The following is a 58801-nucleotide window of genomic DNA, read 5'->3' as shown; positions in this document are numbered from 1 at the left end:
AGTTATAGAAATAAGTGAGGGTATCAAATCAGATGAACATACACAGTAACACTTCATGTTCATCATAAATAAATTGTAAGAGAGTTATTAAAACGTTTGCGTGACACTACTGTACTTATCACTAAAACTTACACTAGGTTTTTGTTTTAAGCACTTTGCTTTTTTTCCACATCATTGCCATACAAAACAAAACTCTTGAAATATTGATTGTGTTTGGAAATTTAAGGGGACACGTCCCCAAATTACAATTATGCTACTCCATAGAGTTTTTCCCCAAATTTTAGGCACAAGTATTTGTAGAAGTTACTGTGAGTTACACAGGATTTGACATCATCTAGATGTTTAAGTGGATCATAGGCCCTGTGTGATCACACACCAGCTCACTAACCAATCAAAAGATGTGGGCAAATGGAAGCTGGCACCCAGTCCTGCAACAGTGAGTATAATAGTATCAATACTATAGTACCTACAATCGTATCGGCTGTTCTCCTATGCATAGAGACGTTGGTGAGTTGTTTCCAGGCAAGTGCAGGAGGCCCCTGGCAAATAGACCCCCCCCCCTGCAAAGCCTGGCCATTGCCGACAGGGCCTTCCGATGAGCAATAAAAAGGGGCCGTTGTTGCTGCTGCAGCAGAGGGAAGATGAGACGGACGCTTCTGTTTTCTCTCCCTGCATCTATCTCCTGATGCCCACAGAAGGAAAAAGAAGAAAGAAAGAGGAAGGGAAGCAAAGCATGGCGTTCTGGGGCGTTCCACCCCCCACCTCCTTCTACCCCGGAGGAGTTATGTTGAGGAGAAGAGGGGGCCTGGGCCATGTGATAGGGAGAGCATGCGGGCACGGTTCGGCCCCCAGGCAGGGGGAACAGGGTCTGCTGCATGATTAATCTGGCTGAGGGCAGGAGGACCGCCACAGGCCTGCCGCATTAACTCCCTGCTCTCCCACAACACACACACGTACAAACAAAAAACACACACCCACGGAAAATCTGGGTTGATGACCAGTACGTGAGCCAGTGTGTCCACCTGCGGCAGAGGCAGGGTTAGTTTGTTTGGAAAGTGGAGCGAGCCTTTGTTTTTGCCACAGGCTCAGTCTCGCCTCTGTCACATGAGAGGCTGCACACGGGAAGTCACAGGGATGTTTGTCTATTGACATGCTGCTTGGACATGGTCACTGGATGTTAAACTTGTGCCTCGGAGCAAGTAAGAACATCCCAAAAGAAGAATAAGACAAGAAGAGGTCTATTAAGCATATCATAGTATTCAGTAAGGTGGTCATTTTTTTTATTTGTTTTATTTGTCATTTATTTTATTTCTCAGTTTTTCTCTCAATGGCTTGTCTCATTCTACTTTTCATGCAACTATGTTCTGTGTTGAACAAGTTTCATCACATATAAACTAATATTTATGATACTCCACAGGTTGTTCTGCTAGTTAATTGTGGTCAGACTAGTTCTCAGTGTACATATGCAGCAGTGGAGCTCTTCGGTCATTTACTGAGACTCTGGCCAGCTCCAGGCAGACAGAGGGTTAAACTCCTGCAGTCCGCGCCGCATTAACTGGAAAGGAATGAAGTGTCAAGCGTGTTCTCACCGCAGCGATACGGTCGAAACCCTGCCCCCCCCCCACACACACACACAGTCATCCACCCCCCACCCCAGCAACCTCCCACAGCCGTGACCAAATTATTTCCTAGCCTCCCGAGATTCGCCTCGCCAGACAAAAATCTGCAGCGCAGCCCTGATTCAGTGCACAAACACGCAGCCTCCCTCGTCTCTCAACGCCTCTGTGCCGCCACTTTGAAGAAAATGGGCCTCCTTTTTTTAACAGGCCTCCGTTAGGACAGCTCCGTCCTCAATGCATGAGGGCCAGTTCAAGAGCTCGCTTTTTGTTCACCCTCCCTGTCTGTCTCTCCCTCTTTCAATTTCACTTTTCCTCAGGTTTGGACTTGACACATAAGCAAGAAAAAACAAAAACTCCAACTGATAGTAGTTTTGAATTTTAACAGTAGAGTTAGGAAACAGGGTAGGGTGTGTGTTTGGGGGGGGGGTTGTACAGTGAACCCCACCAGTCCACACAGCCCTGCCAAACTGCTTTAAAAAACCCTGTTTTATTTATAGTGCACTGTATCCATGGCAACCAAAGAGGTCAGGCAAGCCGGGCCTGTGTTTCACCCTGCTCTAGGGATTGGGATTTCACAGAGGTTCTCTGATGTGCAGAAGGTGGGCTGGAGCTGCTCACTAACTGAATGCCACTGACTAGTGGGAAAGCAGAACTCTCCGGAGTCCTGAGGAGAGGCTGGAGAACTGCACTGGGAATTCTGAGGAGAGAGAGTGGGTGGGGAAGATGGGGGGCTTCAGCAGATTCACAGAAATGGAGAGAAGTGTGATGCCAACCTTAATGAGCTGGTCTAGGCTCTGGAGAGCAAGCCGGTAATGCTCGATTGGGGTTGTTTTTGCTAGTTCTCACTGATTCCACGAACCAAATGATACCAATCCAACTTTAAGGCTGTTGGCAAAAGCAAAGCCATAAATATTTACAACAAAAATTGGTTCCAAGTAGTGTTGTCAAAAGTACCGACTTCGCTACCAGTCAGTACTAAAATTTAAAAAATGTAATGATTTTCTGCGAGCATTTTAAGCACTGTTGAGCGGATTCTTAAACACCTCTGATTGGCCATTATGTTCACATGCTCAACAGATCTGAGTCTGATTGGCTACAATGATCATTGCTCACGCTCTTCATCAAGCACTTATCAACATATCTGTTGAGTGTGTGAACACAATAGACAATCAGAAGTGTTTAAGAATCCGCTCAACAGTGCTCAAAATGCTAGTGGGAAATTCTGGTATCGTCACATTTTTTCAATTTCAGTACCGACTGGTACCGAAGTCGGTACTTTTCACAACACTAATTCCAAGTAAGCAAAACACCTAACCTTCTTAGAGTAGAGACACCTGACAGCAATTGCAGTGATTTCAAATGGACAGGTGAAAAGGGTTCAGAAGTGTGAAGAGAGGTTGCAAGAACTTGGAGCAATTTGGGGTCAATCAAACAGTCCTCAATTCCAAGATAAAATGAGACTATTACAAGTAGATATTTTTAATTTTGTCTAAAGTCCTGAGCTATCTGAGGTCATTGGCCCATTAAACATAACAGAGAAATAATAGGTGGCATAAAGAGAGAAACTCTGTAAAGCAGAAGATTTTTGTGGCCTTGTTATTTTCATCCCAGGCTCTGCGTGCAGGAGCCGTTCCAAATCTGTGCGTGGGAGCCAGTTGGATTAGACCAAAGAGAGGGAAAGAGGGAGAGAAAAAAGAAAAATATTTGGAGGGGGTGCTTTGACATGCTCTCCAAGAACGGCACCGCTTGAGCATGTGGACTTCCGGATCCCTCCCGGAGTGCACGCAGTCATCGTTGCTAGGAGACAGACTTCCGTGGGGTTGGTGGAGGATGACGCCTGGCAGGGTAGGAGGTGGAGTACGATTGTACGCTTGGCCTCAACTCTTTTGGTTGGAACGAACTCAGTCCGCAACTTTTCCACCAGTGTGGTCATTTCTCTAACCTCAACACCTGTGATGCCACCCCAATCTCAAGGGGTCGCCATCAGCACCTGTGGCCGCACAGCTTGTAGCACAAACACAGGCTTGTGACCACCACTATGAACACGGTTGCCAGGAGACCGGAGGTGTTAGATGTAGAAGGCTTGCGCTGTTGCCAGGAGATGGTTGTTCTGACTTTGAGGGAGACTTGGAGCTCTCGGGGGGCTGGCGTCGCCAGTGGGATGAGGGCTGGTGTTGCTAAGAGATGCCACTGGCCAGCAAGAGTTGTGTGCTGGAGAGGAGTTACGGGCACAAAAGACTTTATGCATCAATGGGCATCACACTGAGGAAAAGTGTGTGTCACATTGGTGACTGGTTAAAACTGAACAGGCTAAAAGGGTGACAATATGCCACGACTCATTATAATACACTGCAGTAAACGTCAGTACACAGTGAGACATCTGTATGCATGAACAAATTGCTCATTATCACAGCTTACCACTGAAGAGTTCCTCACAGTGAAGCACAACAGCTTTTACCAAGATTATCAAGACTGCATCTGATGCGCAAACTTGAAGATGTCAGAAGTTTGTTTTAAAGGTCGGGACACACCAAGCTGACTTCAAAGAACTAGCGGCGACGAAAGCCGACCGCGTTGTCGCGATGCGTCAGCTACGTCTGGACCAAAAAGCTCTGCTTGAACACACCTCACCAACTTGCAAACTAACACATGCCTTCTGTGCCTGCGTGAGAGAAATTAACTGTCCATATCAGCAGCTATTGTATATCAATAGAATATTCATCATTCAAAAGGAGAAACCAAAACAAGGATACATGCTAACGACATGCTAGTCACTTGCTAATCATGCTAGAAACATGCTAGTCACTTGCTTATTATGCTAGCGACATGCTAGTCACTTGTTAATCATGCTATCAACATGCTAGTCACTTTCTAATCATGCTGGCAACATGCTAGTAACAGATTAATCATGCTAAAAACATATTAATCATGGTATAAACGTTATCAACACCTATCGAATCTATCTAAATGTTCAACCATTTACGATAAAAAAAAAAGTTAAACAAAAGACATTAATTTTCAGGAATGCAAACTACTACTGGCCTTTTCAAATGTTTCATATTTCAATGCCATTTACGTTATTCGTCACAATGTAGCCTACATAATATAGCAGTTTTCAGCAGACATGAGATAAGAGTTAATGTAATATCTCTATATAGGCTTTCTTCCGTGATTTCACGTGTCTATGAAAATGTTTAAAAATCTATAAAAATAATTCTTAGTCTTACTGTAGAACATTGTAAATTTGAAGACTTTTGCTTTCGAGTGCTGTGCATTTGAAAGTGATTTATATTATAAGCCTAATAAAAATATAATTTGCTAATTAATTCACATGCATTATTTTATACGGTTAAAAGTTTGAAATAACCAAGGCTTTTTATTTATTTATTTGAAAGAATATTGCATTTTCTTAAAATATTAAATATAAAGCATTTAAATATAAAGCATTTTCTTCATATTGCATATTTTAAAATCTAATTTATTCCTGTGATCAAAGCTGAATTTTCAGCATCATTACTCCAGTCTTCAGTGTCCCTTCAGAAATCATTTTAATGCTGCTTAATTATTATCAGTTATTATTTGTGATCAATTCTTAATAATGGTTTGTATTATTGGTATAATAAAATACCAATAATTTTATTAATGGTTCTCAGTTAAAGAAATATAAGTACTTAATAAGTGTAAATGCCTTTACTGTCACTTAAATCAATTTAATGCAACCTTGTTGAAGAAAAATATATATTTATATTTTTTTAATCTTACAAGACCTAATGGTATCACATTTCCCACAAAAAATATGAAGCAGCACAATAGTTTTCAATATTCATAATAATCAGAAATGTTTCTTGAGCAGCAAATCAGCATATCAGAATGAATTCTGAAGGATCGTGTAACACTGAAGACTGGAGTAATGATGCTGAAAATTCAGCTTTGATCACAATCAATTATATTTTACTATACAGTCCCCTCCATAAGTATTGGAACAGTAAAGACAAAATTGCTCTGTTGGCTGTGGAGTCAAGACATTTGCAAATATGATTAAAAGATGAATATGAGACAAAACTACAGAATGTCACATTTTATTATTAGCCGTTTCAACACATACATGTTTTACCAAATAAAAAGAACAGCACTTTTAGAGTTCATCCCACTCATTGATGTGAGCATAAGTATTGGGACAGTTGCACATAAGGCAGATATAAAAGATTAAAAGCTATTATTTAGTTGCAGATCCCTTGCACACAATCACAGCAGTGAGTCTGTGACCCATAGACATCACCAGACTCTTGGTCTCATCCTTTCAAATACTTTTCCCAGCCTTTAATGCAGCCAATTCCAATTGTTGCTTATTTTGGGGAGTTTCCACCTTTACTCTCCTCTTCAGCTGGTGAAATTCATGTTCAATCAGATTTCAATCTGGAGATTGACTTGGGCAATCTAAGACTTTCCATTTCTTATAAATTCCCTTATAAATTCCTTGACTGAACTGGCAGGGTGTTTTGGGTCATTGTCCTGATGCAATATGAAGCACTTCCCAATGATTCTGGTGGCATTTTCTTGAATATTGGATGGAAAGATGGGTTTTGTACCCTTCCAAATTCATTCCGCTACTATCATCATACATTAAGTCATCAGTAAAGTTGAGAGGGCCTGTTCCAGAGACAGCCATACATGCCCATGCCATGACAACACCTCCACCATGCTTTACAGATGAGGCTGTATGCTTGGGATCATTTGCGGTTCCCTTTTTTCTCCACATTTTTGTCTCATCAGTCCATAAACACAGTTCCAAAACACTTCTGGCTCACCTTTGTGCTTTTTTGCAAACTCTAATCTTGCCTTTCTGTTTTTGGAGCTGGTCAGAGGTTTGCATCTTGCTGTGTAGCATCTGTAATTCTGTGTCAAAGTCTCCTGAGGACAGTAGATTGTCAGAGCATCACCCCAGCTTTCTGGAAGTTGTTGCTGATTTTACAGACACGTCTTTTAGGGTTCATTTTCACAGCTTTTATGATTTGTCTGTCATCAACTACTGTTGTTTTCTCAGCCGATCAGGTAGTTGTTGGTTGCTGGTGGTTTCCAAACTCTTGATTTCTCTATGCCCTTTGTTTTTGCTAGCGCTCTAATTGACTTAATTGACCTAATTGACTCTAATTGACCTCTTTTCTTTTAGCATCCAAATTGCTTGCTTTTCTCTCAGAGTCAGCTCACTCATCTTCATTTTGGTTTGTATGTGTCATCATCGATTGCAGGACTCAGAATGCAGAAGCAAAGGATATAACTGATACGACACATTCTCTGCTTTTAATATCTGAAGAATTAATGCAACAAGACACGGCCGATCACTTAGAAAGACCTGTGAGGCAACTGTTCCAATACTTATGCTCACATCAGATAGGAGGATGAAACTCTAAAAGTGCTTCTTACTTCTTAGCTGGAAAAACATCTGTGTTGAATCACCCAATGATAAAATGTGACATTCTGTAGTTTTGTTATTCATCTTTTAATCATATTTGTAAATGTCTTGACTCCACAGCCAACAGAGCAATTTTGTCTTTACTGTTCCAATACTTTTGGAGGGCACTGCATATTCTCATAAAGGACAGCTATTTTAAACTGTAACATTATATCTTTCACAGTACTGTTTACTGTATTTGTCATTATCAAAATAATTTGTATACTCTTTTCCACAACTCTTTTCCACAACTCACAATTTGTATACTCTATTCCTTAAAATGATAGATGTCAAGCTCCTGCAAAAGGACAAATACTGTATATGACCAACAGAAAGGCACCATAAAAACAGTCCGCATTCTGCACTAGTCTTAGACGATACCAGAGCATCGTGTCATATGGACTGATAATATAGGTATTTAACTTTAGTGATATTAAACTGCCCCCTTAAAATTATTTACTAGTTGCCATATACACCAGGAAAGACAAATTATAATATAAAGAAGTATGCCAGTCATTTATGCTGTGATGCGGTGTTGCGGACCGGGTTTGGTGGGCCGCTCTGTGCCAAAAAGTCCAGGGCCACTTTTTGCCCCCAGTCCGCCCCTGCTGACCAGGTACCTTTTGCTAGTTGAGGTTACTTTTGATGTTATCAAGGTCTCAAGTCCTTCATGCTCATTGTACAACCTGTGATGCTACTGCTCAAGAATGCATCCCACTGCAACAACACCAAGAGCAAACATGCATGCAAACATGAGTGCACACATATGGGTAATGTGAACTGGGCTTATACGGCAACGCCAATCCTTCTGCAGAAGCTGCAATGCATGCTGGTATATTGCTGTTGAGCATGAGCCCGGCTGAGCCTCAGAGCTTCATTTATCAGTAGGGACACACACACAAAGGATTCAGTGTTGGGGGGCAGTAATTGGATCTACGCCTCCCTGGTGCCCCTAAGACCTACTCCAGCCCCCATCCCCCAAATCCTCCCTCTCTTCCTCACCCTCCTCTCCTTCATCTCACCATTATCTGCACCCCGCTCATGGCTTCAGGAAACGCACGGCACAAACGCGTGCAGATGCAGACAGATATGAGCGTGCCACAGACACATGCTGTGACATGTCACACCCTCTCTGGGTTGCAAGACCTAGATGGCTGAAAACTTTCAACTTGAAAGATATCTCTCCAGCTGTGGGCTGAGAGGAAACGAATTGCCCCACATCTGTCTGCAACATCCATGTGAACTAATTTCTGCTCGTGTCTTAATAGAGATGTTAAGATTTTGTCAGTTTGAGATAATTCTCATGTTACCACACCTAATACAAGGAATTACACCTACACCAGTACGCAGATTAGGTTTACAGATCTGCAGCTAAACAACTCAATCTGTCAGTGTCTCATCTTCTATCCATACCCTTGACTGACATTGTTCGTCCCTTGTTTTTGTGGTGGTGGTTGTTGTTGTTGTTTCGAGCTGTAGTGGAGTTGGAGCTGTGAGGAAGAGAGCGATGTCTGATCTGGGCTGGATTTGTGCTCGGCTGTAGCTGTGGCTGAGGCAGTGTTGTTGGCTCCTGGGCAGGCAGGCAGGCCCCTGCAGCCCGGGCCCTCTTCCAGCATGGGCGGCAGCAAATCGGACAAAGAAGCTCAGTCTCTCTGGGTGTGTGCCTGTGTGTGTGTGCGAGTGGTTCTGTAGAAAGACCCTGGTGAGCCCAGCGCAAGGGTCTTATCCTCACGGCTCAAACACACACCACCAGCTGCTGCCCTTTTCTTGTGCTTTCATTAAGGCAGTCTCTGTCCTGTTCCATAGGGTAATACGCACATGTTACAGTCCTCAGAAAAGGGAGCGAATATCTGTCTTCCTCTGTTTCGTTTATCTCTCCCTTGACTCTGTTGAAAGTGACGCAACAAAACTAGATCGCTCCCATTATAATCAACAAAGCTACCCTGCTAGCACGCAGCGGCTTTGTTGATTATAATGGGAGCGATCTAGTTTTCGATGTGCTGTTTGCTTGCAGTATAGACGCAATGGTACTCTCTCTGTTTTTCTCTATCTGCCTAGGCACACTGGCCAGCAAGAAGAGAGGTGCCAGCCGGAACTCATACCCACTGCAGCATTCACAGCACAATGAAATATCTCTGTCTTTGGCTGGCTCTGGTCAGCACTGGCCGGCTTTTTCTTTGTAGTGTGCGTGTGAATGAGCGCATCTGAAGGTTAGCATATTTCTTCATGTGTATTTCTAAGCGGGCATGTGTGTGTGTGCACGTGTGTAAAGTCTGTCGGAGCCGCAGTGTGCGGCGCTCTGAGCCTAGAGCCAAGCCAGGCATTGCCAGAGGGAGCGCCTGCTATGTAGGGCGACGGGCAAGCTGGACGCCAGTGGAATATCAACGCAGAGCTGCCGCCACTCCTCCCAGCAGCCCACCTGCCCACTCTCTTCACTCCAGAGAGAGAGAGAGAGAGAGAGAGAGAGAGAGACGGACAGTGGGAGAGAGGGAGAAGGGGGGGTTGCAGGAAATTGCCAGGTAGTTTCCAGACCCACTTCCCTGTGTCGCGCCCAATTAATCAGGGCCGCATCCATGCTGGCTGCCCCCTCCCTATTAACAGGAGGTGTGTGTGTGTGTTCAGAAAAGTGACCAAGAAACTTCATTAAATGACTTTAAGACACTGAGGTGTGTTTGAAGTAGCTAACTTTTTGAAGTGCCGTAAAGCTGTTTATGTGTACTTATTGTGCTATCTTTTGTTCTCATTTACATGTGTGTGCGTTTATAGGGCTTGACGGAGTGTTCGATAACACCTGCAAACCTCACATTCTCTCATTTTTACCTCCTGCGGTGCATGCACACCTGGATACACACACACACACGGGAAGAAACACGCACATAAACACACCCACACTTACACCAGCTCCTTTTCGCTGAAATTTTTCAGGTTTCCACTGATTGTTTAGCTGTTTTTTGGTTTAAGCTTCCTATCATGATGTGATTCTTAGCTGTCTTTGTGTGTTTGTGTGTGTGCTATAAGATTGCAATCAGCCACCACTGTGTGTGTTTTCACCTGTGTCATTATTTCCAGCCAAATCAGTGGCTAAAGCTGTCATGTTCATGTTGGGCTTTCCTGACACATGGTCCTGCAGCACTGTCACATATTGTACTATTTATGTAAATTAATTTGTATGTCAGTTTTGCAGATGTTACTCCCATGATTCTGAGCATGGCTGGGTTTATTTGAGAAAAAAAAAATATGTAAGTCTGCCTAAAGTAAACTGTGTGTTATCGTGTGCCTGTGCGCGGTATAATCACTGCTCTGAGTAAACCTGTGTGTGTGTGTGTGTGTGTCTGTAGCGTGCAGTGCTGCGTGGAGGACGGGCGCGGTATGAGCAGAGAGGCAGCTGCCCTGACAGATGCCAGGAGGCAGGACCCCACTGGGGAGCAGGGGGGGACAGAGCTGGCACTCTCTCACCCCAACGGAAACACCATGGGCTGCAGAGGAAGTGGGCAGGGGGAGAGACCCTGTTTGTGTGGGTGTGTGTGTGCGAGGTATAGATGATTCTCCCTTCATCTCAGCTTGTGTACGGCAGGGACAGTTTAAAAAACACTTGAAAGTGCAATGAGGCAGATAACATTAGCTGTTTCCCTCATACCTGCTGGAATAATTACATGCTATCAGGATATAGCAAACACTGCCACTGTTTGTTCTTTTATAATTTACCATTATCTACTTTTTCGTAGAACTCAGTCATTAAAGTTGACCTTCACTGGTCAGTATTACACTTACAATCATATACCATTAAAGTCAGTTTAATGGTGATAAAAGATGGAAGAGCCATGGAATTTTAAAACTGTTTAGTTACGACATGCTATCTAAAATGTAGTGTACTAAAAGAATACCATGGTATTCCAACATTTTTCTAATACAACAATATGAGTTTTCCGTGATTTCCACTGCACAACACCGAAGTACTTTTTTTGAAGATAAGGTTCTTAAAAAACAAACAAGAGCAACATATAGGAAATACCATATTACACTTTCAAAGTCAACATGAATTGCACCCTTTTTATCTTAATACATATTCTGGTCAGATTTACCATTCTGCATATTTTTGTGGGCAAAATCCAGTTATTTCAACAGGAATCCATATGATTGAGAATTTCTCAGTTTAATGAAGTTGCATACAAAAAAGTACCTTTGTTAATGATTCCTCTGTGTTAAAAATTTTGTGATGCTAATTATTGTTAATCGAGTCACCAAATGTTTGCAATTCAATTAGGGACTAAGAGTATCAAGGACGAGGGGACATAAACAGGAAGACGGAGGAGAAACATCTGGAGGTGAGAAGAGGAGAGGAAGGCTGGACTCATGTGAGAAACTTGCTCTGTTACAGATGACCCACTTCCACACTCCAGCCTCTCACTCTCTCTCTCTCTCTCTCTCTCTCTCTAATATACATGAATCTCTCACTCACTGCTCCCTGGTGTCTGCACATGCAGAATCAATTTCTAAAATAAATATCCAGGTGTGTGGAAATGTGACGTAATAAGCAAAATGCCACACTGACTCAGGATTATACTAGGTATATGCAAATGAATTAATACAATTACAAGTGCTTTGGCCAACGCATTGCATCTTGCTGTTTTTTCAGCACCTCACGCAATGCGCACCAGTGGAGTGTGACGTAATAAGTAGTTCAACTTTGATAATGCGTCCCGAGACCTCTGTTTCATTCTTTTCTAGCTATTTTTGAACGCAAGAGTTTTTGTGACTCGCAAAAACATGAAGGTGCTACTTCAAACTTGAATTGCTGTGGCGGTAGGAATAAGAATTTCACAAGATGCTAAACAAGCTCTCAAGAACCTGCTGTCCCTCAGAGGGCTACACAATTGCTGAGATCATGACATTAGTTTTATGCCACATAGGTTCTGAAAATAGGCCATTTAAGTGGCTTTAAACCACGTTAGTTTGTGTGTATGTGTGTGTAGATCTAGTCCAGCTGCAACATCTGCGCAGGAGGAAGTGTTGCCATGGTGAGGTAGACCAAAGGGCCAGAGACTCTGTCCTCTGTCCCATGCTCACTGCAGCTGTCCTCCCGATGTGTGTCAACAGCGCGCGTGTGCATGTTTCTGAGTGGGTGTGTGTCGGAGAGCAAAAATAGTTTTGCGCAAATGAAAAACAAATGGTTTGTGCTTGTTTTCCATTACTGCTGTCCAGGTGATGGCACGAAGACCGCCAAAGCTTGCTTTTTTCCCCTCACATACACAGTTTATATCTGAAGGGTGTGCATGTGTCCTTCAACTCTGTGGTCGAAGATTAGTCTCAAACTCTCGTCGCAGACCAGGAGTGAAGTGATGACCTCACCACTGCAGCCTCTGGACTTCCTGTTCCAGCAGCAGCGGGTTTTTCCATCTGTGTCCTGTAAGTCTGCTCGTGTGAAAGCGGCCCACTCAAGGGCGCGCTGATGAAAGCTACAGTGTTGGTCTGGAGATACCACTCTGCATATACACACATACCTGGGAACTCACAATCGTACATACACAAAGCAGTGTGTTAAGGTTTTTGTCTGTAGAGACCATGCCCATGGAGACAGTGTCCATGGAGACTACATTCATCACAGGGTCCAAGTAAAGCGAAATAGGGAGAGGTTACAGTGTGGCAGAAGTTAATCGAGGACACGTGAAGGGGTGTGGGAGTCAGTTTTTGTTTCAAAAGTCTGAATGTTTTTCTTTAAACATGAATCTTATTTCACAGTCTGTACAGAGTGAAATGTGGTCAAATTACAGTAAAATATCAATGATGAGCATCTCGAACATATCTATAAACTGCAGGTATATCAGAATGAAATTTGATGAATAATGAGATATGAGCAGTCACATGCTTCTTTCTGCTTCACGGTTTCCTTTCTTTTATTGCAAATTGTTTTTAATAAATCTAATTGTATTTAGTGATATATATAGTTTTGCCATACATCTAACAAAATTTGCTTATATCTATGTTTAAAAAAATGCAAAATAAACTCAATTAGGATATATTCTCTGATAACAAGTCTACATTTGGTTCTCAATTAAATATATGAATTAAGTTTTAGATTTTATGCAACCTATTGGCAAATAGTTTTTTAACATAGCTAAATTGTTTTTGATTCATGGTTTAAGGATGTTTTAATTTATTTTTTTTATATTTGATGTTTTGATATTTTTTGCAGGCAAGAATGACAAAATTACAGATATTACTGAATTTAATGTTACTTTTTCATTGACATCACCAATTCCTTTTTTTTTTTTTTTTTTTAGCAGTCCACTCCAACCACCCGAATTCATTCAGGTTCATAACTTCTCAAAATCCAATCAGTTAGCAATGGCTAAAATTCTATCCAGCCCTCTCACTAAATATCCTGTTGCACTCAGAAGTACGTCACGATATGGAAGTGAAATGTGTTGCGAAGGCCATTTCACATTGAGTTTTCCACTGAACCTCAGCTTCCTGTTCTAAGCTCCACACCTGAAACTAGTCACAAAGCCCATCTCATGCCATCAGTTTCTCTCTCTTTCTCTGAGTTTTTGTCTTTCTCTCGGGGCCTTGTGCCTGACACCGCTGTCACCCACCCTCCCGCTTCCTCCCCCCCAATCGACATGCTCCACTTCATTTTACGATCAGCACACTGCACTTCACTAAAAGAAGAAAAAAGAACGAGAGAAAACTCACAGAAAAAAACAGAGAGGTTTAGAGAGGGTGACTGTATGCAGAAGAGAAAGAAAAAGAGGGAGAGGTGTTTGTTGGAAACAGAGCACTGAAGGAATAAATGGATGACTGAAGACAAGACGGTGAGCAGTGGAGGAGAGAGGGATGAGAGGACAGGAGAGGGAGAGTTTACGCATTTACTCTGAGTTTGTTAATAATTAATGTGTCAGGCTTGAACGGGAATATATCTATCTCTCCTCTCACCAACCCCCCCCAAACCCACTCACTCGCTCTTTCTCAGCGGATACGCATGGCCCTCACTCCCAGGTGCACAGCAGAGGGAGTGAAAACATCTGAGCTGATCCATGAGGGAGCGCAGGACATGCTCTTCTCCTCAGCTCACATCACAAAATGGCCGCCCACTAATGCCCATCTACCCCGAGGCTGGAAACCAGAACCAGACCAGATCGAGTAATATATTGGACAGAATAATACACAAATAATCCCTCATCTAGAAAGCGAAGAGCTGTGTTACAAAACAAAGTAGCTGGTCTATAACAACAATACATTCGCATTGTTGCTTCAGCCAGATTGAACTATCTTACATTGCACGACAGACCTAAATTAATTTTAAATGGGCAATCGATCTTTGCCCATTTGAAGAGAAAACTGTGAGGGATAAATGTACAGCCCGGTTTTAGATTTTTGTGTTATCTTGACGAACTGTAAAAAATGAAATATGAAAAGTGTCCACTGGAAATGTTTTGGTAACACATATTTTCAGTGTTCTTTCAGTTTGATACCAAAGTAAACAATGGTACAACCAAGCGGACAGACTGTACTTCTATCCCTCAAAGCATTTATTTTTTTATTACATCAAAATAAATCAAGCAGGGTTGTGCACCATTCAGAATTGAATAGAGAATGTGGTGGCCCTTAAAGTTTAAAGAACTTAAAGTCTTGAAGTTTAAGGGTTTTATAAGCTTTACAACAAACAGACAGATCTGTCTATAAGAACTGTCACTTACAGAAATGTATGCTTAATTCATAAATACTTTTATTGACCAAGGTGTGAGACCACTAAATTGCTCAGGATGTGTTGATTTTCACTAAATTGTAAATCAGTAAACGCCACTTTCTGTAATTCCAATTCAACTCCCTTAAATTGGTCTGCGGCCAATTGACTCTTTGCAAAAATTCGCCCTTCTTAGTTACTGTTGCTACGTCTGACAAGAAGTGGTGCTCTCACACCACACATCATGTTGTCACGCAGTGAAAATACATTGCGGAACAAAGAGAAAACTGACAGCACGACGACAGACAAGATAGAGCAGGTTACTTTTGGTATGAAAGTCTCAACTTTCAAATTTTGTCACTTATCAAACAACAAATACCATTTTGTGGCTCTTTAACGTGTCATGACAGATCGCCGCATTGCCTCAGTTCAAGCAGTGCGTGAAATGATCATCTTTTCATATTTATTAAAGCAAGAAATAAACATGAATGAACATCAGAAGGTATTTTGTTTCAACCACAAAAAGACATCACCATTTTTTAAGTTCAAGTCTATCGACATTAATCTCTTGTCTGGTTTGTTTGTTGGACAAAAATGGCAGATTCAGCGTTATGACTGGTTAGATTGCAAGTCAATCAAACTCCCTGTCAAGGGTCAATTAAATTCAAATACATACTCATCAACTTTTACGCTAGTTGTTGTTGCAAGTTTTACATACTTGCATTAACTAATTCTACCATAATTAACATGTATTCAGTTGAATCTATTAATTGCACACAGCCGCTGAGTTAGAGTCAGTTTTTCTTTCTCACTATTGTTAACAGTAGATTTAAGATGAGGAAAATGATCATAGACTATCACTTACAGGCAGCATTATCTCATGGCAGCAAACATTATTACCATTTAATACAATATATATATTTATATATCCACATATCATACATAAGCATTCCTCTGTCCTGCGCTCACACAACCTGTGAAGATGACCAGCAAAAACAACAGAGAAAGCCCAAAACGAGACAGTAATTTAAGGTCACCATTTGAATCAGCTTAGCTTGTTTATCCAGCAGCAATGATCTAATTGATGCATAATGGAATCTTATTATTAATGATCTTGTGAAATGTACAAATAGAAATGTATAATTAATTTGTTTTACTGTGAATATCTTCAGCATATTAAATGCAATCAGAGTAAGCTAGCCTTAATAATCTCCACTTTCTTTCTTTCTCTCTCTCTCTCATCACAAAGCCCATCATAGTGCCAGCCGGCTGGCGCTTCAGGGTGCTGGACTACACAGGCAGCAGGTGACACGGATTTCAATAAAAGGGATTATGGATGTGAGGACTGCAGAGACAGAGAACACACACAGGTAACATACATGTGCACAAATTTTTACCACATATGCACAGAGCTATTTAACAACACCAGCACCCATTATCCCAGTGAATCATGTGTTTGAATTATACATAGAATTGTGCTAGGAGAAAAAAATATGCCTTGAACTGTGCTAACTTTAAGCTACTTAATAATAGTAGTTTACATTAGGTATATGTGCTTTTTGCAAATCCGACAACTTTTGGAAGTTCAGTACTGGCCCAATTATTGGTGCTGCCCCAACTGTCCTGACAGGTAATGTTGAGCGTATCTCGCTATAATTGGAAAGAAGGGGGAAATATCATTTGGCGAAACATGCAAATGTACAAAGTGCATTCTCAACTACTTATATCATGGACGTAGACGAAGATGTAAAGTTAGCAGTTTGCAGTTTCACAAAAAACCCTAACAAGTTAGTGTGGTACTAGTATTTGCGAGATGAAGATTATAAACGTTTTAATGAAGGCTCAATGGTATTGGCCACTTCAGTGGTCTGTCTGAGATGTCCAATTCCAAATAATTGTTTGCATTGTCCTTCACCCCATTGCTGCAATACTTCATTGTGTGTGTGTGTGCATGAGTGCGTGTGTGTGTAGGTGGACAGAAGGCCTTGGCGTGACCTGCCACAGCCTCTGAGGAAGCGAGCTGACATAATGAGGCCGGTAAACAAGCGGCCGTCACCCTGGTCATGTGGCACATACACACACACACTGACACTGCTCCACTATCTCACCACTCTTATCCATTGGGGGTTCAGTTGTGTATCTCAGCAGGCAGAGGAGAAGAGAGAGACGCACGCTTGGAAATCTTTGCAGCCGTGAAATGTAGGCCTCCGTGCTAGGAGAGCTATATAGAGAGAGAAATACAGAATATTGTCACTCACATTCATTCCAAGATCACCTGCAGTTCATGTAAATACGTCCCTTTTAACCTGGTCTTCATCTGCTGCTTTTGGAAGTAGGCTCAGTGCGAGAGTTTATGGGAATATAGAGACAATGTGGGGAAATTGTGTCTGAGTGTTTGCCTGGTATCTGAGTCTCCTAAGGACTCGTGTGTTCCACAGGGAGAAGGCGTTGAAGAACAACAACAGCTTTGCCTGGGGTCACTTTCATAAGGCTACCCTGTCAGAGACCCACCACCACCCCAAAAACACATGCCTATGCATGCATAGACATGCATAGTCGCAGTGAAATCTGCAAACAGCATTTCTAGGAAATAACTAGCTAGCTAAAGGTAGTGACGCTGCTAAACTACATTTTTCAGCAATAATGAAATGTATACACTTTCTTAACCACGTATTCTGATTTGTTTTAGGGAATGTTGACGCTGTTCAAAGGAATCAGTTCCTTTGAATTTCTGTGCATATTTTGTATGGTTTTTTTTTTTTATTAAATATTTAAAAAATGCTGTTTGTATTCAGTGTACATTTTAAAATCTGTTATAGTTAAGATTATAGATTCGTATTGCTTTATGCCAAATCATTTCTCTGATTACAAAAATATCATCTGATAGTTCCATCTTATATAGCTTCAGTCTAGTTAGTTGCTTTTTGTTAGCAACCTGTAGTGTAGCTGACTAATTTTACAAAAGAGTAACTTGCTTTGGAAGCTACAATTTCAAACATTCTTATTCATTCATGGGTCTTCATTTTATTGGCAATTCCAAGGGTAAAAATGCAAGACCCCAGGAATGTCGTGGACACAGGAAGTATTGTCATTTAAGCCACAAATATTGTTACAGAAATAGCATTGATATAATTGGTCACTTATGTAACCCTTTGTGTTTACATAAGAGACAGATATGTTGATTTAAATTTGATACAGTTAATCTCTCAACAGACATGTCTTGAAATATATAGCTCATGATTTTTATTTATTTATTTATTTTTTCTTTTTTGAAGAATAAATCTAACTAAATTTAAATGTATGCTTAAAGGGTCAGAAAACCTTAAAATTTAAAAACTGAATTTTAGATATATTCTCTGAAAACAATTTATGTAATTTTGTGTCTTGTGCAAATTATTTTTTGAAATTTTTATTTAAATTATAATTTAAATTGAGTATTTACACATCATGGTATATTAGAGTTATTCTGCTATGTAATGACCATGGAATAAACAGCAATGAGAATGGGATTTTTGAGGCAGGTTTAAAATGTACGTATAAATTTGAGAGCAATTTGTAGATTTTACTTTGTGATTTAAAACATGCAGTAGCATGCTGACATAGTGATGAAATCCAATCACAGTGGTCACAGGACAAATATTTAAGATTCATGTTAATGCAGGTGTAAACAGCTATTACTCTCTTCTGATCACTTGTGATCGGATCACCATAGCAGGTGTAAATAGCATGAGTCATTGAGATGAATGGCAATACTAACAAATAGCTTTCTCCAGATATATTACAATTCCTTGGGTGGAGCCATAAACTTTCCTCTCGCCTGGACATATAAACGGTGAGCTGGGTTTGAGGAGGAATGCTAGAGGACCTTTGAGTTAGGACAGGGGGATTATATGAATATACTATCCCAAAACGTTTGTTTTAAGCTTTAGGAATCAGTCATGGGAATTGGCTCAGACACCCTGGCAAGTCTTAAAGTCATCTAAAATCCAGCTCAGATGAAACTCTTTCCTGATGCACCATTCCACATGTTTTCACCTCGACTTCACCAGTAACAGAGTATAATGGGACTGGTGGAGATGGAATCAGGTTTTCCACATTGGGCTTTTACCCAGAAAAGCAACAGCGGAAGGGAAAATAGAGAGATGGAGAGAGAGGGAGAGAGGCAGAATGGCGGCTCGGCCGGGCATAATTGGCAGTCTTTGTAGAGTGGGGCCCTTGATTTAATAGGCACGGCTGGTGACTGAGGCAGTGGAGTGCGAACAGTGCGGAAATGTGCTGGAGCCTGGAGCCCTCCGGCCCAACAATACCAACCCACCCCCTCTCGTTCTCTGTCTCTAAGGACGACTAACTCAGAGCTTGCCTACCCTGAACACATACGCACGTTTACCTCAGAGCGTAAGAATCTACAAACTACATCAAACACATGATTATTCAGTATATTCTACGGCAAACAAATCCATTACTCTGACTCACACATTGCAGTAATTGCATATTACATCAATATGTTGCACACAGGTGACGCTACACATGACGCTATATATAGATACACAGCAAAAACATAGCTCTCTGACATCACACATACCAGACACACGTATCCATGAAGATTAGATAGATAGACAGACAGACAGACAGACAGACAGACAGACAGACAGACAGACAGATAGATAGATAGATAGATAGATAGATAGATAGATAGATAGATAGATAGATAGATAGATAGATAGATAGATAGATAGATAGATAGATAGAAGGAAATAAAGATGTCTGTCTTAGATAGATAGATAGATAGATAGATAGATAGATAGATAGATAGATAGATAGATAGATAGATAGATAGATAGATAGATAGTTTTTTGCAATCTGAGCAATATTCACAATTTAGCTCCGGTGCATTGCAGACATGTTGTGTGACCAATCTCAGCTATCGCGCTCAGTTTCAGGGATGTATCACAGTGTCAAATTTCAAGCGACGCCCAGCCTTGAAAATCAGAACCGACGCTCAGATTCTTTGACCAGATCTATATACGCAGGTTTAGCTGTGAACATCAATGTGTGTGTGTGTGTGTGTGTGTGTATCACATCATCAACGTTCCTGGGCTCTCTTTGAGAGGGTGGGTCTGGGCGGCAGGTCTGTGATTAGTTCAGGCCAGGGGAGCGCTGGTATTGATTGGCAGGCTGGAGACACTGGGCTGCCTTCCACGCCGCTCTAATGAGAAGCCCTGACCTCCTCCAGTCAGCAAGGTCGCCAAACCCTACTGTAATTGCACTCTCTCTAATGGCGTCAGTCACGCATCCGCTCCAGCCTCGGTAATGACAATTACCATAATGCTGCTCCACTCACTAGGAGCCTCTCCATCACGGCGCTAGCTTCGGAGGGGAAGCGAGATCTGGAACACTGACGCGCGGGACGAGGACACTTAGGTCTCTTTATGTGTTTCAAATAGCCTGTGCATGTGTGTATTTGTGTGTCAGAAAGATAAAGAAGAGGGTGTTGTAACCTCAGACACAAAATTGCCGTAGACCAATATGTCAATGAAGTGTGATATTTACAGATCAATCAGCATTTGGATCAATTGCTAGCATACTAATGCAAACACCCCCCATCACCTCAAAGTGACTCATCGCACATTAAGAATAAATGTAAAAATGTCCCTTTTTGCAAAGATTCATGGGATGCTTTTGTCTCTGCCAGGCTACTTACTGAAACTAGCTCCATTAACAAGGTATACCAGCTTTACCAACCAAGTAAAAGCCAACTAGACCAGAACCAATCTCTCAAGAAACTCATAACGGTCCGACCTTTCAGTGGCAAATTGAAAAACTTGCAAAAATATCCTACATATATTTATAGGTTCCCCATGCATGCATTTTATTTACCTTCATTGCAATCAATGATTCACTGTCTGACTCCCATGTAACATGAACACACGCCCTTACCATTGATCCATACGGCCCACAACAACATAGCTATGAAATATAAGCCAACGGTGAAAGCAGACTCTCAGGTCTGTTGTGGAGCATAACTTTGGCCTGGACACAGATGTGTGGAAAGGTGAGGAAAGGAGAGTAGAAACAGATGAGAGATAAGCTCTTGCGAATATATCAGTTTAACTTACCCTTAACTCCAAACAGTACTTACACAATCCCTACCTCTCTCTCACACACACACAATCACAAGGGAGGTAAGTTAGAGTTTGTGTTGTGATGCAAAGAGATTCAGGCAGCAGTCAATGCTTTCAGAGCTTTTATGGTGTGTTTGGTGAGAGAGAGAGAGAGAGAGAGAGAGAGAGAGAGAGAGAGATGGCAGAAAGGAGCGAACGGTGCTCCGGACGTCACAGATTTACTGCCGCGTCTCTAATTTCAGGCTGCCGACGTATTTAAGTGAGACGCTCATAAAGAAAAAACTAGTTTGTAAGAAAGAGGCCTGGACGCTAGCTAAATCAGCACAAGCACAAAGAGGCAGGCGTCTGAGAGCTATTGACCCCACATCGATCCGCAGCCTGTGCGATGCTATTGACCAAACAGGGGAGAGACCAGGGGAGCCAGAACATACCGCACCCAACCCGAATGAAATAGAAAACAACCTCGTACACACACACACACACTGGAGCACAGAGTCATGCTAACCTTGTATATGTGTGCTATTGAGGCTTTGCCTTTGTATGCGATGGCTTGCGTCCTTAGTCTTATTGGTTGGCGCTCGGTACCCGCTTTCTCTTTTGGCTGAATGAGAGCACTTCCTTCCTGCTATCCTCCACTGATGCAGGTGACAGGAGCCCAGAGACCTGGCAGGACACGTACATACACACACGCTTGCACACACGCAAGCCAGATGGTCCCAGACCCCGGTGACTGTCAAGGTGGGCCACGACCCAAAGCGTACAACCTCCCCCTTCCCATCTCCCCCTGCTTCTAGGTCTCTTTCTCTTCTTGTCTCCTATTTTCTTCTCGTCTTCCATGCTATACCTTTTAGTCACAGGTGAGTCACGCAGTTGCCAAACTCTGTGTAAATGTCAATGGGTGTTCACGGGGCGTCCTGATATAGAAACCCCCTGATGTCCTCTCTGTCCTCGACACTGCTTGATTCAAATCATTCTGGAAAGAAATCAAGTTCATTTTGTGCTTCCACCTTGCTCTAACACGTTGGCGCCCTGGTCACGTGGCTCTCGGAAATCAGCGAAAGGGTTCGTTTGTCACCTGTGACAACAGGTGTAGAGATGCAATCCCTGGGGCAATGGAAAAGATGTCGGATTGGTAATTGGCGAGCGGGGCGTTACGTGGAACTGCGGCAGCCGTCAGTATTGGGGGGCGAGAGTCCCCTGTAGACACCTGAGAGTGAGAGAGAGAACGGATGGGGGAACGAGGCAACTAGGGAGGTGAAGGCTGCGAGCGGAAAGACGGAAAGAAACAGGGAGAGGGGTTCAGATAGTAAGAGCAAGAGGGGTGGGGGTCATTAAACTGGAAACCAGGAACCACACGGGAGGTAGAATTTGAAATGATTCCCCCACAGCAATACCAGCCTAGCGGTAGGGCCATCTTGCTCGCCCTCTCTCTCTCTCTCTCATTCTCCCGTTCTCTCGGAGATGCAATTAATTTGGATGGAGGCTGCCAAGAGCAGAGAGATAGAGCGATGAGGGGTGCGCCCTCTCACACTCTGCCTGCCTGCGGTCTCACTCTTGCAGAAGAGCACTTTTTTCCCTTCCATTACGGCTACCCGCCATCCGTCTGCTTGCACATGGCCTCCAATCCGACAACACCAGCCCAGCATCCCAACAGCTGCCGAGCTGCACCTGACAGCCTAGCACTTATTTCAGAAAACAGGAAAAGCCTTGTTCGAGACAGGCTGCTGTTGTTTGTTTGTTTGTTTTTAATTGCGCTGCTCACACTTTGCCATCCTAAGAGACCTCCTAGCCTCACATTTGGTATGAGTCATAGGTGCGTCTCACTCCAAAGGCCGTGATGGAAAGAACTGAAGGCAAGGAAGGGTGAGAAAGAAAGAAAGAAAGAAAGAAAGAGTGAGTGAGGAGGAAGAGAGAGAAGTGTCATGGTACACAAAGCACGTAGCATGTAAAAAGCAGGAGGGACTAGCGCTCAGGGCCAGAGCGTGCGTCGATACGAGGGAAATTGATCGTAATCAACAGCGCCTGCAGAGCGAGCGGCTGCCCATCGAAACTCTTCCCCCTCTCCTCTCTTCTGCTCTCCTCTATTTCTGCACCCTGCACCTACATCTCCGCTCATCCCCTGCAAGTCGCTCCTGGAGCTTTGTAAACAACACCGAATGCAGGAGATGGTGTGTGTGTGCGTGTGTGTGTGTGTGTGTGTGTGTGTGTGTGTGTGTGTGTGTGTGTGTGTGTGTGTGTTCAATGTATGTTTTGTTGTGTTAGTTGGTTAACCTGCGTAGGTATAAGCACCTACACCTACAAAAAATTACACATTATTGCTCTATTATTAGAATACATTTATTTCATTTAAAGTTTAATGAAAAGCATTAATTATGCAATAGCACATATTTCTAAATGAATATCATGTTATTAGTTAATGACAATGCAAATAACTGCATTTCTGCGAAGATCTAATTTAATTATTACTAATTTAATTAAAGATTACCTCTGTTTAATGACTATTTGTCTATGCATGTATGCTTATATACATTTTAAAACAAAACAATAATATAGTCGTTCTAAGCTAATGAGTGTTAAAGCTGTGACATCATTTCCTGTCATGCCTTAAGTTTGCACATTTGGTGGAAAGCAGCAAAGGCATCTGGCTCAAACTGTGGCCGTGAATTCTGAAACTGTTTTGTCCTTTAAAAACATAATTTGCTAACAAATTGCAACATACTGACTATAACAGTTGATAGCTTAATTACACTTTATTCGTTAAGCATATCTTAAATCCTTGAAAGCAGGCAATATTATTTTCATTCATTTTCAGATTTTCATTATTTCAAGTATTCAAGTATATGGATTAAGAAATGTGAAAATAACACACACAACACTTTTTTGGCTTTCTTCTGGGAACTATGGCTGTGTCTGAAAACTGAAAAATGCTGCCTCTATGGGTAGCATATAAAGGTATACTGAGATCTGATCGCAGCATCCTTCGTCTCTAGAATAAATGCATAGTGTATAGCGCATGATTTGGGACACAACTCATGACAGTTTGTGTCAATGTAAATGTAGTAAATGTAGCCTATGTATAGCAGTAATTAAATATTGGTTTAGTGTTTACCAAAGCTCTCTCTATTTTGCTGTAGATCATTAGAGCAGTATGCTGCCTCAGAAGTATGTCCGAAATCAGTGTTGGGATGTGCCTGCAAAGTCATTGCCTGATAGGACAGCAAGGCAAGCTGCCTATAAGCTTTCGGAGGCAGCCAGTGTCACACTAGATGTTGACTCCGGCCTACTGAGTTGGCCCACAAATTGACATCATGAATCAACACCTCTATAGGGTTAATATTGATTTTTAAATGACTTTAATAGATTTTAAACTAATTTTAAAATATTTGTATGTCTTGATCTCATTGATTGGAACGTAAAAACATTCCACTCCCTTCCTATAAATGTATCCCAGCTGCAAAAAAAAGCCATCTAGGCTATATGTGGAAAGGTACAGAAGCAGAGATAGAGAGACAGAAAGAAAGCGAAATAAAGAAAGAAGCTGCGTATTAGAAAAGGTGAAAGTCCAAGGCTTTTTACGCTTCCGCTCGCTCCCTCTCTCGCTCCCTCTTCCTCTTCCTCCACACACCATGGTATAATTTCTCATTTGAAGACGCTGGCATACCTGGCTGTGTGGCTGTGCTGTTAAAAGCACCGGCCCAATTATAGCATAACACCTAGCCTTACGGTTTCCATGGCTGCGCGATGTATCTGTCCCGCGGGACGCGGCGTGGAGGAACGAGCGTCTTATCAACCATCACCCTGGTAATAACACTCCTCCGAGCCTCCGCGCCTCAGCCAGGCCTTAACGAGAAGCCAGGGTGAAATCTCTCCTCCGCTTCAGCTCCAGCCATTGATTTGAGCTTAATCTGTTTCTGCGGGTGTGCTTGCGTGCGCGTGTGTGTTTGTGTGTACTGTGTATGTGTGTGTGTGATTGTGTGAGTGTGCTGGGGGGGCTGATGGTGGGAGAGTGTGAGCGCGTGAGAGGTACCATTTATTTAACTGAGATTCTCAAGTTGCATTTATCCGAGATTCTGTTAATGCAAGCTCTACGCTTGAGAAAAAAAAGAGTTGGAAAGTGACAGGGAAAGAGAGAGTGAGAGATTTTTTTTTTTGTCTGCTTAAGTCAATAATATGCAAAAAATGCATTATAAATATATTAACAATAATAGAAATGTTTACATTCACCATACACTATTAAATTTTGCATTTAATCAACTTTTGAAATTTTGCATAATGACTATATTAGCATTAATGACTATATCCTGTACAAAGTACCAAAATAATAAAAATGGAATAAGCTTAATTGGCCTTCGTTCATTAATATCAGGTAAATTAAGCATAAATATAGTTACTGGATGAATAAATAAATTATATATATATATAAATAAATATATAAATACATTTTAATTTGTGTGTATATATATATATATATATATATATATATATATATATATACATACAATTATAATAATTTTAATGATTTTTATTTTGCTTGACAGCTTCTGGTCGCTTTATGCTTTCTTTGAATGGAGAAGAGCAGTGTTTATTTTTCATTCAGCAAATGGAAACGATGTGGAAGAAAAAAGTTATACAGTTTGGAACAAGATGAGGGTGAGTAAATGATGACTAAATTTTTATTTATGGGTAAACAATCCCATTAAAAAAAGCTAAAGTAGATTAATTGCCGTGCATTGCACTTCACTGCAATGGCTTTATATTCCTGGTATTTCATAGTATTCCCTACAGAGCAGTAGGTGGGTAGAAATGTGTCAATCTTATTTTGTTGGAAGTTCATACACTAGAGTGTCATGTGCCCTTATAGGATGTACGTATATATATATATATATATATATATATATCTACCATATCCACTCTAGGCAATACATGCCTCATGCATGTACTGTAATAAAACAATGCCCACCTGTCATTGTTTACGAGACAGGTACCTGTCTGAGGGGACATCTGTCAGCTCACCAGATGTGAACATATTCTGGTGCAGTGTTTCAAGAAGAAACTCTCCAATTTATGAAACAGCTTGCAGATATTTGTGTGTTATGGTTTTGAGGTGTATTGTTATGTACAGTTGTGGGGTCTGTTAACGTGGAAATCTCCACAGCGATGGTGACGTGTCTTTCTCCACTGCAGCAGCTCATTGGGTTTGCTCATTCACGCCTCACGCCTCAGCCACAGGCCCGGGCCCTCAGGCACTCTGCCTCCTACGGTGCTGGAGCCTCTCCTCTCCTCTTCTCCCTCTTCCTCTCACTCTTCCACACCCTGAGGAGAAAATTTGCTGCAGAGATACACCCCCTAATTCAGTAAAGTAATCAGATCCCAGTTCCTTATCAGAGTGGTCAGATTTACTTTTTTGTTGGCTTCAACTTTTTGTATAATGTTTGGGTAAATAAGATTGTACAGGATAAAGAAAAATCTAGTTGCTACGTGCAAAATTTTTAAACATTTATTGGTTGTACTCTTCAAAAAGGGAGTTTTACTCTGTATTATTTCTTGTTTTCCTGTACAAATATTGGTCACACTTTATTTTAATGTCCAATTCACGCAATTAACAAGCCATTCACTATGAATTTTGCCTCAATAAACCCCTAATTTGCTGCTGCTTATTAATAGTTAGTAAGGTAGCTGTTAAGTTTTAAGTATTGGGTAGGATTAGGGATGTAGAATATGGTCACGCAGAATATGTGATTTATAAGTATTAATAAACAGCCAATATACCAATGAGGTAAAAAAAAAAAACATAATTCAATAAAAAGGCAAGTTTATTTTCTTAGATCAGGGACAAATATTTATTTTCTTGTTTTGAACTCACTTAATTTTTATATTTTTTCAACAAACAAGATGTAACAGCTTGTATAATTTTGCTTCTTAAGTAAATGTGTCTTGATTTGAATATTTTAAATATTTGTACACATGAAATCACTTCTTTCAGTAAATATGATCAATGTAATTGACAAATGATTTATTCATAATATCATTAAGTTTTAGAAATTGGGAAATAAATTTAGGAATATCCTATGAAATATAAATTAAATACTTCTTTTTTTTTATTAATACATAAAATGATCCATTTTACATTTTTAATATGAGGACAGTTTCATCGCCCCATAAAATAATACTAATAATGATTTTAAAAATTTAATTAAATCAATCAATCAATAAATGTATACACAAATTTGGGAAGAGGTATAATCAAGTCATGCATTTATGAATTAATCAATTCATAATCATGTATTTGTGAATTGCATTTTTAATATATTGTGAAAGAAACTAATAGTTATGTTAGGTTTAGTTAATATATTTTTGTTTATCCCAAATTAAATGCAGAGGTAACTAAAAGCAAGCAATTTGTAAGCTGATTTCCTCCTTTGGTGCCACTAGTGGTGCAGCAACTTTCATATTTGAGATAAAATCTTAGATATAGCACCTTCTGAGGTGTTAGAAAATGTTATGGACGTGAAATGATCCAATTTACATTAGTGATCTTGGAATCAATTACCGATTATGCATTAGGCTTTGATATTCTGCCCATTCTTGTTTGCTTGTATGTCGCGCTGAACGTCTCCAGCAAAGCAGTCCAGCAGGGTTATTGGGCTCTGCTGGCTGTCGCTGTTGTGTTGGCTCAGGCCGTCGCGAGGAAGCGAGCGTGGAACTGGGGGAAGGGCACGCGTGTGTTGGCCGTGAGGGTGAGCAGATCAGCGCGGTTGTATGTCTGTGTGGCGGTGATAAGATTCTAGGATTCTCCCACTGTGACAGGTCTGCTCGGTAGCCTGACCTTCCACTCCACAGCTGCCTGATTAACTCTACCTCACCATCCACTAAAGAGTCCAGTACCATGTTTACCCACCACAACCTCACTGATACATCATGAACACCCACAACGTGCCCGAAGAAAGTTCCTGGAAGCCTCCAACCCTGTCGAAGCATCTACAGCTTCATGTGCAACCTGAGACTCACCTTTAGCTTCACACTCCTGCATGAACACAACTGCAACATCTAACACTAACTTACTTTACAACTGATTGCAACCCAAAAAACTTGTATAAACAAAATGATTAGATGAAATTTAACACTCAAAATGGCAACTGTAGGACAAGAAATCGTATCTATGGTGAAAAGCCCTTTTTTGTAACATTTAAAAAAGTGAAACTTTCATATTATGTTGTAGATTCATTACATGTAAGGTAAAACATTTTAAAAGTAAATAAAAGTAAAAGTAAAAAATATCTCAAAATATTAGAATATTTACATTTGAGTTTCATTAAATGTCCATCCCTACAGTATAAATTCTGGGTATCTCTTGTTCTTTGAAACCACAATAATGGGGGAGACTGCTGACTAGGCAATGGTCCAGAAGACAATCATTGACCCCCTCCACTAAAGAGGGTAAATCACAGAGGGTCATTACTGAAAGGGGTGGCTGTTCACAGAGTGCTGTATCAAAGCATATTAAATGCAAAGTTGACTGGAAGGAAGAATTTGAGTAGGAAAAGGTGTACAAGCAACAGAGATGACCGCAAGATTGATAATATTGCCAAGCAAAGCCGATTCAAACACTTGGGAGAGTTCACAAGGAGTGGACTGAAGCCTGAGTCAGTGCATCAAGAGTCCACGCTCAGAGATCTTCAGGAAAAGGGCTACCAAGCCACTTCTGAAACAGAAACAAAATCAGAAGCATCTTACCTGGGCTAAGGAGAAAAAGAACTGGACTGTTTCTCAGTTGTCCAAAGTCCTCTTTTCAGATAAAAGTAAATTTTGCTTTTCATTTGGAAATCAAGGTCTGGAGTCTGGAGGATGACTGGAGAGGCACAGAATCCAAGCTGTTGAAATCCAGTCCGAAGTCAGTGATGATTTGGGGTGCCGTAACGTCTGCTGGTGTTGGTCCATTGTGTTTTATCAAGTCCAAAGTCAATGCAGCCGTCTACCAGGAGATTTTGGAGCACTTTATACTTCTAACTGCTGAATAGCTTTGTTAAGGTGCTGATTTCCTTTTCCAGCAGGACTTTAGCACCTGCCCACAGTGCCAAAACCACTTCCAAGTGGTTTTCTGACCATGATATTACTGTGCTTGATTGGCCAGCCAACATGCCTGATCTCAAGATTCAAGAGTTTTATTTGTCACATACACAATTATACAGAGTATAACCAGCAGTGAAATGTAGGTACCCCATATGACCTGAACCCCATATGGAATCTATGGTATATTTTCAAGAGAAAGATGAGAAACATACAACAATACAGTCGAGCTGAAGGCCCAATAGTGCCTCAGCATTCCCACAGGCTAATCGCTTCCATGCCACGCCTCACTGATGCTGTCATTTGTGCTAAATGAGCCCCGACCAATGTGCTTTTTCAAGACATCCAAATTATTTGAGATGCACCTGTATATAGTAGTCATTTATTTAAACAGGCTATTCTTGACCAGAAACCAAGATGGGTTTAGTGAAGTTTTGTGCACCATTCAGGTGGTTTGGTCTGGGAGACCAGGTTGACAACCAGCTAAACCAGCTTAACCTGTTAAGCCAGACTGTAAAACCAGCTTAATCTAGCTAAGACCGGTAAGATTGGCTTTTTCAGTACATTATATGAGCAAAACCATGTTAATTAATTGATAGCTATTCAAACATAATGTCTTCTGCCTTTTTTTTTTTTTATGAGCAGCATAATATTCATTAGATATTAGATATTTTTATCAGTGAGCATTTTTTGGATGGGTCTTAAAATTGCAACTTGAGCTGTGGTTAAATGAGTTGTAGTAAAGATGGATCATTCAACATGGCTTAGTTTCAAAAAATATTTTTGTGTAACTGAGTACCCTTGAAACATGGCGCTAGAAACGCCAAGGTCCTGAATGCATGTATACCTTGAACGTGCTGTAAGTCACTTCCAAAGCATCTGTCAAATGCATAAATGTCAACTGGCATTGAGATGGATGGGAATGCTAACAGATTCTAACAGATAGTCATATATATTAGGGCCTAAACTTGGGCCTAACCTCATAAGAACAGTGTTGCAGGTTCCAGATTTTTCTATTTTTAATTTGATAATGTAATTTGCAATGCTTCATGGGATTGTATTTCTTTTCTTCACTAAAGCCATTGTATTTTTGTCTTTTTGTTCAATTTTCATATAGTTTTTACGTCAAGTAAAGATTTGTAACGTTGCGATTTACCTCATGGTTGGTGGTTGGCTTGGTTCATTGTTTATAGCGCTTTAACATAGACTTTTTAGAACTGGAATAATTAATTCCAGCAACACTGCTGATAAATAAAGTAAATACAAAATGTAACATATGCATGGATGGACCATTTACAAGAAGATCACCATAATGCATTTAGAAAATATAATTTTAACCAAAACTGTAAAAAAAAAAAAAAAATGATGATGATGATAAATACTTTTCTGCTGCATTTCATATTTCATTTTCATATATAAGAAGATTCATGTTAACATAAATTACTTACTTTCAGTGTGTCAGTATTTTTTGGATGCAGTGTGGATAACTGTACTCACTCAAGTCTAATAATTTAGACAGAAAAGTATGCCTATTCAGCACACGTAGATAGGCTATACATGCCGGTTTTTGTATCTGTAGATATATTGGCTGAAAACTATGTCCTCTCTCAGGTATATATATATATATATATTCACACTGACCAAAAGAAAAAAAAAACATTATTTCTTCAGCCCAACACATAAACACAAACACACTGCATTCACTAACAGGCGCAGCCACACTACTATCCCTCTCTTGCTCTCTTTATCTACACCCCCCACCCCCCATACATACCTCTCTCTCACTCTCTCTCTCTCTTTTTCTCTCTCCCTCTGTGATGGCAGGACGGGCAGTGAGCTGTGCGGCTGGGAAGAGTCGAGGACGCCGCGGCACACATTAATAATGCAGAGCCTCAGCTTCCTCCCAGCGCCACGGCCATGGCACTGGCCCATCGCTGTCACCAGGGGGGAGCTGGGAACATTCTCTCTCTCTTTCGAGCTCTACTTCTTTCAGTCTCTCTCACATAAACACACACAGACTTACACACTTTTACACAAACCCAACCAAACTGGGCCTCCACCCGAAACTGTGGCTCATTACAGATCCTGCTCTGATGACTGCACCACAGACCTGGGCTCATTACGGCACTGAGGACTCTATCCAGCTCTCCAGGCCTGCAGCTGGTACCTCCACCTCTCCTGCAGCACGACGCTTTCCTCTTGTGTTCGCATAATCCGCATACTTTTACTTCCACCTGTCTTACTTGGTCATAAAAATTTTGTTTTATTAATTCGCATTTGCGGTAGGCCAACAATGTTTCTTGTATGCGGGGGTGTTACGACGACTGTGATTTAATCATTACTTTTCAAAGTCTCATTACTCAGTGTGTCCCATAGGCATCGCTTGACCCTATTTAGGGGGGGCTTTGGTCTGCTGTCTTTCATCTCAGACCCTCTAAAAAGCTGCAATTAACTTGGCTCCTGCAGTAGCTGTCGGAGGCTAGTTCACTCCCCTTGCCAGTCGTTAAAAAGTTTGCTACATTAAGTATTATACTTCCCTCTAGTTAGCGGTGGTCCTGGTCATAGGCGATATAGGGCACCAGTGAGATCTCTCATCCATCTGCATAAAAATATGTTAAAAATGCAAGTAATTTGAATATATTTTTATCTTATTGTTATTTTTAATTAAAAGCATAGACCCCCCTATGAAAATTCTGTCGACATTTAAATGTACGTTTTTCGTTTTTTTTGTGGAACACAAAGGAACATTATTTTTAAGAATGTTGGTAACTAAACAATTTCGGTTCCCATTGACTTCCATTATATGTTTGTATGTACAATGGAAGTCAAAGGAAACCAAAATGGTTTGGTTATTAACATTCTTCAAAAATATCTAATATAAATGTGTAGAAGTAAGCAAGATTTAATCTTGCAACTTGTACTTCAGGAAAGAAATTTCCCTCTTATAATGCTTTTTAAAATAGTTCCTACACCCCAGATTGTATGTTTTACTTATTAGATAATGAGTTTTTAATTTGACCATATGCATAAACCTTAGTCAGGGTAGCGAAATATTTAATTTTTGACAGGTATGAAAATGAGGCTATGAGGGATTGAAGTAAAGTGCGTTCATACTGATTGTTTAGCAATGAAAACATCTTCCTGAAAAAAACAAACTTTTAGTAGACAAAGCAAAAAAGTTTTAAAAGTTGTTTTGAGTTGATAATTGACATGATCTTTATACAGGACCTTTATACAGTGTGACTGCACATATTTCCCTCACAGCCACGTTAAATTCAACATGGCGTCTAACATGATTAAGGTCTACGGACATGGATAGTAGTTCCGTAGGTAGCAAGTATCCATCCTTCAAAGTTTAATCCCACAAAAATCCATTCACACAATCCATGTGAATGATGCAGCCGCCCCATGTTCTCTTTTGTGTGGTGATCTTCAGCTCAAAAAACTCAAAAGGTGTTTGTGCTGCCTTACCTTCCCATTTACCTTACCACTGATTAGCTTTCACAGACTGCCGGTCAGAGACGTTGGCTGAGTATCAATAATTCATTGTCTTTTAATTGTGTTCTTTACCTTTAAATGTCAGACTGTACCGTGCGAAGGAATGCAAAGATATTAAGATCAGTGGGCCACAGACAAAGCCAGAAGCACACTCTTCTTCACTGTCATAGTTATAAATGCGTCAGGTATCAAGTAGAAGATGAAGAAATCAAAGACTCTTGATAAAACATCTTTATCGCATCTCAAAATGACATATTTTGTCCCATTGCTTTTTATTTTACTGTTTGAATGGAAAAGGGAACAACCTAGAAGATTCTGCGAACATATTGTTATAATTTTTTTGTACGTTTGTTGCTGTTTCTTAAAAAACATGCAAATAGACAGACGTCAGAGCTGTAAATTTTCGACACAAATACATGCATTTGTTTTTATTCACAAAACCAGCCCATAGTTCTAATCCAATACAAACATTGCTGCATTTTTTTTAAAGATGTAGCTACCGGCAATGTCATGAAAACAAAACAAAACCAAAAAAGTTCAATCTTTTTCAGTGCGTTCGATAGAGCCGAGCAAGTGCTGTGGAGGGCTCTGTAAAAATTCAGACCTGTACACTGAGAACAATAATGTGACGAGCCGTAATAAAACATAACATCACGTGGAATGTGATTCGACGTGATATTACGTGACGTGATATGATGTAATCTGACATAATATAACAAAAGGCTGTCAGTAAAGCACAGTAAAACAAACTGAAATATTTAAAGTTTGGAACTTCCAGTAGTAACAACCCTACAGAAACAATGACAATTTTATCTTCCAATCAAGTTGTCGTCAGAGTAGGCGTTTTTTATGATGCATATTTGTTCATTCAGAAAACTGGATTTGTAGATTTTGAAATATTTACTCTCCCTTGAAAGACAAACATTGATCAGTTTTTAAAACTATAAATTTAAATCAAACTAAAAAAAAAGAAACAATCATAAAATACAGTTTTTAAGTAAGAACAATGGTCCTAAATTACAATAGTGCTTGCCATTAGCCACTAATTTTAAAATATAGCCGTAAAATTTACATTCTCTACACAAGTACTGTATCTTTCCACACGTGAACAACATTAACACCAAAAACACAGAAATTTTGTTGATTGTCCACACTGAGTCCGCCATTTCTGTTTGTCAATGAACAGTTCCATGTCTAAGCCACAGAAAAAATCTGCTGGAAAAGGGACAAAAAGGTACCAAAATGGAAACATATAAAAGGGAATGAAAGTTGCCATAGATATTTTTATTTATGTTTAATTTTTGGTTCAAGGAATAAGTAGGTGCATCCATTACTCGTTTGATTCTTTTTGTATTGTTGTTTTATTGTTCTGTATCTTGTGATGAAGTTTTTTTTTTTTTCATAGTTGTCTTGTGTTTCTTTTTTTTCACGTAGTTTGTGTTTGTCAGCCAGTGTTGGTGCCCGAGATGATCCAAGCGAGAGTTGGCATTGCACTTGATGGCAGAGCTTTGGGTGGAGGTCAGAGGTCACAGTCCTACTGGAACCACCGGAACGCCGCGCCCGTCGGCAGCATCACCTTCTTAGAGAAAGAAAAAGAGAAATGGGGGGAGGGGACAGAAATGAGGTGCATTTAGTAGAGTGCGGTTTGGATAAAAAACACATGCAGACCTAAATTTGTTAGATCCAAATTAGCATTTTGTGGCTTGTAGTCCATGTCTGTTAGCTTCAAAGTCATTCTCTTTCACAACAAATATACTGATGACTCATCTCGTACTACACAGATTTTTGTCCAATCACATGCTCTCTAGAACGTGAATTCCCCGCCTCCTAATACCACCTGCAACCCACTAGCATTTAGCTAACTGGGTCCTACAAGGTGTGTCCGAATGTGCTCACTACCTAAACAGGTACTATCCTTTTTTACAATACTACAAAGTCAGCACACTAGAAATTTTGCATAGTGTTTTCTATCTACTATATAATATTGAAGTATGCATATTCAGATACAAGTTGCAGGCAATCAAAGTACTTTTCGCTTACTGTTTTATGAATACTATGAAGTCCAACATACTACTTATTTTCTCATACTGTTATTCATGTACTATATAGTATTAAAGTGTGCATATTCGGATATAAGTTGTAGGTCATTGTGTACTTTTGGCTTACTGTTTTAGAAATGCTATGAAATCTGACATACTACTAATTTTACATACTGTATTTCGCTTAATACATAGTATTAAAATTTGCATATTTGGATGCAAGTTGAAGGTCACCGAGTACTTTTTGCTTACTGTTTTATAAATACTATGTTATCCAGAATACTACTAATTTCGCATACAGTTTTTTGCCTTCTATATACCGTATTGACCCGAATATAAGACTATGTTTTTTTTCTTGGTAATGCATCTGAAAAAACGTGGTCGCCTTATATTCAGGGTCTAGACTTTGTCAATAATACACCTCATGTCAATAATACACCTCATGTCAATAATACACCTACAATAATATGTTGCGCCAAATATGCATACAACGAGTGTGTCAAGAAATACGTAATGTATTCTATGTGTATTTTGTAATGTTAGAACATTGAGACTGAAAACAAAAGAAAAAGAAAAGCTTACAGTGGCATGAGTCGTGACTGTCCTGTTAGCCTGATGGGACCAAACTTCCTCTGTAAGTGATTTTAAAACGTAAGACAGTACGCAGATTTGAAGACTACAATAAGATTTCACTTCTACTGTTAATGACATTTTGCTAGGATACTATGAGGTGGATAGCCTAATTGTTATACAGGTGCTGGTCATAAAATTAGAATATCATGAAAAAGTTGATTTATTTCAGTAATACCATTCAAACTTGTATATTAGATTAATTCATTACACACAGACTGATATATTTCAAATGTTTATTTCCTTTAATTTTGATGATTATAACTGACAACAAATGAAAGTCCCAAATTCAGTATCTCAGAAAATTAGAATATCAATTAAGACCAATGCAAAAAAAATGATTTTTAGAAATGTTGGCCAACTGAAAAGTATGAACATGAAAAGTATGAGCATGTACAGCACTCAATATTTAGTTGGGGCTCCTTTGGCCTGGATTACTGCAGCAATGTGGCGTGGCATGGAGTCGATCAGTCTGTGGCACTGCTCAGGTGTTATGAGAGCCCATGTTGCTCTGATAGTGGCCTTCAGCTCTTCTGAATTGTTGGGTCTGGCGTATTGCATCTTCCTCTTCACAATACCCCATAGGTTTTCTATGGGGTTAAGGTCAGGTGAGTTTGCTGGCCAATCAAGAACAGGGATACCATGGTCCTTAAACCAGGTACTGGTAGCTTTGGCAATGTGTGCAGGTGCCAAGTCCTGTTGGAAAATTAAATCTGGATCTCCATAAAGTTGGTCAGCTGCAGGAAGCATGAAGTGCTCTAAAACTTCCTGGTAGACGGCTGCGTTGACTTTGGACCTCAGAAAACACAATGGACCAAAACCAGCAGATGACATGGCACCCCAAACCATCAATGACTGTGGAAACTTTACACTGGACCTCAAGCAACGTGGATTATGTGCCTCTCCTCTCTTCCTCCACACTCTGGGACCTTGATTTCCAAAGGAAATGCAAAAAGCCAAGCCTAGCATACATCTGTGCGTGGTGGTTCTTGAAGCACTGACTCCAGCTGCAGTCCACTCTTTGTGAATCTCCCCCACATTTTTGAATGGGTTTTGTTTGACAATCCTCTCCAGGGTGCGGTTATCCCTATTACTTTTACACTTTTTTCTACCACATCTTGTCCTTCCCTTCGCCTCTCTATTAATGTGCTTGGACACAGAGCTCTGTGAACAGCCAGCCTCTTTAGCAATGACCTTTTGTGTGTTGCCCTCCTTGTGCAAGGTGTCAATGGTCGTCTTTTGGACACCTGTCAAGTCAGCAGTCTTCCCCATGATTGTGTAGCCTACAGAACTAGACTGAGAGACCATTTAAAGGCTTTTGCAGGTGTTTTGAGTTAATTAGCTGATTAGAGTGTGGCACCAGGTGTCTTCAATATTGAACATTTTCACAATATTCTAATTTTCTGAGATACTGAATTTGGGACTTTCATTAGTTGTCAGTTATAATCATCAAAATTAAAGGAAATAAACATTTGAAATATATCAGTCTGTGTGTAATGAATGAATCTGATATACAAGTTTCACTTTTTGAATGTTATTACTGAAATAAATCAACTTTTTCATGACATTCTAATTTTATGACCAGCACCTGTATAATTCAGATGGGATACCTGTTATTTTTATGGTTTATCAAAAAGTGAATATTTTATCTCTGATTTTACCAATATTTACCATACTTTTGAAACAAAAAATTAAATAGGAAAAATATACAATATGAAAATAATTTAAGAAAAAACACAAGATTTGGTTTTCAAAAAGCCTTTTTCCAAAAGGTACATCTTGAAAAGGGGGTCATCTTATAATCAGAGTTGTCTTATATTCAGGTCAATACGGTAGTATGGAAATATGCTTAGCTGGACACAAGTTGTAGGTCATCGAGTGCTTTTCACTTACTGTTTTACGAATTCTGCCAAGTGACATACTACTAATTTCACATAAACTTTTTCACTTACGCTGTAGTATTAAAGTATGCATATTCTGATATAAGTTGCAGGTCACTGAGTACTTTTCACTTACTGTTTTACGAATACTGCCAAGTGACATACTACTAATTTCGCATAAACTTTTTCACTTACTCTAGTATTAAAATATGCATATTTGGATGCAAGTTGAAGGTCACTGAGTACTATTTGCTTGCTTTTTTATAAATACTACGTAATCCAGAATACTACTAATTTCACATACAGTTTTTTGCCTACTATATAGTATGGAAATATGTTTATTTGGGTGCAAGTTGTAGGTAATCGAGTACCTTTTTTAGCTTACTGTTTTATGAATACTACAATGTTTATATACTACTAATTTCACATACTCTTTTCTGCTTACTATATAGTATTAAAGTATGCATATTCGGATGCAAGTTGTAGGTCACTGAGTACTTTTCACTTACTGTTTTACGAATACTGTCAAGTTTGACATTCTACTAATTTCACATAGCCTACTCTTTTTTGTTTACTATGTAGAATTATAGTATGCATATTCAGATGTAAGTTGTAGGTCACTGAGTACTTTTTTTGAGTACGCTTACTGTTTTATGAGTACTATAAAACCAACATCCTGCTAATTTCACAGTTTTTTTTCACTTACTATATGGTATGGTAGTATGCATATATTTGGATGCAGGGACAGATGTGACATAGATAAAGTTTATTGGCTAATTTTAAAAAAGGGGATAAGGTCTTAGATATTTCCAGCTTAAACTTCCTGTTTCAATAGAAAATATATCAGAGGACAAGCATTTGACAAGCAATGCGCCTTCAGATGAAGAAAATTATGTGATTAAATTCTAAATTTCATTCTACTATAAGCAGACACCATTTAGAAACTGTTTCCAGGCAAAAATACAGAAGGAATACAGACTTTGGTTGTTTTGCATCCTTTCGCTCTCCTCTGCGGCCGTGTGATTCATCTAATTCCTCCTTCTCCCCCTTTCCTTCCCTGTTCTGTCTTTCCTGCCCCCTCCTCCTCTCCAGCCATGGGCCATGGCCCTGGCTCCACGTGAAACCCGATACGCCACATTCATTATTTAGTCACCACGCAGTCACGTCGAGCGCCCACCACACTGCTCTCGCTACGGCCTCTTTATATATCTCTCTCTCTGTATTCTTTCAGTGCTGCACGTCTGTCGGTTTGGCGTCTGCGGCGGGACTCAGGTGGGCGCTGAGTCCGGGCCAGCTGAGGAAAAGCAAGAAGCCTTGTGAGGCAATGTTGAGGTTGAAGGGGCTGAAGCTCAGGCATTGCTGGAAAGACACATCACTTTTCCCCCAACAGTGCAACACTACTGTGGCACAGAATCTTAAACGTCGCCAGCACTGGCCCGAGCCATGGGTGGCAAACACATCCCCGCTCACATGATCACACGTGCACCAGCCCACACACTCACACTCAGTATCATTCAAGCATTCCTGAACGAGACAAACTATGACGGACATGTTTTAAACACACAGAGAAATATATGGGCCAGACTTAACGGACTAAACTTGAGTGCTCCCATGACAACAGCTGGGCAGATGTTAAGCCTGAACACTTTAATGGTTTAGCACTTCCTAATATCATGTTGTAAATCTAGGTTGCAGGAGTATTTCAAGTATTTGTTGGATGAAACAACATATTTTCATTGTCAATTTGCATTGTCAGGCTTTTACTTTGGAGAGTATATGATTCTTATTTTCTGTCAGTAAATAGGATAAACTCTTGTGGCTGATAAAGAATATAACGTGTCAGACATTAAAATTGAATGCAACATTGCAATTTTCCTTTATGGAGAAGATAATCACAGAATGCATTGAGACAGTAGTGTGTATATAAAAGAAAAACAAAAAATTGAAAATTGTTATAATGACTTATTTTAAATTATAAATTATAAACAGCATATTTTGAAATCGAATGCCATCATTTTCCAGCAAAGTCTTTTTAATCTTTTTATATTTGCCATGAAGTTACATTATAGTTATTTTTAAATAAATATATAAATACATAATATTTTTTTTTTCTGACATGAATATTTTGCTAAATATATGTTGCTATTAACATATTGGCAGGGCAAGTAAAAATCTGATAATTGCTCAAAAAATCCTTTCTGTTGAGACCAGCTTAATATTCTGTTTTGTGTTGCATTTCATGCATGTACCTAATTTGGAGACCTAGATGAAAATTTTAGTAAATACTCATTTCAAAACAATGCAACATGCATACTGCTGACTGCATGTAAAGATCAACCAACACTGTGGGTGTGTCTTGCACATGAACGCCTGAGAATTAACTGGTGGTGACCTTTGGCTTGTCACAACTCACTAGAAGTGACCCTAACGCCCAAACCTCTTTCAGAAGCGTAGCCCACAGGCAACCACTATGACGCCTGACCCACAACCTTTAACCCTAAATATGTACAAACACTGGACCCTGACAAGGGGGTGACTGCTCGGTAGCGAGTGTTTCCAAGGTCATCTTTTCTGCAAGGTGTCAACCAAAAGATCCACCATCTTAATCTGTGTTTATTGATTTTCCTATGAATAAGTTACCGCTCCAATCTGCTGAGGGTTCAGTTTCCACAGGTCAGTGATACACTGGGGCTGTCTTACTGACCTATGGGGACAAGAGCACAGTTTCCGTTCAATAAGCCTGAGCTAAAAATTGTGGATTGAAGGTTAAATTAAGTAATTGTTATTTCTTGTGCTCACCAAGACTACATTTATTTGACCAAAAATAGAGTAAAAACAGTAATATTGTGAAATATTATTACAATTTCAAAAAATGATTTCTAGTTTAGTTTTTAATACTTAATTTATTTATGTTTGCAAAGCTGAATTTTCAGCAGCCATTACTCAAGTCTTCACTGTCACATGATCCGTCAGAAATCATCCTAATATGCTGATTTTCTGCTCAAAAACAATTCTTATTAGTTGAAAACAGTTTTTGAAGAAACCATGACACACGTAAGTAAAAAAGAAAGGAAAAACAATTATACTTTTATTCAGTAAGGATGCATTAAATTGATCAGCAGTGACAGTAAAGACATTAACAATTGAGCATAATAATTTAGCACCAAATCAGCATTTTAGAAAGATTTCTGGAAGATCAGCAATTGATGTAATTGATGCTGAAATTCAGCTTTGCCATCACAAAAACATAAACATTCTAATATATTAAAATAGAAAAAAGTTATTTAAATCGTAATAATATTTCACAATATTACAGTTTTTACTGTATTTTTGATCAAATAAATGCAGCCGTGGTCAGCATGAGACGTCTTTCAAAAAAAATATATATATATTTTTTTTTTTTCATGTTTTTATTTTTTTCATGTTATACAGCACTAATATATATATATATGTATGTATGTATGTATATATATATATATTAGTGCTGTGCAACGATTAATCACGATTAATCACATCCAAAATAAACGTTTTTGTTTACATAATATATATGTGTGTACTGTGTATATTTATTGTGTATATATAAATACACACACATGGATATATTTAAGAAAACTATGTTTTGTTTATACATTAAATATATTTATGTATAATATTAATTATATGAATAAAAAAATGAGTGAGTGAGTGAGTGAGTGAGTGAGTGAGTGAGTGAGTGAGTGAGTGAATGTGTGTGTGTCGGGGTGTCAGATAGAGGTGCAGGGTGACAGCTTCTCTCTGTGTGTGCATACGAAGAAGAGACTGTCTCCCCCTTTCAGAGCACTGATACAACCATCATCTCAAATCAACCCTTCACTCTCTAATGCGACTGTCATGAGACACGCACATACACACACACACATACACACACACACACACACACACACACACAGAGACACATTCACTAGTTATCCAAATGGGGACACTGCATAGACTTCTATTGGTTTTATATACAGCTTGTATATACCATATCCTAACCCTAACAGAATATATTCTGAATTTTTACAATTAAAACATTTAATTGAAATATGTTGAAATATGGTTAAAAAGATACAGACTCAAACATGGTTAAATAGATACAGACTCAAAATTTATATTTATCTATTTGCATTGTATAAAACTGTGCCGATGTCAATTAAGTTGATTTCTGGTGAAGCCAACATTAGGCTATTTTATATATTTGAACCACCTTGACTACATTAGGTTACACTTCTAAACATTTTAACACTGGTATGCTACAGATTACCAGAAAACTTGTTGTAACTTTAGAATCAATCAATTAATAATAAAATACTACTAATAATAAATAAAGTAGTTAGTAAGCTGATTTAGCTGGTTGGTCAGCTGTTCTTCCAGTGTGGCTTAAGCTGTTTTTTTTTTTAAACATGACAAACACACACTCATTTAGTTCTAGGAGCTAACATTCATATGCAGAACAAAAGTTAACATACAAATTGAAACACTCTGACAGATTATATATAATACATATTTCATAAGACACAAAATATTTAATGCAAGACGAAATGTAACAGACATTTCCTCGCAATTTCCTCACAGATACTTCTGCTAACAAATGCTAACATGCAAACTCATTTACGCGCATTAACACAGCTGAAATAAACGAACAAGCAGTCATGCAGCCACATGCAAGCAGGGTTCTGAGATCTTGGCGTGAACATGAGCGTTGGTCAGGTGAGCCTCATGCTCCTAATTCTCCCGTGCTTCTTTTATTTCCATTCAGACGCAGGCTTCTTAAAATAATTCCCCACATCTCCAGTCAGTGAGGTGTGAGGTGGCAAAGGCCTTGATGGTCTGCACGCTACCTCCCCCCTCACTCTCCCCTCTGTTTTTATGGCTCTCTCTGAGATGCCAGCAATGCACCGTGAAAGCTGCAAAAACCCAGTACTGCAAGATCACTCCCTGCCTGTACCCTCTCTCTTAAAAACACACACACCCTGTTACTTTACCATACACACACCAATTCAATACATCTGTCAAACACAAACTTGAATATAAGTTCAATGCAAGTGCAGGCTTCAGTTAGCCCTGCAAAATGTGCTAGGATAGGTTAGACTGCTGGAAGCTGGCTGACCAAGTTAGTCTGGCTGGGTAAACTATTCAAAAATCCCATGCTTATAGGGGATATAACATGATAGATACATGTTCTAGTTAATGGTGATGAGATACTAAGCAGTCTAAATACTAGTCATCCTTCTAGGAGCTAGCTGACCAAGTTAGTCTTGCTGATTAAGCTAGTTAAGACTCCTATGCTGATAGATAAGACTCCATGTTTTTATAAATGGTGATGAGGTGAAACAGCAAAACTTTAATGGTGACACAGCATTCATGAAGCTGGTTGGCCAGGTTAGACATGCTTGTTGATTTAGTTAAGAATCCCATGCTGATAGATAGAATTCCATGTTCTCATTAATAGTGATAAGATGTTGAGCAGTGTAAACAACGGTATGTTACTGGTAAAACTGTTACTGGTAAAACTCCTACATGAAGCTGGCTGACCAGGTCATGCTGGTTACGTTGGTTAAGAAACCCATGCTGATAGATAAGATTCTATGTTGTAATTTAGGTGATGATGAGATAAGTAGTCTAAACAGCTCAATTTTACTGGTTAAACTAATCAGTCTGCATGACGCTGGTGGACAAAAATAGTTTTGTTGGTTAAGCTAGTTAAGAGTTCAATACTTATGAATACGATTACATGTTTTAATTAATAGTGATGAGATGCTAAGTGGTCTAAATGACAAAACTTTACTGGTGAAACTGGTTACTTTGCAAGAAGCAGGTTGACAAAGTTAGTCTCGTTGGTCAAGTTATCCCATATTAGATTGATTCCATTTTGTATTTAATGTTGATGAGATGATAACAGGTCTAAACAACAAAATCTTACTGGTCAAACTAATTAGTCTGCATGAAGCTGGTGGATAATGTTGTTGAAGAATAATGTTGTTGTTTAAGCTAGTTATGAATCCCTTGATTATGGGTAGTATTCCATGTTCTAATTAATTTTGATGAGACGTTAAGTGGTCTAAACAGCAAAACATTACTAGTAAAACTGGTCAGCCTGACAAAACTATACTGGTAAAACCGATCGGCCTGCATGAAGCTGGTTGACCAAGTTAGTCTTGTTAGTTAAGCTAGTTAAGACTTCCATGCTAACAGATTGATTCTATTTTGTAGTTAATGTTGATTAGATGATAAGAGGTTTAAACAGCACAATAATGAAGCCAGCTTACCAAGTTAGTCTTTCTGGTTAAGTTAGTTAAGACCCACATGCTGATTGATAGCATCTCAGGACCAGGAATAAGATCATGAAATTCTAACCAGTTAAAATGGCAAAACTGTATTGTTAAAGTTGGACTGTGTGACGCTGACTGATTAAGTAAATCTGCTGGTTAAGCTAGTTAATAAATCTGGTGGGGACACCGGTTCACCAGCATTTAATGCACAACATACTTGTTTGTTGGTGGTCGTCATGCAGTGCTGGTGTACTGATGTCCCCACCAGGTTTCTTAACCTACTTAACCAGCTAGAGTGTTTTGGTGGTAACCAACAAGCTTCATGGAAGCCAAGATCTAGGCCACAACTTTTTGCTGGGTATACAGAAGTGTAAATGTCAACTCATTTGCCATTTTAATATAAAGTATAAATTCTGTTAAAAGCAGTGCCAATACATCTAAAAGCATCACACTGGTTAACTTCAATCCTGATTTTTAGATTACTTTGTATGTTTTGAGGTGGTTATGTGTACAAAAGTGTACAGAAAATTGCAAAAAAATAAAATATAATGATATTTGAATACCCTTTTCTATTTATCTAGCAAACGAAACTAACCAAAAGGCTCTAGTTCTGGGTCATTTTTAGCACAACATCTAGTAACTAACATCTTCACTCTCAAAAGAGAAATATGAATCAATGTTACTGTATTACAATATGTATTATATACAGTATGATGACCTGGTCTACAAAACCTAAACAATCAGACATTAACATGGCATTAATCTGTAGCCAACAATATGCAACATCTATCCATTTAACTTGTATTCACAAATTCAAAAAAGAAATATGAATTGATGTGTTGTGCTCTATTTGGTTTCCACAGCGCTATTTCAACTAGTAGCAATAGTAGCAATAAAACAGCAGGTGCAGACGCTTAGTGCAGACGCTTAGTGCAAAACTATTGCCATCATGATAGGCGCTCGAATTAACATCTATTTAAGAAACCATAAACCGGAAGCGCTTTATGTTTTAGACACATTTTAATCACAGGGGCTCCCCGAGATGCCATCAGACGTGACCTTGTTTGACTCCACACTGACTGGATGGCTGGGGGAGCAGACGTGGTGTGGAATTATCCGACCATTTTTAATGACTGAAACGTTAGTGACACAGCATCACCCAACCATTATTATTCTTACGGATGGTTTTTCAATGAGTCTGTAATCAGCAAACAAAACAACAACCAAAAAAAAAAATCTATTGATTTAAAGGTTTTATTATTTATGTGGAAGACATCAAATGGACAAATCTAAAATCCCTGTGAATATAGCAGATGTCAATTGAAAGAAAACATGAGTACCTTCAAAGTAATTTAATCATTTGTCCCTTTTTTAACTACAGAGAGCCTAATACATATTAGGCACAGAAACATCAAACATGAGGAGTGTGAAAAGAAAAAAAAACTATATATTTACTGGAGACACAAATGAACGGATTGTAACTGATTTTTTTTTTCTTCTAACCAGACAATTACAAGCCTACACTGTCTAAGTTCTGATAGACAAGCAAGAGTCACAACGGATCAATTCATGTCAAACTCTAATTAAACTGAAACTACTGATATATTTGAGGATGTACAGTATTTCACCTTTTTATTTGCATCAGAATTGCTTAGTTTGTGGAAATCTTTTATAAATTATACTCCCTATCTTTTTTTTCATGTTTTTGAAACCTCACCAAGCCTGTATTTATTTATTCAAAATACAGTAAAAAAAAAACTGTAATATTGTGAAATAGTATTAAAGTTTAAAAGGACTGTTATCTGTTAGAATATATTTTAAAATGTAGATGTAATGCAATTAAAATGTGATACACTACCATTCAAAAGTTTGGGGTAAGTTAAGGTAAGTTTTTTTTATTATTATTATTCTTTTAATGTTGCAAACGTTTTATAATTCAAATAAATACTATTCTTTTGGATTTTCTATTCATTTATTTTTTTCCAAAAATCATGCTAAAATTGTATTCTTCACAAAGGTTTTCACCTAAATATTACATAGCACAATTAACACTATAATGACTGCTGAAAATTCAGCTTTGCCATCACAGGAATAAATTACAGTTTAACATATTTTAAAATAGAAAACAGGGTATAATTATTACAGGGTAAAAATATTAAACTACTAATATTTTTGGAATATTATGATTTTTACTGTATTTTTGATCAAATAACTGCATTTATGCATAAAAAGCTTCTTTCAAAATATGACCAAATTTTACTGACCCCAAACTTTTGAACGGTAGGTTCCACTAGGTATCCACTAGACTATGTGAAAGAGAAAATTATTGATTAAAGAGTATAAAGACAAACATGAAAATATTTGCAATGAGGTTCAGTAAGTTAATGTTAAAAATATTTAACATTAACTTATCCAGCACAACTCGAACACTATTCAAATTTGGGCATTTGTACAATCCGAACAACTCGGCAAGAAGTTTGTAGGACCATCAGCCCCCACTGATAAGAGAGAGGAGGGGTGGGCTGTTCGTCACTGACACCTGGTGCTCCAGATGACAGCCCTGCGGCCAGATGGATTACGTCTTACATAAAAACACAAAAACACATTCACATATATACGTCCACATCATGCCCACCGCTACATCCTTAAACATACCACCTCGATACGATTCTTGATCTTAACAAAAGCAGCATCTCCCAAACCGCATCGCTCTGTAAAACTGAACTAATGAATGCAGGGACCTATAAAGCAGCCATACCGGAGGGCGTCATGTCTCTGAGGAGTGTCCTAGTAGTGTCAGGGAGGCAGGATGTGGGAAGAGTGACGTGATGCCGCAGTGGGGGGCAGATTAGAACAAACCCCAAGGTGCATGTCTGGCCGTATCTCCCTCCCCCGCTACTGTCAGTGCCACCTGTCACCCCAAAGCCTCATCTCCCAGCCTAACCCTCAGCAGAAACTGCCACCGTGTACAAAGTTCACCCAAATTAGAAGCAAGGAAGGTTATTACGCTTTCTGGCCACAAAACATTCTCTCTGTAACATTAGCGAACAAATGCAACTAAGTAAGGTCACAGAGTCTCAGTATCATTTACCTCCAGTGCAGCAGACGGTTTCTTCTTGAGCTCCTCGCACTTGCGGAACTTGCAGATCTGGTGGCCCGTCTTGCGGTTCCGGCAACTGCTGCACTGCTCGCAGTTAATCCTGCGCCGGCAAGGTGGGCACATCCCACAGCGTTTCCTTTTCTTCTTCCCGGAGCTAATGGCGGAGGCCAGCTCGCTTTGCACTGGGTACTCCGTCAAGCCAGCCATGTGCAGCGCACTGTCGGCGAGGAAGACTCCGGCCGGCGTCATGATGAACAGCCCCGGGTTGAAGGGGAAGCCGCCCACGGCGTACGGGAAGTCTGTATGACCCCCCACTGTGTCGGCCACCGACGCCCCTTCCAGGTCAACCGTCCCCACCTCGCCTCCGCCCACGCCCACTCCCATTCCCCCCGGTAGCAGCATGTGCTCCATGCCCGCCCGCTTGAGCAGCGCAGCTGCCTGGGCAAAGTGCAACAGGCCGTTCTGTCCCTCCAGCACCTGCTCCAGGGTTCGGTCTAGCTTGCTCGGCACCAAGGCCGAGGCGGAAGGCTGCTGCGGCTGCTGATGGGCGGGCTGGGGCTTGGCCGTGTGGCTCTTGGCCTGGCCGTTGTGTTTCAGTCCGTTGGCGGTCTGGGGGCACGCGGTGGTGTACTGTGAGAGGGTGCGAGACCTCTTCAGGCTCTTGCTGAGGGGCTCGCTGATGATGCCGCTCCGGTTGCGGCGTTCGATAACAGGGCTGTCCTCCCCACAACTGCGCTTGTCCTGGTCCTGGTCCTGGTCCTGGTCCTGGTCCGTGTCCTGGTCCTGGGCCTTGGGTGTCCGGCTGCCCTCCGGCTGTCTGCCAGACATGGTCCAGCCCCGGGATGTGAGCGTGGGAGGGGGGGGTGGGGTTGGGGTTGGGGAGGGGATGGGGGCTGGCGAGGGAGGAACCAGGCTGCGCTCCCAATCCGCTCAGTGCCCAGGTGAGGGTGGAGCCTCCCCTTAACGGGCAAAATGGCCGGCCAATGGCAGGCAGACCCCGATGCCCTCGACTCTAGACTTCAGCCCTCATCCACATCTTTCCGCCGGCAACCTGTAAACTAAGACACAAAGACAGAAAGAGAGAGAGACGGAAAGATGTTGAAAGTGTTCTGATTCTTAAAAGAGACCTTGACAACAAAAAAGCTGTGACTGAGAACAGTGAGTGGCGATTTGGGCCTTTCTTTCGCATGGCTCCAACATTTTATTGAGTGCTGTTCCGATGTGCCTGGGAAATCAATATGTACATTTATCTTCAAACGCTATGTAGACAGAGTAAAGCAAAATTGAGACAGACGTGAACAGTAGCACAGCCAGATGCTGTGACAAAAAGCACCTTGAATAATAAAAATGGCAAAAAAGTAAACCATGAAAACATTATTTCACAATTAGTGATTTTCCACAGCAAATTGGTTTACTTTTCAGAAAAGCATGACTTACTGTTTCTGTAAAAGATAAGACAGAGTCACTTCACTCAAGGTAAAGCAGACAGTACAGTAACATAATGTACAGTAAGTGTGGCTGCAGGAACCAATTACTTTCTCTTTATCAAGCGTGTGTATCATAGAGAATTAATAAAATCATTTTTTGTGTGAATAAATCAAAGTCTCAGGCAACTTCAGTCAACTTCTCAATTACGTCAATCCCTCTTAAAAGTGTGATGTCACCTGTGCAAGCATAAATCCAATCACCTGTCTGTTATTTCATTCATATATTCACTGCAGTAACAGTGAGAGAACAGGAAAAAATTAATGTACTACTCATTTTGAAGGTACTACACATAAAGTAAGTACCCTGAAGGGTGCAGGGCATTACTCTCCCATATGTATACTTTTGCTACATATTTCACTGCCACTTTATTTTGAATCTGAATGTTACCATGATACCCTTGATAATCTATAATAACATATACTGTAGCTGCTGTGCTTGCTATAAAGATGTAAAGAGGTCATTCTACAAAACAGGTGTAATTTGTGTCCCTAAATGATGCATCAGCTATCTATTGTAAATGACTTCAACAATGAACAGCATATGCCATCTTTTAATATGTGCTAATATAGCTATGTCTCTAAACAGACTTTTTCTTTCCACTTCTTGCTGTTTTAGCAAATATCCACATTTTGATAAAACAAAATAGAGCGAAATAAAAGCTATTTTGTTTTAATTTGCTCTCTGTACACAGTATTTAGAATTTATTTTTAAAAGCCAAGTTATATGTCAACCCTGTTACCATCATGTTTTGTGCCTAAACTAATGACTTCATAAATCCAAAAAAACTTTATTATAAGACATCATATTTTCAAGAGGTTAACTTTCCAGTGACACTTAATGTCTCCTCTTTTTATCATTATACTTTTGAGAATAGTCCCCAATTTTAAAATGTCAACCATATTACCATGTTTTTTAATAGTAAATAGCTGATAACTAACAAGTGAATGTATGTAGAATTATCCAAATTGAGTTCTAAGAAGCACATATGTAGTTTCATGACCTTGAGTGCAAGGCTTGTAATGTCCAAAAACAAAAATAAAACAAAAGCAAAAAAGTGTCAACCCTGTTACCTCCCCAAGGGCCTAATTATATCCTAGAGTGTTTTATCCCAGAATAATTCAAATGTATTGACGATAGTTTAAGATGGCACTGTGTAATTTACTAGCACTTTATCTGTTAAAATGTTTAAATTGTCTGAGAAATGTACTTTTAAAATCGCATTAGCAAACTTGAAAAGGCGCCTGTTTCGTAACATAATCCAAAGAGACCCTCTGTCAATCACGCAGTGAAATATGAGACACGACAGAACGCCGCTGAACGACCGGACACAGAATTTTACCTCATGACAGAATCCAAACGCCAAAAACTCAACTCTTGTTTTTTATTGGCTGCCCCCCATCCACAACAGAGACATCCACAAACACCCACACACACAACCCCACTGAGAAAAGCTGAGGAAATGGCCGGGCCAGTCCTTATAAGGGAAACAAAGGGACAGGGAGGGAGAGAGGAGAGGATAGGGGGTGGTGGAGGGGATCTACGCAGTGTGTGGAAATTGGAAGGCCAGAATTAGTGGGAGGTAAAGCTTCAAAGGCAGGAGCGCAGCCCCCGCATTCTCCCCAGCTCAGGGGTCTGTGGCGCCAGCGGACCACAGCCAGCCTCTTTCTCTCTTTCGCTTGCTCGCTCTCTCTTTCGCCTTCCCAAACCAGGGGCCACACTGCACCAGGCTGCTTACCTCACGCCTGCCAAACCTTCCCCACCGCACACATCTCTAGCTGGGACTGTGGAAGCACCCGACCTTCACGTCCCAAAAGCGCTGAAATTACATAGCAGCGATTTCATTCAGTATTAGCAGCAATGACTCACTTCCCATCCAAAGCTAAGGAGAAAAACATGTCTCTAACAGACCATGCTAGCTTGCCATGGACAGCCCGTGGTTTCTCTTTTATCCTGGCTTGGAATGGCAATATGGCACATCTCAAATCCATTCCACTCTTATGGGTGCTGCACCAAGCCAACAGTTGGCCACACACCACCACACACCAAACGTTATCCTAGCAGCGTGTCGTAGTCCACCCCCATGATGTACACTCTTATCTGTGTTATTGTTTTGTTTTTGAAATTCAGGTTATGATACGCTGTAATCCAAGACCAGTGTATGCTACCATTCAAAAGCTTTCTGTTTTAAAAGAAACTAATACTTTTAATCAGCAAGGATGCATTGAATTGATTAAAAGTGACAGTGAAGACATTTATAATGTTACAGAATATTTCTATTTCAAATACATACTGTTCTTTTCAACTTTTTTTCACAAAATATTAAGCAGCACAGCAGTTTTCAACACTGATAATAAGAGATGTCTCTTGAGCAGCAAATCAGCATATTAGAATGATTTCTGAAGGACACTGAAGACTGGAGTAATGATTACAGAAACAAATTACATTTTAAAATATTAACTTACAAACAAATATTACTGTATTTTGTTATTAAATATATGTAGCCTTGGTGAGCATATTATATTTTTTCCAAAGCCTTCAAACATCCTACCAACCCCAAACGTTTTTGTAATGTTTAGTTAAAGTCAAAACACAAAATGTGTACGAACTAGGCAAAGGGGCCAGTCAGATGGGGTAAGAAAAAAGGCAAGGGACAGGTGGCTCAATGTTAGCAATACTTGCTTAATTACTGTTCCCAAAGTAACCATTAGGGTGATGGAAATGGGCCCACAAAATGACTTCGCAAATAAGCCTACTGGACATAAATGAATCGATTTGCTTCCTCCTGTTTTGAGAAGTTTTTTCCGTTAGCAGTAAATTCAGTCACACAGCTTCCCAGTGAACCGGATGCTATCTGCGGTAAAACGCTACCATTGATCTCAAAGCAAATAAAATGCAAACACAGTGTGTGATGGTTACTAAGCATTGTCAGTTCTCTGTAGTTTGTTGTCTCCATCTGTTCCTGTAACATATGACCTGTGTTTGCAGAGGTCTCGTAAAAGCTGAAATAAGTGAATTTGTCTGTCGCTGCCTCCACATCAGTTCCTGTCAATCATAGTAACCTCTTCAACATCAGGTCCACCTTTAAGTTAAACTATCTTCCAGCTTCTCTGCACCTGTGTCACAGACTTCACTGAGGACTCTAGTCAAATTATGTTTCCTCTGATCCTTGGATTTTATCAACCTCTCCATCTACATTCTGTCAACCACACGCACTTCACGCTCTTCCAACATTTTTGTCTAATTAAGTCAGATTTTTCGAATTAAGTCAAATTATTGTTATTGCAACACTCTCATTTCTTTCATTCCTCCTTGACAGTATTTTATTTTTCGCCACATATAATTGCCGTGCATTTTGCATGTGCATAAATCCATCAAAATTTACTAGCTATGCTATTACAATGACCAGTACCAGCAATTTGTCTGTCTACATGGAACTCCAAATGGCTGCATGATGTGACACAATCTCAGAACATATTTCATGTTTAATGTACAGTTATGAAGATATGTTTTTGGAGCAACATATGACATTTCAAAGCAGTACGAGGCCACAGAAATAGAAATAGGGATGCACAAAATGAAATTTTAGGCGATATTGATAATATTTATATATTCAAAGCCAATAAGCAACTCATTGGAAAGATATGATCTACCTATTGTAAGACTGAATCCTCACCTTAAAAGTCCAGATTCAAACTTAACATTGAAAAGTGCTTTAAATAAAAAAAGAATTTAAAAAAATGTGCAAGAAAGAAAATTACATACAGTAACTGAACAGTAAGATTTTTTAATGTTTTTTAAAGAATTCTCTTCTGCTCACCAAGCCTGCATTTATTTGATCCACAATACAGAAAAAGCAGTAATATTGTGAAATATTTTTTACTATTTAAAAATAACTGCTTTCTATTTTTCTATTTCTATATATTTTAAAATGTAATTTATTCCTGTGATCAAGGCTATATATTCATAAGTCATTACGCCAGTCTTCAGTGTCACATGATCCTTCAGAAATCATTCTAATATGCTTATTTGCTGTTCAAGAAACACTTTATTATTATTATTATTATTAATAATAATAATAATAATATTTAAAACAGTTGAGTAATTTTTTTTCAGGATTCTTTGATCTGAAATAAAAAGCTTTTGTAACATTATACACAAGGATGCTATTATTATTTAGCAAGGATGCTTTAAATTGATCAAAAGTAATGATAAAGACATTTGTAATGTAACAAAATAATTCTATTTCAGATAAATGCTGTTATTCTGTATTTTTTTATCAGACCTAAAAAGCTTCTACTCAGCTGTTTTCAACATAATAATAATAATAATAAATGTTTTTTGAGAATCAAATCAGCATATTAGAATGATTTCTGAAGGATCATGTGACACTGAAGACTGGCGTATTGATGCTAACAATTCAGCCTTGAAATCACAGGAATAAATTACATTTTAAAATATATTCAAATAAAAATCAGTCATTTTAAATAGTAAAAACATTTTACAATATTACTGCTTTTGCTGTATTTTGTATAGCATAAATGCAGGCTTGGTGAGCAGAAGAGAATTCTTTAAAAGCAAACAAAAAAAAATCTTACCGTTCAAAAGCTTTTGACTGGTAGTGTAAATACATATATATATACATATATACTCTAACTGGAAGTGATCAACAAAATGCCCTGTCAAACTTCTCTGGTTAGGCTGAATACGAATGGATTTACACGGATTTATCGCATTGCATCATTTATGTGTCATTATTGAAAAACCCATATTGATTGACCACTCTTCTGAGTATTGGGTGGCATGTGTTTGTCTTATTGTTTGTGGTCCTAAATGGAAGCCAATTAAATTACAAAATATTCAAGATAGTTCTACTGAGTGTCTAATGTGGTTGATGAAGTCATGAAAATATTGGTGCTTTTCCTGGGGTTTGACTTTCATGTTAAAAATGGCTTAACAAATGGGGTAGATGACTCAGGGTACTGCAATAGCTGACGCAGATGTGGTGAAGTTCAAGCTCTGCTGAGGGGTTGAAAACTTTTAATGCACCTGATTGTGCACCGCGTTTTAAGAGGTGTATGCCGTACCTCAGGCCACACACTGCATTCTCTCCTTTGCAGCAGCACAATGCCTCACTCACAGCTGTAAAGATGGCAAGCCAGACCCCAACGCAATTAACCTAGGCCCATTCAAATGTATGGTTATGAATGATTGTAATGCTTTGTATTCATTCAAATAGAGCTTGTGTAATCAGACCCTTAACCATGTAATCAGCAGCTCAGTAGAGGAAACATAATGACCCATTTATAGCTAATGTGGAATGTCAAAGCTGCGAAATATTAGAGAAAAAGGCATTTAGTCAGATGAGTCAATAAATAAAGCAACTGAAAGAATAATCTGACTGAGAACAAACTGTCTTAGGCAAGACTATCATTCACAGACAAATTCATCCCGATCTCATCTGTCATATGGTCAGAATCAGTTCAGCTGATTAATCATTCATTGGTTGCGTCTGTCAGTCGCTTCACACGAAATTCAGATATAAATGTAAGAAACGCTTTTTGTCTCCTCCTTAAAGTAAAAGTAATATAATAAATTGGTGTCAGAGATTGCCAAAATGCATCAGTCTGATCAATTCAGCTCTCTAGTGTGTTAGCGCACCTCTTTACTCTTCATAATCAATAATGTTTGACTGGTTGGCAGTGACAAAGGACAGAACGGAGCTGTACTTTAACGTCAAATGGGCAACATTATACCTCATATGATCTAAAAACAGAAATGAAACCATTAAAAGTGAGGATGGAATATAAATAGTTCTTTCCAAAAGCTGTCATTAGGTTACATAAACTACAATATTCTATTTTGTTGATATTAGCCTTTGAGGATATTATTCTTTGATCAAATGGAATGAGTAATGACCTTGGACTGACAAGAGGGCATTTGTTTTCAAATGGAGGTTGAGAGGTCAAAAAACTTACAGCTGAACAGGAAAAGGCAACTCTGACCAGACAAGATGGAAAAGCATGCAAAGTTGAGAGAAATAGACATTGTTGTCGTTTTTTCTTCTGCTGTAATGACAGCTGTTAGCATTGATGCTAACAAACAATGTGGTTGTTGTGTGAAACCAGCAAATAGCTAAACACTGAAAAAGGCTACTTTTGGAAACTGTATGTGACTAACACGTCATCAATTTTGTTATTGGTATAATATGTGTAAAGGATTTGATGAATTAGAGCAAGATGCTAATACTTTCGGAGCTCATACTGTTAAAGTTTGACTGACTGAAGATGTCGCACAATAATGACATGATGGCACACAGTAGCAATTTTGGGTTTCATCTCTTCCTGTCTCACTGTCTTTGCAGTCAAGGACACTAATAATATAAATATTTCTAAAATATTAAGATGCCAAAAGCAAAATGTGCCCAAATATGTAAAATAAATCTGATAATGTTGATTTGGTCAGCATTTATTAATTGGATAACTGCAATACCCTGGTTGTCAAAAAGTATAAAAGATAAAAGTACACTACACTCATATTCAGCAGAATCATTAATGTACTAAAGCACAAGATAATAGCTACATAAAGATGTGTCTGGAGAGTTTTATGACTGATATCGCTACATTAAAAGGAAGGAAGTCCAGTAATGGCTAATTACACCCAAACAGCAATTTGAGAGGATGGTTTTGGAAATATTAAACTTTGCTTCCTGTAAATCCTTAAAATCTTTCAATTTTAGGCATAGTTTCTCCTCTAATTTCCATTTCCCATATTCAGCAATTATTTTTCATATGTGACAGTTACAATGTGCCTTTACACACGTTACGGTGTTTTATGTTGGCACTGGTTATGAAAATGATATCTCGGCTGATTAACTGGACGATACATTCAGTATGTCTCCACAGCAGGCTATTTAAACATTTATGTCAACTGACAAAATGTATTAATTTATGCATATTTAGGTTTGCAAGGTCTCTAATGGTAATATGTCATGGGAAGCTGCTTGCAAAGACCGTTTATGTCTCCTCCCTAGGGACAAACACATGACTACTTGGTCCTCCCCCTATTGAATAATAACAACTCTAAAACAGACAATCCTGCAGTGAACAAGAGTTTTGCGTTTTTAAAGTATCAATTATGTAAAGTATAATTTTGTCATTCTTTGCCCTGTTTAATTGTAGTTTTTCTGAGGAAAATATAGTAACTATGATACATTTTTACCATGATTTACAAAAAATATATCATTCAACAACAGTCTGTATACTAAAAAAAATCTTGTCAGGCATATTTAGAACAAGAATCATGAGATGACATTATAAAAGATTATTTAAGGATCACAGTGCAGCCCCAAAATACTAAGTAACTCATTTAAAATCTTTACGAATCTTTGCCACTATCCTTCAATGGGTTCAAATGGGTTTTACCCATTTATAAGCATGATAATAAAATTTAATATGATCACTAATATATATATTTTAATATTTTAATAAGTGCTGGTCAGAATAAGTTTTTTTTCACACACACACACACACACACGTGAATTAGGCCTAATTAATTATACATTTATATTATACAGCAGTTTCGGTGTGGATTGATTGATTGATTGATTGATTGATTGATTGATTGATTGATTGATTGATTTAAATCTATCTACTTACAATCATTGCATAGCCTATAAAATACTGTAAACATATAATATGACCTATAGCCTATTATGTTTGTTATCCATTTATTATTATTAATAATAATAATAATAATTTGGATTCAATCAACCAAAAACACTAAACTTCTAATATTTGTAAAATGCCCAAGACTAATTAAAAGTAATGGATAAACCATTGCCATTGAACAGCTACAGCCTCAAAGAGGAGGGAAAAAAATCACTGTGAGGTTACTTCTTGACGTCACGCAGGCAAATATCGAGTAATTCAGGTAATGCGGAGTCCAACATAACATCTCCCTCAAGACACGCACACACCTATCTATCTCCCCCTGCCGCTGTCTTTCTTCCTCACACCGCTCTCACACACACACACACACACACACACACACTCACGCATGCATGCTCTCACAGGCAAGCACTACACACGCACACACTTGCGCACGAGATCCAGCGGACGTTGACAATAATTCATGTTTTCAGAGCTCGCTTCGCCAGATGTGGACTTTGCCGAGCAGCGTCTCGAGAATTTGCATAGTTCAAAGTTAAATGCGCTTGAAAACTTCTCCAACTCTTTGCGTCATAGCGAAAGTTAATGACTAGCGATCACACAAACAGTGCGTGCATGAGCGCCGCGCGCTGTCGGCAGCGGACTGCAGCAGTAAATCCCCGCGCGCTCTCCGCGGCGACATCAGCCTGATAATATCCTCTCGGCGAACAATGAAGCGCACATTTTGGCTAATCCCTCCGCGATGAGTTCAACAAATCACCATAAATCACGAGCGACTAAACAGCAAATTTGAAATAGAGTGAAAAAAAACCTTTTGTATTTGACAACATACCGTTATATTAACAGCCCCCGCGTTAGTATCGCACAGGTGTGCTGCTGCTGTAGACCAAAAGTTCCGTGTCTATAACATAACGCATCATCAACTACAATACCACCTGTCGTTACATGCTGGAACAACTATCATAAACGTCATCGGCATCATCATTTTACTAGCAAATTATCCAAGTGGAAGAGTGTTAAGTTTTACAGCCCACCGCAACATTTCAATACGATTAGCATTTGTATATTCTGTCAAATGATTAAATGTGATACTTGCGTTCCGAAGAACCAAAGCAATATTACTTCCTGGGAAGCGTAATCGCGTTTCCATAAACAAAATACAGCACAAATCTGCGGGAACGAGTCAATATCGTCCAGTCGCTAAAAATATGAGTCGGATCTTAATTTAATTTGATATTAAAGCGGCTCAAAAATACCTTTTGTCTAGACTCAATGATCTGAAACCTGGGTCTCTGCGGTGCCAGTGTACGGTCTGCAGAAGCACGACTGACAATGTACAGCACAATTATTCTCCCGTTCTCCCAGCCAACAAGATCGTTAGGAAGATGACATCCCAACTTTGAGCAGACTTCAACAAAGTATGATTCCCCCCCTTTCGATGTATCTGCATATTTGCAAACACTGGCCCCTTTTTTATTCGCACCTACCAAGGCAGATCCGAGCAGAGGGGAGGGCTTCCACTGTCCGAGCGCCCCTTCTCCAAGCCTGTCGTAGAGATTGATGGTAAAAAGAAGGGAGAAAAAGCTTATTCTCCACTTCCAGAAATCATGTAGCCTTCGACCGAGCCGAGCGCGTGAGGAAGAGAATAGTGAATTATTGCTAAACGTACTTTCTGGGAAGCTGAGCGTGTGGGCTCACCAACCTTTCGATTCTCGCAATCCCACCTCTATATCCAGAAGAACATGCAAACACATTTCATAGATTTTTGGAGCTTCACGTAAAAACCGAACTGGACTTTCGGCGACGCTGAGACGGAGAAAACGAACAGATAAACAAAGACATCTCGCGTCAAGCAGCGCTTCTTTCTGGTGACGTTTTAAATGTCGAAGCGGAACGCGTAGGGTGTTTATCGATGCGCACGGACATTGTGAAAGATTTGAGGGTTAATGTTACGGACGGAGATTTGTGGCGGCTCGGTCCCCCTGTGCACTGTGCAGCCTGTGATTTTTTTTTCTCTAGGAGCAAAAGTTGATATGTCGTCATACCGCTTTAAGACTGAACTTCCCTTCAACACATTCATATTTACCATCAAACAATGTCAGAAGGATGCACGTGGTGACTGCATGACTTTGTAACCCTACTGTTTGGTTTCATTTCGAGATATTTTTGTGTTACTCGGAGGAATATATTATTATGGAAAAATAAAGTATGAACGTTCCAAACATGTCTGCTATTTTTGAAACTTTGTTATGCAAATTATATAATATTAATATATATATATATTGCATTCATTAATATTTAGTATCTGTGGAGCTCCAAGCAAATTGCACAGAGAGCAACATCTTATGGGCTGTTATTTTATTTTAATGCGTGATGCACATTTTTGGTCCAGTTCTGAGGTTATTGAAAAAAACCATTAAAGATGCCTTTCATTGCTTTTTTCCCAATAAATAAATAAACACTTTAATCTTTAATTTGTAAATTTGACTTTGATTTTAATTGTTGAGCTTAAAGTAAATATATATATATATATATATATATATATATATATATATATATATATATATATCCTAATAGTGAAGCCAACTGATTGTAAGTAAGAGAAAAACTTTATGGGGAGAAAAACAATTATTGCCATAAGTATAGTATGACACAATCTTTTCATATTATTTCTAAATTTAGCACTGTTGCAATTTTGTTTTAATATATTGTTAATTTTTGGAGAAAAACGTGATATCAAAGTCAGTGTGACATAACCAACATGCAAGTAGCCATTTGACAAGAAAAATATATAAAAGAGGGAGGACCCCTTTAAAGCCCCCATAACTGTCAAGGTCATTCAGTGTTTAAACATAGGCTATTACTTATTTAGACAATTTATAAAAGGCATGTTTAGTCCAGGTAATATGAAGCATCTTAAGAAAGCCCCTGACTTTTTATCTAACATTTTAGAAATTTTAAGAAAATTATTTAATAATGTTTAAGATGTAGACAACATTATAATTTGTTAAAGGTGTACACACAAATGTATTTAATGTGCAAGTAAATTATTTACTTTTTACTAGATACAGTAGCCTACACCACTTGATATTTAATACTTTATTTTATTAGTTATTATTATTAGTGAGTTATTAGATTTTTTTTTATAAATAGTAAATAGTTTTGTAGAAAGTGATAGCCTAACCTTTTTTAAGTATGAAACCAAAATGAAGACCTCCATTTTTAAGAAACTAGATTTTTAAAAAAATTATTTATTCCTTTTTTT

General features: G+C 39.3%; 1 protein-coding gene across 8 annotated transcripts; it reads right to left on the bottom strand.

Moving 5' to 3' along the window:
• Nucleotides 1–32662: 32662 nt before the first annotated feature.
• On the bottom strand, nt 32663–57553 carry LOC306862907 (CXXC-type zinc finger protein 5-like). 8 transcript variants are annotated; one of them, XM_079405992.1, is made up of 3 exons: nt 57024–57553; nt 46373–47439; nt 32663–34018 (listed from the first exon to the last, which is right to left on the bottom strand). In XM_079405992.1, the coding sequence occupies exons 2-3, from the start codon at nt 47207–47209 to the stop codon at nt 33977–33979; spliced, it is 879 nt and encodes a 292-aa protein (XP_079262118.1). In that variant the 5' UTR covers nt 47210–47439; nt 57024–57553; the 3' UTR covers nt 32663–33976. The 8 variants fall into 8 exon arrangements, with proteins under 8 accessions (XP_079262118.1, XP_079262120.1, XP_079262114.1 ...); XM_079405994.1 differs by having other exon boundaries at nt 57020–57538; XM_079405988.1 differs by having other exon boundaries at nt 32663–34021; nt 57024–57406.
• Nucleotides 57554–58801: the final 1248 nt, after the last annotated feature.

Source organism: Barbus barbus (assembly GCF_936440315.1).
Source record: "Barbus barbus genome assembly, chromosome: 43".
NCBI classification, from domain to species: domain Eukaryota; kingdom Metazoa; phylum Chordata; class Actinopteri; order Cypriniformes; family Cyprinidae; genus Barbus; species Barbus barbus.
The sequence above is the reverse complement of the archived record's forward strand: the minus strand, read 5'-3'. Positions and strand labels throughout refer to the sequence as shown.

Bases quoted from the DNA above. Each gene is read 5' to 3' on its own strand.
- LOC306862907 (XM_079405988.1), bottom strand. From the start codon at position 47,209: ATGTCTGGCAGACAGCCGGAGGGCAGCCGGACACCCAAGGCCCAGGAC. The intron at 34,022-46,372 runs GTAAATGATACT...TCTTTCTCTAAG, and splicing joins AACCGTCTGCTGCACTGGAG to AAGGTGATGCTGCCGACGGG.